At 42.6% G+C, this 71,760-nt stretch overlaps 3 protein-coding genes, 1 non-coding gene and 3 pseudogenes across 4 annotated transcripts in view; 4 read left to right on the top strand and 3 right to left on the bottom strand.

Annotated features, from left to right (window-relative positions):
* LOC114202405 (uncharacterized) overlaps positions 1-12,114 on the bottom strand; it is a 17,041-nt gene extending 4,927 nt beyond the window's left edge. Inside the window, exons 1-2 of the mRNA XM_088027794.1 lie at positions 11,490-12,114; positions 7,753-7,879 (exon numbers count right to left, since the gene is read on the bottom strand). Coding sequence (XP_087883920.1) covers positions 7,753-7,879; positions 11,490-11,504 — 142 coding nt within the window. The 5' untranslated portion in view covers positions 11,505-12,114. The remainder of the gene's footprint in view (positions 1-7,752; positions 7,880-11,489) is intronic.
* Positions 12,115-31,357: 19,243 nt separating this feature from the next.
* LOC148163273 (vomeronasal type-1 receptor 2-like) lies at positions 31,358-32,759 on the top strand (annotated as a pseudogene).
* Positions 32,760-38,529: 5,770 nt separating this feature from the next.
* Positions 38,530-39,543, top strand: LOC148163272 (vomeronasal type-1 receptor 4-like; annotated as a pseudogene).
* Positions 39,544-43,635: 4,092 nt separating this feature from the next.
* LOC114202408 (U6 spliceosomal RNA) lies at positions 43,636-43,741 on the top strand. Its single transcript, XR_003607793.1, has one exon. It is a non-coding gene; the product is annotated as a U6 spliceosomal RNA (small nuclear RNA).
* A 9,786-nt stretch (positions 43,742-53,527) lies between these two features.
* LOC114202403 (vomeronasal type-1 receptor 4-like) lies at positions 53,528-54,436 on the top strand (annotated as a pseudogene).
* A 4,569-nt stretch (positions 54,437-59,005) lies between these two features.
* Positions 59,006-65,563, bottom strand: LOC148163271 (uncharacterized). Its single transcript, XM_088027018.1, has 3 exons — positions 65,450-65,563; positions 59,506-59,565; positions 59,006-59,389 (listed from the first exon to the last, which is right to left on the bottom strand). Exons 1-3 carry the CDS (start codon positions 65,561-65,563, stop codon positions 59,006-59,008), a joined length of 558 nt encoding a protein of 185 aa, XP_087883144.1.
* Positions 65,564-65,689: 126 nt separating this feature from the next.
* LOC148163270 (protein FAM90A27P-like) lies at positions 65,690-69,758 on the bottom strand. Its single transcript, XM_088027017.1, has 7 exons — positions 69,687-69,758; positions 69,098-69,264; positions 67,986-68,125; positions 67,298-67,520; positions 67,031-67,139; positions 65,901-66,291; positions 65,690-65,817 (listed from the first exon to the last, which is right to left on the bottom strand). Exons 1-7 carry the CDS (start codon positions 69,756-69,758, stop codon positions 65,690-65,692), a joined length of 1,230 nt encoding a protein of 409 aa, XP_087883143.1.
* Positions 69,759-71,760: the final 2,002 nt, after the last annotated feature.

The raw sequence follows: 71,760 nt of genomic DNA, 5'->3' as shown, positions 1-71,760 counted from the left end.
TATTTGTTCTTCCAATCCATGAGCATGGAACATTTTTCCATTTCTTTGTGTCTTCTTCAATTTCTTTCAAGAGTATTCTATAGTTTTCTGAGTACAGATTCTTTGCCTTTTTGGTTAGATTTATTCCTAGGTATCTTGTGGTTTGGGTACAATTGTGAATGGGATCGACTCCTTAATTTCTTTCTTCTGTCTTGTTGTTGGTGTATAGAAATGCCACTGATTTCTGTGCATTGATTTTATATCCTGCCACTTTACTGAATTCCTGTATGAGTTCTAGTAGTTTTGGGGTGGAGTCTTTTCGGTTTTCCACATAAAGTATCATATCATCTGCAAAGAGTGGGAGTTTGACTTCTTTACCCATTTGGATGCCTTTGATTTCTTTTTGTTGTCTGACTGCTGTGGCTAGGACTTCAGTACTATGTTGAACAACAGTGGTGACAGTGGACATCCCTGCCGTGTTCCTGACCTTAGGGGGAAAGCTTTCAGTTTTTCCCCATTGAGAATGATATTCGCTGTGGGTTTTTCATAGATGGCTTTTATGATATTGAGGTATGTACCCTCTATCCCTGTACTCTGAAGATTTTGATCAAGAAAGGATGCTGTACTTTGTCAAATGCTTTTTCTGCATCTATTGAGAGGATCATATGGTTCTTGTTCTTTCTTTTATTAATGTATTGTATCACATTGATTGATTTGCGGATGTTGAACCAACCTTGAAGCCCAGGGATAAATCCCACTTGGTGTGAATAATCCTTCTAATGTACTGTGGATTCTATTGGTTAGTATTTTGGCAAGAATTTTTGCATCCATGTTCATCAGGGATATTGGTCGGTAATTCTCCTTTTTGATGGGGTCTTTGTCCGTTTTTGGGATCAAGGTAATGCTGGCCTCATAAAATGAGTTTGGAAGTTTCCCTTCCATTTCTATTTTTTGGAACAGTTTCAGTAGAATAGGTATTAATTCTTCTTTAAATGTTTGGTAGAATTCCCCTGGGAAGCTATCTGGCCCTGGGCTCTTGTTTGTTGGGAGATTTTTTATTACTGCTTCAATTTCCTTAGTGGTTATAGGTCTGTTCAGGTTTTCTATTTCTTCCTGGTTCAATTTTGGTAGTTGATACATCTCTAGGAATGCATTCATTTCTTCCAGATTATCTAATTTGCTGGCATAGAGTTGCTCATAATATGTTCTTATAATTGTTTGTATTTCTTTGGTGTTGGTTGTGATCTCTCCTCTTTCATTCATGATTTTGTTGATTTGGGTCATTTCTCTTTTCTTTTTGGTAAGTCTGGCCAGGGGTTTATCGATCTTGTTAATTCTTTCAAAGAACCAGCTCCTGGTTTCATTGGTCTGCTCTACTGTTCTTTTGGTTTCTATTTCATTGATTTCTGCTCTGATCTTTATTATTTCTCTTCTCCTGCTGGGTTTAGGCTTTATTTGCTGTTCTTTCTCCAGCTCCTTTAGGTGTAGGGTTAGGTTGTGTATTTGAGACCTTTCTTGTTTCTTGAGACAGGCTTGTATTGCTATATACTTTCCTCTTAGGACCGCCTTTGCTGCATCCCAAAGATTTTGAACAGTTGTGTTTTCATTTTCATTGGTTTCCATGAATTTTTTTAATTCTTCTTTAATTTCCTGGTTGACCCATTCATTCTTTAGTAGGCTCTTTAGCCTCCATGTATTTGAGTTCTTTCTGACTTTCCTCTTGTGATTGAGTTCTAGTTTCAAAGCATTGTGGTCTGCAAATATGCAGGGAATGATCCCAATCTTTTGGTACCGGTTGAGCCCTGATTTGTGACCTAGGATGTGATCACTTCTGGAGAATGTTCCATGGGCACTAGAGAAGAATGTGTATTCTGTTGCTCTGAGATGGAAGTTCTGAATATATCTGTGAAGTCCATTTGGTCCAGTGTGTCATTTAAAGCCTTTATTTCCTTGTTGATCTTTTGCTTAGATGATCTGTCCATTTCAGTGAGGGGGATGTTAAAGTCCCCTACTATTATTGTATTGTTGTTGATGTGTTTCTTTGATTTTGTTAATTAATTGGCTTATATAATTGGCTGCTCCCATGTTAGGGGCATAGATATTTAAAATGGTTAGATCTTGTTGGATAGAACTTGTAAGTAGGATATAGTGTCCTTCCTCATCTCTTATTAAAGTCTTTGGTTTATAATCTAACTTGTCTGATATAAGGATTGCCACCCCAGCTTTCTTTTGATGTCCATTAGCATGGTAAATGGTTTTCCACTCCCACTTCCAATCTGGGGGTGTCTTTGGGTCTAAAATGAGTCTCTTGCAGACAGCATATCGATGGGTCTTGTTTTTTTATCCAATCTGATACTCTGTGTCTTTTGATTGGGGCATTTAGCCCATTTACATTCAGGGTCACTATTGAAAGATATGAATTTAGTGCCATTGTATTCCAATAGAGCTATTTTCTAACTGTGAAGCAGCCTTTAATAATGCGATTCTGTGTCACAGAATACATATACCACAGAGTATGTGCCTTGAAAATTTACTAAGAAACAACACTGAGATGAAATAAGTTACAAAACGAATACAAACAATATACTGCAGACAAAGGTCAATCACATATTAAACATAGGAGGAGGTCAAGAAGTATTAGCAAAGAAAAGCAAATTTCCAGTACTCGCTATATGTTATACAATGTTCAAAATCTAACAGCATTAACATATTTAAAATATTCTCAAGATACATTATCATAATATTTCAGATAAAAACAACGGGCCCATCGTGTTTATGTACCCAACACTAATTCACACAGAAAAAAATGTGAAAGCCAAAATTTGAACCTGGGCCTGCAGGCCCAGACCACACGTTCTTGAGCACTAAACATTACTGCCCACTCAGGAAGTGAGTAAAGGTCATAGCAAACCTCACCAGCATACAGGGAAATGCTTCAAGAAAACTACAGGAATTGAGTTGTGTTACTAATATCGTTACTGACTCATCCCACCTGGATAAGAGCATCTGAGTCATCACTTCCTGAATGTGTTGATTTAGACAGTGACTAGGCATGGTCCTATCCTGAACTAGCTGTCCTCTGGAAGAGTAGGGATCTTTATAAAATGCAGAAGGGGTAAGGATAGGGGCTGTTGAGGAGACTTGGGTGTCCAAGGGCTCAAAATTAATATGCTAAGGAAGAAACAGTGTGCTTCATCCAGATCAATGAACAATCTGGGGGAAAGTGGAAGAACAGAGCCTGTGCTTGCAAATTTATGGGAATACAATTGCGCTAGGACAGTAAAATTCTTTATCTTAGAAGAAGACATGAACTGATTTAGCAAGTGGCACAATATTGACCCATTCTGTGGGAAATGTACTATGGGTGTGGGGGGACAGGAGAGAATGGAAGATATGAGGAAGGCAATTACCATGATACAGTGGAACGAATACAGGTTTACCTCTATTCTAACACCTTCCCTGAAATTTCTCAAATGGGATATCCTTGGCTTTCTATTTATAAGCATTTACTCAAGAGAGTCCTACATATATATTCCATGAGACATGTTTAAAGTGTTCTTAAAAGGCAACCAAAGTCTGGACATGGCCATCAAGGGGAGAATGGATGAACTCACTCTACATACACATACAGATGCCATTAAAGTCTGTCAAGAATTCAGCAATGGAGAGTGACATGGATGCAAGATGATGAATCCCCGGTGGGGAGGACAAAGAGCTTGCTGGAGGGAAACAAAGGTAGCAGGTTTTGTCAAGGTCTGAACTTTGGGGGAGATGTGGATAGATTAGCTAAAAAGAAATAACATACCAACCAAATTATTAATTACATGTTTTATAAATATAAATTTACCAATTTGGCATGCTAACCTTTTTGAGGCTAAGTGTGCTTGTTTGTTATATAAAAATCATAGTGCTTCTTGGGGTGCCTGGGTGGCACAGTTGGTTAAGCATCCAACTCTTGGTTTCAGCTCAAGTCATGGTATCAGGGTCCTGGGATTGAGCTCCACGTTGGGCTCCATGCTCAGTGCAGAGTCTGCTTGATAGTCTCCCTCTCCCTCTGCCCCTCCTGTTCATGCTCTTCCTCTTTCTCTCTCTCAAATAAATAAATCTTTAAAAAATAATAATAGAGCTTCTTTTGCAGCCTCCTCTAATTATCTGAACTCATATATTTGGATCTCTTCACACAATTGCTGGCATAAGGAGACATGAAGTGAGGGATGCTCTTTATTTTTTATTTTATTTTTTTAAGATTTTATTTATTTATTCATGAGAGACAGAGGGAGAGAGAGAGAGAGAGAAGCAGAGGGAGAAGCAGGCAGCCCGATGCAGGACTCGATCCCAGGACCCTGGGATCATGACCTGAGCCGAAGGCAGACGCTTAACCATCTGAGCCACCCAGGCGCCCGAGGTGAGGGATGCTCTTACTATATATAGGCAGATATATAGTTGTTATTGTGGATCAATGGAAGTTATGTGTCCTTATCCAAAATTAATAAATTCTGACTCTGTTAACTATCACCACAACATAGGCAACCTCAAAGGGAAAATAATTTAATGACACACAGTGGGGAATGGATTTTACTGAAGGGCAGTGTTAGTAGCAGGGGACTGCAGAAGCAACTTTTGGCAGTGCCATGCAGGAGTTAGATGTGCACAGAGGTGGCCAGCAACATAAGCAGTTGGCTGTAGTCAGAGAGCAGGAGAGTACTGACATGAGGGTCAACAAGGACCAGGTGAACTTTTTACGGAACCCAGTTTAAAAGACGAAGATCAAAACAGCCTTCAAGTGTTAACTGAAGAATGTAATTTCCAGAACATGAAAAATTTTGTGAAAAACACAACGAGTTATAAGCAATAGTGGTGAGGATGTACATGGAGTGGAAGAGACTGGCTAACTTCCCAATAAAATACATCAAAAACTAATGATGTAATGTATGGTGATTAAATAACATAATAAAAAATAAATAAAAATACAATGAGGAAGTCAAACATTAGCTTAGTATAATAAGATGTGTACCTGATGAATCTACACAGGGAAATTAATTATTAGAATAAAGGATTTTGTACCAAAATACAAAAGTCAGTAAAATTCAAATAAAATCCAAGAAGTTGTATTTAGAAAACTTAAATTATACTACAGAATAAGCAAGATATCCTATGTAACAAATTATGGCAAATCAATTTAATGATTTCTAGGATGAACACAGTAATTTAATTAAAAAAAAAAAAGATATTTTCTCAAGATATCCAATATTCCCGGGCGCCTGGGTGGCTCAGTTGGTTAAGCGACTGCCTTCGGCTCAGGTCATGATCCCGGAGTCCTGGGATCGAGTCCCACATCGGGCTCCTCGCTCAGCAGGGAGCCTGCTTCTCCCTCTGACTCTCTCCACTCTCATGCTATTTCTCTCTCTTTCAAATAAAATAATTAAATCTTTCAAAAAAAAAAGATATCCAATATTCCCAATTTTACAAATCCAATCAATTTGAGAAAGGGGTACTTTAATAATAGGCAAATCACGTGAAAGAGAAATAAAGGGACTAAGATAATTTTTTCACAAAATTCAGGAGTTTGAATAGGTTTTGGGGAAACTGTTGCTGAGCCATAACCATCAACACTCAAGAAGCAAATCTTGTAATATATATTTTAAAATATTTATTCCTTGATCTAGCAGCCCACAAACCAGAGCTATAAAACAGAATTCTGAGTGTCATCAAAAATAGGTAATTAATGATTAAATTTTTTAAAGTTTATTTTTAATCCATGGAAATGTACATGATGAAAACTGCAGTGGTTTAAACACAACAAATTAGAATTTAAAAATGGAGGCATAAAATTGTACACCTGAAACTAATATAACACTGTATATTAAAAATCCTGGAATTAAAAAAAAAGAAACAAGAAGCATCATTTAACTTCGTAAGTTCCCTCATATGCATCACAATCATATCTGTTTGGAGGAAAGAACACTGTGGCATGCAGGGGGTAAACAATTTGGCACGAACCCTAGTTTGGTCAAAGCCTCACAGATAAACAGTTGCAACAATGTTCTCCTTGGGATAAGTTCGTACATCTATGATTGCTGGCTCAAAGGGAATAATCATTAGATATTTGAGCAACATTGCCACACTGCCCTTGAGAGACTCTGTGACACTCCACAAAGAGCAGAAAGAGAACTATAATCACTCATCAGTCAGACTCTCCTGATACTTTCTATCTCAGCCTCCCTAGGACTTGCTGACCACTCCACTCAGGGGCTTAACTGGGCACTTCTGTAAGTGGCAGGACAGCACTGTAATACATTAATCAAAGTATTCTCCTTCAAAAATTTTGTTACCCAATAGACTCCCTCCACGGATAAGTTCACCAGAAGTTGTCCATCAACTAAAAGTGGGTTATCACAGCAGAAAAAGAGGATATTTCAGACCCTAGGAAAACATGTTTCAAAAGCAAAATTGCACAGACTTAGGAAAATATAGAATCTGTACGAGCCAAATTTTATCTGCATCACTAGCCTAGGCAGAGTGCAGGACGGAGAATAAGGCACGATAACAGAAGTAAAGCAATGGGTTCGATTTTGCAGGGTCTTTGAGAAAACCAAGAGACGCTCCCCATGTAGGACTGGGTTTCAAAGAGCCAACCTCTCTGTCCACTATCTGTAGAGTACTGCTGACTAGCCGTCTCAGAAGATCCACCCCATTGCCTGGTTATACTCTTGATGTGTGGCAAAAGCAGGCCTGACAAAATGGCTAGGAGGCCTTGAGACAGTCCCATGCAGCCTTGGGGCCCCAAGTGCAATGGAAGAGGAGCCAATGTTTTCCTATCTCCCGAACAGAGGAACTGAGGATGAAACCCAGACAGGTCCTGGAGTCAGGACTGTGGAGGAACTGATGGAGCAGCTGGAATCAGATGGTATCAAGTATGGAAGGAGAGACCAGAGGAAAAGAGGACCCCTATAAACAGCCCTTCTCATCCCTCTCAAAGCCAAGGGACCAAAAAGGTCACAGCAGCCAGATAACAGTGTTGCAGGTCATGATAAAGACTGCCATTGTCTCTGCATCAGCTGGAATGCCGTGTCTGAACAGGGTAATGGGGGAGATTTCCTCTGAGTGCTCACAAGTACTTTTCTTTTCTCATAGACCTCTCCTCTTTGGGGAATGTTTCTCAAACAATATTTGATGAAGCAGTTTCATCTCTGACCATCTCAGCTGTTACCAGTGTTCACCTCTTGGATATAGTCCCACCCACTTGGTTTCTTCTCTATTTTCACCTCACCCTCCACAGCCCTCGGCTCTGTCCCTTGCTCCAAAATGGAGATAACATTCAGTCAGAGAGATTCCTGCTCATAAAAAAGGAGAGTTACATGTTGGGGCTTTTCCAGAATATAATCCCAGCCTTTGTTCAGCAGAGGATGGAAGATGTTATAGATGGGTCTACACTAATTTCGTCCACTGACTGGCTTAGGAAATATTTTACATGTATAGACATCTAGCTCTCTTCTGGACTTACTGACTCAAATGCAGGGGAGTAAAACCAGGGAATCCAATATTTTAAAATTTTGTTACAAGGTTTTATGATTACTCAAGTGGTAAAAGCAACACTAATCTAGTGAGGAGTGGGCAGATCATCTGAAGAAAGGAGGAGATGAAAGTCCAGGTGCCACCACATGAAGCTTTCAATTCAGAGTCAATATAGCTTCAATCACAGTCTAGTAGGGCAGAGGCCCCCAAGAAACTCACTAGGGCAGATCCCAACATTTAGAGGGACATTATCCTCACCCAGGGAGACCAGGTTCCTATAGTTCTCCAACATCACATCCTTGTACAAGGCCCTCTGAGCAGGGTCCAGGCACTCCCACTCCTCTGGAGAGAATTCTATGGCCACATCCCTGAAGGTCAACAGCACCTGTAACGAAAAACACATTAAACTAAGAGACCACAGGGAGAGTTCTTATCTTCACACAAATTATAGGAGAGAGGTGTTAAGGATTGATTTGGCTGTGGTGACAAATCAGTATAAGATAATTTTGAGCAAATCATATATCCCTAATTTTGTGTTATTATACTTCTCAACCAGGATACATAAATCCACAAAATCACTGTGCGTTCCACAATTTTGTGAACAAAATATATAAATAAAAAATGCATCACAAGATGGACTATATAGAAATGCTAGATAATACATTTTACACACCAATTATTTCTCTGATGAGCTACACTATGAGTAGTGTCTTTAAAGATTACAAAGTTGACAGTGCCTTTTAAGAAAGCTTAAAATGTAATGTGATGATTATAATGGCAGAAACAAAAAGTTTTTAAACATTTATGATGTGCTAAACATTACTCAAATGGGTATTATTTTGTGTAATAATATTAGAGAAATATCTGTGTCCACCTTATAGAGGAGGCAATTGTCACAGAGACTCTAAGAAACTAGCCTCGGGTCAGATAACTAAGAAAGGGCAGAGCCGGCACCTTAACCAGGTGTTCTGAATTTAGAATTGAATCTGAAGAATCACACAGTTAAGTAACAGATACACTGTTAAAAGTAGTTCTCTACTTTTAGTGGGCTTCCTAAGTGAGAAAACATGAAACAAATTCAAAGCTAAAAACAGGGACCTGCAGAAAATGTCATTATCTATGCACATATGTAGTATGTTATTATTGTTACCACTATTAATTCACTAATGAGTTAGTAGAGAAAAAAATTTAAGGCCACGAAAAATTCCTAGGAATAATTTTCAAAGCTTAAAATAAATATAAAAGTTATTTATGAAACAATGCATCTTTTATACACACCAGAGGTTTCTACTCGCATACACCCACACACACATAAACACAATTTCAGTAAAAGTAGTCCTTTCAGACAGATTTTTGGGATGAGTTTTTTTAAATTTATCTTTTTTTTTACTCGTGTATTTCAGTATTTTTGGTAAAATGGACATTTAGAAATTGTACTTTTTTTTCTTTAAAGATTTTATTTATTTATTTGACAGAGAGAGACACAGTAAGAGAGGGAACACAAGCAGGGGGAGTGGGAGAGGGAGAAGCAGGCTTCCCGCGGAGCAGGGAGCCCGATGCGGGGCTCGATCCCAGGACCCTGGGATCATGACCTGAGCCGAAGGCAGAGGCTTAATGACTGAGCCACCCAGGCGCCCCTGAAATTGTACTTATTTTTAATTAGGTTGTTGTCAACATTACTCTGTACTAGCCTAGTTAAAAAAATACAAAAATGAAAATAGAAAACTTTACCTTTTCCACTAAATACCTATATGTAAATATCAAAATTTTGTCCATTTAAATGTCCATTTAAACATAAGCCAAGTGGAGTTTATCCAATAATAAAACAATGCTTGAAGATTATAAAATTTATTATTCTACACTTAATAAATTAAAATAGAAAAAAATTATGAAAGCATTAGCTCTTTTAAGAAATTATTGAATAACTAAAAATCATGCTAAAAAAATTAGAGGCATCAAGTAAGGAAATTCCAGTAAACATCATGATTGACAGTAAACAACAGAAGCATTTCCACTAAAACTGAGGCTGACACAAGCGATGATGGCCAGGACTCCTGCTATTCATCACTGCACACAATGTCTGGACATTGTGAATCATGTGGGATCCATGTGTCTTCATCCAGAGAATGTTTTAATGAGGATCTAAAAGAACAAGCTATCTCTATGTGTATTAGCATGAAAACAACTCCAAGGTATGTGTACAGAATAAAACATCACAATATAACATTCACTGAAGAATTTTAACTAAAATCTGCTAATGATAGGTAAATGCATTTTTATAAGACATACACTTAATCTTCCATAGAACAGGCAATAGTGATTACAAAGGTGGTGAGTGATGATGGAGGGCATGACAGGGAAGGAGATGTTTTACTTCTTAGTCCAAAATGTGCAACACTGTTTGTGGAGTTTTACCTCAAAACAAAGATACATGGTATGTAATGTTTAAATCAGGGGCACCTGGGTGGCTCAGTCATTAAGCGTCTGCCTTCGTCTCAGGTCATGATCCCAGGGTCCTGGGATTGAGCCCCGCATCGGGCTCCCTGCTCCGCGGGGAGCCGGCTTCTCCCTCTCCCACTCCCCCTGCTTGTGTTTCCTCTCTCACTGTGTCTCTCTCTGTCAAATAAATAAAATCCTTAAAATTAAAAAAAAATAAAAATAAAATAAAAATTAAAAAAATGTAATATTTTAGTAACAATTGCTGGAAACAGAATTTGGCTCCATCCACTCTGATGACAAAGACTAGTTTTTTGCTCCAATATAATAGCTGAAACATTTTTAGGTAAAACACCTGCTACACAAAAGTCCCTGAATGAACAAGGGTCTTCATGGGATGGATATGCTGTGAGTGATATTAAAGAACATACTGTTAAAACAAATTATACAATAAAACATCCTTTATCATTGACATGTTTCAGAACTTTCCATTGTAATCCAAATCATTAATATTTTAGAGCCAGAAACATGCTGATTCACTTGTTTAGCTTCAAATGCCTTGTAAAATCAGGAACAATAGGTTTCCCTTTCTTAGTCTTATTTTCCAGCTGTTCCTGCACATTAATATAGCACATTAATGTGCAGTTTTTTTTTTCCTTCTTTTTCAAATTTGTATTTAAGTTCTAGTGAGTTTACATGTAGTGTAATATTGTTTTCAGGAGAATTTAGTGATTCACCGCTTACATGTAACACCCAGTGCTCAACAGGACAAGAGCCCTCCTAAATACCCATCACCCACCTACCTCCCTCCATCACCCCTAAGTTTGTTTTCTATCATTAAGAGTCTTTTATGGTTTGTTTCCTTCTCTCTCTGTTTTTCCCCTTCCCATATGTTCATCTGTTTCTTAAATTCCACATATGAGTGAAACCATATGATATTTGTCTTTCTCTGCGTGACTTATTTCGCTTAACGCTGTTTTTCTTAATGCAGTTCTTCTTTATGCAGCTCTACAAGGAACTGACGATGCGTTCATATGCAACTCCTAAAACAATCCCCTTGGCCAGCCGCAGTGACACCAAAGTCCCACTCCCAGTTTCTGATTCACACCTGCGTATGAAACCCTGCCCATGATAATCCCCCGACAGGGCCTCTTCACAGGTTCCATGTCTCTGGGTCATGGTGAGACGGGATCTAAGTGGAGATGACAGGCACTGAGGCAAGGCCGGGGTGAGTTCTAGCAAACGTTAGGCAGGACCCTTGAGAGCTTGAGAGTACATTACCAAGTCCAAAAAAACCCCCAGCATTTCAGGAAAGAGAGAAGAAACAACCAAGAATGTGAATTTTAGGGGCGCCTGGCTGGCTCAGTCGTTCAGCGTCTGCCTTCGGCTCAGGTCAGGATCCCAGGGTCCTGGGATCGAGCCCCGCATGGGGCTCCCTGCTCCGCGGGGAGCCGGCTTCTCCCTCTCCCGCTCCCCCTGCTTGTGTTCCCTCTCTCGCTGTGTCTCTGTGTCAAATAAATTAAATATTTTAAAAAAGAGAGAGAGAATGTGAATTTTACCTGGGAACGCGTCATTTTTGCCCCCTCTTCCTTTCCTCCTCTTCTGGGCTTAATTCTCGGATAAGATCAGTCTTGACAAGGGGACGGTGAGCGCTGAACACAGGCTGCCTAATGCCTAGAATGAACATACCCCCTTCCTGTGGCACAACCGCACGCAGAGGGAGGACCTCAACCAGTAAAAAGGCACTCCTCTGCCGCCCACTGCCCCAGGAGGGGCTGGCGCACACCGAGACAAGCCAGTGGGGCGCTTTCTCCGCTTTTCCCCCACAGCTCACTGCCCGGCTGCAGCGGCCCCCAGCAAACGCCGCACAGAACACAGCCCCGACCTTCCTGGATCCGGGACGGAGGACCCGGAGGGCAGGGAAGCAGCCGAAGCGGCGGTCTCCACGAATCGAGGGGCTAGAAGCGGCCGCGGCCGCCGACGCCGCGACCCGGCGCCACCAGGCCTCGGAACGTCCCACGGCGACGCCGGGACTCGTCGTGGGCAGGAAGGCGACGACCGCAGTTGTAACCTCCAGAGAACCCCGGTGTGGAAGACTGGAGGCTGCGGGGCCGCCAAGCACGGGTTTGAAACTGAACGTCCGAAATTTCACTCCCCCGAACGTTTCTGTCACTCAGCTCAATTCACTTCCGGGTCTGCCGGCGACTGCACACGCGCAGACGGGAAAGGAGGGTACAGGGGGCGGGACTCGGGCAGGGCCGCGAAGAATGGTTGAGATTGGGCAGGAAGCGCGCGTGGGGGCGGGGCGAGCTTGTGGGTCTGTTAGTCCTGCCCCGCCGTGCTTGTTTCTCAGCCTTTTTTTGATCGCTGTGGAGGAGAGCTGCTTCCTGCCTGTTCTAAGTTGATGTTTATAAATTTAAAGTAAAAGGGAGTTATGAGGGCCGCTTGTATTAGAAGCGGAGGTATGCTCAAAAAGTTGAGAAGGGCTAAATTCAAAATCTTTCGGTGCGAGCAGGTGGAGACGTGTGTCTTGCAAGTGATGGAAACTGGAATGCGATCACTCAGGAGATCGTCGGGACGAAGCCTCTCCTTGGACATGTTTACAACAGGGCAGCTGCCTTCCCCCAGGGCAAGTGGTTCAGGAAAGAAAGAGGGAATCTCAGGGGGAATCCATTATCTCTCATAACCTAACCTCAGAAATGACAGACGGTTACTTCTGCCAGATTCTGTTGGGTCACACAGGCTCTCCCGTAATTGCCGCAGCTCAGGCAACCAGCTGTCCTGCTTTTCCCTGGCCTGACCAGGTTCCTGAGAAACAGGACTTTTCGTCCTAAAACTGGGAAAGTCCTGGGCAAACTGGGCCAGTGGAGCACACTAGCTGATGTGCCACTCACCTTCCCAGCCACTCTCCACCCAGCCTGCCTTCTCTCCTTCCCTCCTCTTCTTTTCCCCACCTCCACCCCTTCTGTGTTCTCTCCTTTGCTCCTCTTCTCTTCCTTTTTTGTCACTTCCAGGTGTGAAGAGAGGGTGGAAAACATACTCCTGGCCTGGGTCCTAGTGACAACTTTGGCCAACAAAGAATGGAGAGGTGGGTGTCACCCTCAAGTGTGTAGAGCTTGTCAGGGGGCATGACAGGGAATAAAAGCTGAATATGAGAAACAAGCCCGCAGAAGTTCTTCTAACAGTGAAAACAAGCACAAGCCAGACAGGCTCTTCCCACTTTGGGCCATCCTTGTGTCCCAATACCTGCAGTTGGTACCCCCACCCAGGGTGTTCACAGACACTTAGTGCCTGTGGGATGGGGTGGGTGGTCAATTATTCCATTACCAACCAACTCATCAGTTGATGGAACTAATGATGTAAGGTGTTTCCTGGAGGTCCCCAAACAGAGTGAGGTGATAAAGGGTCTGCCTACTGTAGCAGACTGACAGAAATTTGAGAAGGAACATACTGTGGCCTTTAAGACTAGGTGACAACATCTATTTGGCTAGCAGAAATCTTATCCATTAGAGAACAGCCAAAGCTGTGCTTTGTTTAGATGCTGTGAAAATCAATAACGAGAAACCTCACTAAAAGGGAGTTAGGAACTTTTGGCAGGGGGGAGCTCTCATGCCCTAGCCTTCCTGATCACTTGCAGACCCAATAGGAAAAGAGGGACTTGACCTTGCACTTGGATACCACTCTACTACTCTAATCCCCCCAACCTGGGCAACAGCTCAGCCAATGAAAAGCTGCCATACTTTGAACTCCCAGTTGACACCAGTGGGCTGTTAGTTTGTCATGGCCTTTCCAACTTAACCCTTTTCTCCTTATAAAGCATATCTTAAAAAAAAAAAAAAAAAAAAGCGTATCTCTCTTTTGTTCCCCATTCTTGCTTAGGGTTTTGCAGTAGCTTGTTTGTCCCAGATTGCAATTCTCCTTTATTCTCAAATAAACCCATCTTTTGTTGTAAAATAACCAGTTTTTATTTTTAAGGTTAACAATGCTAAATTTTATCCCTTCCATGTGTGGGAAATCTAACCCTACAGGAAGCAAACATGCAGAAAGAAATGTGGTGGCACTGAGGGGCAGCTGCCATTACAGGTCATCTTCTAATGGAAGGAGGAAAAAGATGTGGGTGGTAGGGGCAGGATTTGTTGGTGCGGAGTTTAGTAAAATCCAGTCTGTTTCTAACTTGAACACGGTGGAGAAAGGTGGAAAGGCGATGAGGCTAAGTGGCCATGAGCCACACTGGGGCCGTTGTGGACTTATGTTTGGAAGAAGAGTTCATTAAACTCAACCCACCAGCTAGAAAATAAAGATGACGATGAGAAACCTGACCTTACCTTGAATCACCAGGGACCCTGGGACCACAGTCTGCTAAATTAATCAGGGTGAAGAATGAAGCAGCATAGACTCTCCTGGTGACATGTGTAAAGCTGGCATGCTGGTACCAACAAATTCTCTGTACAATAGCCCTGTATGACTCATGAAAAAAAGTAGATGGCTCATGGAGACTAACAACAGACTACTGAAGCTTAAATAAAGCAATGCCACCCATAGCATCAGCCGTCCCTCACATGATTCCAACAGTGCAAGAATTTCAGCAGGCTAAAGGAGACTGGTCCTCACTGATTGTGCAAATGTTTCTTTTCTCAGCCTTATCTCAGAAAAGAGCTAACTACAGTTTAGCTTCATGTAAGAAGGATCATAGTTTACGTTTGCTCCATTGCCACAATTACTTGAATTCACCAGTTTGCTGTCTCAATTTGGTTAGAAGGGATTTGGCTTTAATATAGGTCCTGAGTGTAATAATACGCTATATTGATGATATAAGAATTTCAGAAACTGAAGAATAAGCTAGGTAGAACTGACCTAAATGCATTAGTGGTACCAAGAGACTCGTTAAATCCAAAAGATCTAGGGACTTACCCAAATGGTGAAATTGTTAGGAATATTCTGGGCAGAAGCCACCCATGATGATTCATGGGTGACTAAAAAGAAACTGATATCCTTACCTACCCCTAGAACTAAACAAGAAGTCCAATGTTTGGTCTATTTGGATTGGGGAAGATGCATATTCTACATCTGGGAATATTGCTAACTCTTAGTCATGAAACTATTTCCAAAAGGAGTCCATATTTGAATTAGGACCTAAAAAAGACAGGTCATTTCTCGTTTATAAAAAGTAGTGTCTCTCAATCTCTGTCTGTCTGTCCTTGAAACCCTGTGATCCATTCAGAAATGATTTTGGAAATGGCTGCAATGCATAGTAATGCAAATTGGAATTAATGGCAAAAGCCTTTGAGTGCCACCTAATGGTGACCACTAAGATTTGGGACCAGAAAATTTTTGGATGCTGGGGCATGATATATACCATCTGAGATACAGTTACTAGCTTGCTACTGGGTGTTAATTAAGATGGCCCCTGGGACTGAAGGACATAAAATAATATTGAGACATGAAATTCTGATAATGTTTTGGACAATGTTGGAGAAACGCTGTAATATGAGATGCAGTGCTCGTAAGTATTCCATAATAAAAAGGAAGCCATTTTTACAAGAGCATCTACAGGGGGGATGCAAGTAGGCAGCCATCATATCCACAATCAGAAACCTCTTTTCTCATAGGAACAACTTTAGAATCCCCTGAGTTGCTGCCAGAGCCTACGGTCACTTGTTTTTGTGGATGGAAATCTATTAAACAGAATAGGGGTAAATGATGGGTTTCTGATAACCAGTAGGCATCTTACAGTGGGTCTGAATTCCCCTGGAAACTGCCCCACCCTGAGCCTAGGAAGGCAATGGGAAACCCAATGACATACTCAAACTAAATTTCATCTAGGTGTAACTACTATGCATTTAACTCTAGTACGGGGGACTCAACATTTTTGGATACAAAACATGTAACACCCCCACATACATACACATATGTTGGTGGGCCTTTATCCATATTGCATTGAGTTTATAAATTACTATTGTTAAGAATTTATATATTCGTGTCATAATGTCCTCTCACTGACAAAGTTGATCTTTATTCAAGTCTTTCTCATATCCCTTCACTCTGACACCAACTTTCTTTGAGCCTTGTCCCACATAGATAATCTAAGATATTCTCTTCATCTCAAGATCCTTAATTTAATCACATCTCCACAGTCCTATTGGCCTTATAAGGGAACATATTCACAGGTTCCAGGAATTAGAATGTGGATATCTTTTGTGTGTGTTGGGGGGCATTATTCTTTCTACCATAGGTTCTAAACTTCTCTATTACATCAATTAATAACATGGAAAATATATATAATAAATATATATATCATGCTTATATAATAAGAATTGAGCACAGTATTTGTCAATGCCTGCTGTTCCTACTAAATTATAAATCTTATGTGGGCAGAGACTCATACTGTTCACACTCTTACAGTTAAGTGACGGCTCATTGGAGCTTAAAGTTCTGATATGGATGACTGAAGAAGTGACTGTAATTGTGGGGGAAAAACATAAAATTAGATCTTTCATATAAGATTGAGAGATTTTTTAAAAATCTTTTTTTAAAGATTTATTTATTTTAGAGAAAGAGGGAGCATGTGGAAAGAGGGGCAGAGGCAGAGGGAGAGAGAGAATCCTCCAGCAGACTCCCGGCTAAGCATGGAGCCTGACTGAGGGCTCAGTCCTAGAACCCTGAGATCATGACCTGAGCAGAAATCAAGAGTCAGCCACTTAACTGATTGAGCTACCCAGGTGCCCCAAGGTTGGGAGAGTTTATGTAACTTCTACAGGTAAAGGAAACACAAGAGAACCAGGATAAATGGGGGTGCCAACTGTCAAAGGGGCTGAGGGTTGAGAAACATGAAGTCATTAGAGCAGAGGTGTTCAAGAGCCAGCAACTAGGATTCTCCAAAACCACCACATAAACTGAATAGAGGAAAGAGATGACGTAAAACGATACTAAGGTGTTCCCCAAGACAAAGACATATCAGGTGGCCCTTGTCCCAGTGGAGGACCTGGGAGAGAAGTTGGTCCTATGAATATATGTCTGTATAGGAAGAACATCATGGAGCTTCTGGAGCAGTTCTTAAGTCCCAAACATGCAACATCAGGGAAGATAACAATTCTGCATGTAGTAACTGTGTAATTTTGTCACCTATTCCAGAACAGTATGCCCAATCCTTTTGCTTTGTGATGTTTTTGCTGTCCTATTTTTCTGTCCGTTTTTTGCCAGACACATAAATAGGAATTATGATGCTTACTAGCATTTGCAACCTCCAACATAGGGTAACCAAAAAGCCAACGTACTTGGAAGCTTTCATTTTAAGCTCTTCTGCTCTGAGTTCCTGAGGTTGATCATGATGGCCTGGAAGATACTCAATAGGCAGGTGGTGCCAATGGACATACTGCTGGCAACTCTGAACACACTGAGTGAGTTTACATCCAAAATTACTGAAAAAAAATGCTTTAATCCAAAGCTTCCACTGTATGGGGGACTCCTCTAAAAAGAATAAACAAGGAGTTGACTAAAGTCAGGTGCTTGAGAATCAGATCTATAGACCTTAACATGCATCCACCAAAACAAAGGTATATGTAGTGGTAAAGAAGAAAGAAAGTCCCCAGGATTTCAACTACAGTCTGTAAAGATCATCCCTGAGGCCAAATTCCTAGCAGCCATTCTTTCATTTCTCACTAAATAATATTTATATTCAGAGTCCTTTCTGGAGACTGGAAGTTTGGGTTATTATCATCATGGCAATTGAAATCCTATATTCCCCACTTAGAATTATTTCCCACACATAAAAACTTACCAAGCTATATCTCCTGTTCTAATGAGGTTTTCTAAGTTTATACATTCTACCCAAGGAGAACCCCTTTTCCACATGTGAGCACTTAATTACCTGGATTCTTGATAAACCCCCTTCTGTTAGAGACCATCACTCAGACTGAAATAGAAAATACTCACCTGATTCTTTCCTGCTGTTATGGCCACCTCTGCCAAGATCACTCACTGGAGATACTCAGCTTAACTGTCACGGCAGAGCTGGCAGTCAATTAAATTTAAGATACTTGCAACAGTTGGAGTGCTGTAGCAGGATGGAAGTTATTTGCTTCTGGAGGGAAGCCCTAGGGATGGAGATTCAGAAAGACAAAATATCACTAACACTCTCTCTTCTCATACCTCCTGGGGCTAAGGTATTCCCTAAAAAAAAAAAAAAAAAAAAAAAAAGTGCTAGTTTTTGGCTTTTCCTTTGCCTACAAAAAAATCAATGTGTCCCATTACAAAATCTACAATTTCACTTTTTTTCCCAATCATTGCTTATTTCTACCCAGACATTTCATCCCAGAGAGTCAGGTGTAAAAGAGACAAATTCTTCTCTATAAAATGTAACCAGACTTACATTTGGGTCTCATAACCACCTTTGCGCTTGGCTATCACTTGGAGGTGTACAAACCGTGCTGGCCTGGGGTGGCCACTAAGGAAGGAAAGCCACATTGTGCCAAGGAATGGTCAGTATGGAATTCAGATTTGGAAAATAGTTCCATATAATCCCCACTACTCCTTCCATCCTTTTCCTGGAAGCAGCTGAGAGAAATGATAATCCCTTTTTGAAGGACAGTCACATCTAATCACCAAATTGCCTAACCAAGACGTTGGACCAGGAGGAAGTGAAATCGGTCAGCCCAATTTTTAGTAGTTTTTGTGATAAAAGGCATAACATAGGTCAAGGTGCAAATGGACTGGAAAGTCTAAAAGGTGATGCAGATTCATTTCAAAGGCCACAGTGGTGTGGCTGGAGTCAACCTATATGAATGTGTCAGCAGTGGTGAAGCATGACCAATGAACTGGAGAGGCAGGTCAAAGGTCCAATGGAGTCATTCTGCCAGGAGTGAGCTGGAGCCTCCCAAACCATGGGACAAACAGGTCAACTTTCTCCTGCAACCACAACTCTGACATGCAGTGATAGCCTCTGCATCAACACAGAGCCAGGCTTGATCAGCACCTTGACTGTTGTCAGTGCCCTCAGAAAAGAGGTCCTCACCATGAGCTTTCAAGTGAATGACCCAGACAACAGATCAATAGCTGAGGTTTATTTCTATTTTGCAGCCCCAAAGAAGGTGCCCTTAATCAGACAGTCTGTAGGGTCCAACATGGAAGACCAAATCGCTAGAACGTGGGCAACAACCCCAAACCCTGAGTTCTGACCCCTGAGTGAAATGATTATAACTTCTTTCAGTTTTGCATGGCTGGCTCTGAAGCCAAACGGCCACAGCAGCCCAGTGGACACCATCGGGTGTCAGCTCCTGTGACCCATCAGTGAACCAGGGACAGATATTTAGAAGACACTTGGTGAATCAGAGACCCTATAGAACCAGCAAGATTTGTTTCAGGCCCTGGAAGGGTACAAATGATGATTGGAAAAAATGTCCACCAAACACAGCTCCTGACTTTTCTTGTATAGATGAGAATTTGCTTGGGTGAGTCAGGTTTCCTTTTAAATATACTGTATCCAAATAAACTGGTAAATGTAAGTAAACTTTTTCTGAGTTCTGTGAGCTGCTCTTGCAAATTAATTGAACCCAAGGAAGAAGGTCATTGGAACCTCCAATCTATAGCTGGTTGGTAAGAAGCACTGGTTGACAACCTGGGTTTACTACTGGCATCTGAAGAGAGGGAGGAGGGCAGTCTTGTGGGACTGAGCCCTTAACCTATGGAATCTGATGCTGTCTCTAGGCATCAGAATTAAGCTGAGTTGTAGGACAAACTGCTGGTGTCTCAGAGAATTACTTGTTGGTGTGCGGAACCCCCCTGCCATGATGGAATTGGGTTCTCAGACCCCCTTTTAAGGATCCATACCTAAATAGCATATATTTCCATGTGTCTGACTTCTTTCACTCAATATTAGGTTTATGAGATTCATCCATGTTGTTGAATACAAATGAATTTCATTTGTTTTTATTACTGCAGAAGTATCCCATTCTGTGAGTAAATTACAATTGTAAGCCACACCAAAATACACACACACACACACCCACCCCATATCTATTCGGCAAGCAAAATCTTGGGTCTTCTCTACCTACCAAGTTCACCTACCCCAAAATGAAAACATTGGGCTGGCGAGGTCCAAGTTCTCTATGGGTCAGGTTTCAGTTTTAATCAGAGCTCTGTAGCAACTGGATAGCCTCTTTTAGAATCCACATCACTATTAGTTGTGTCAGGGTAGCTTTGAGTCCAAGACCCCAAGAGGGGGCCTTCAGGTGGAGGCTGTCTCCCTTTGCCGGAGGCTCCAAATGACAAAATCACCAAGTTTTCTTTGATCACTAGAAGAATCGAGTGTTGTAAGTCTCCTCACATAGTTCCAACAAACTTTAATTGGAAAACAGGACTCTATTTTCTGGTTTTATCAGCCACCCCTAATGTCAGAGATGTAATACGGACAACTCAGTGCTATTGACACTGAGATTTGTTACTTGCCAACAAACAGACCATCTGTAGAGTGAGCATTTGGATAGCAGAGGGTAGAGACACTTATGCTAGATTCCGACCTGCCCAAAGGGGGCAAATGTCTCTTGTGTCTCTTGAACACTTTGGAACCGAAGCCAAGTCCATCTGCCCAATGCACAGCAAAACCAATCACTGAGACATCAGGTTTGTAAGGAAAGGTTTATTCAAGAGGCAGGCAGACAAGGAAACAGGAGGGCAAGCCTCAAATCCACCTCCCCAAAGGAGGTAAGAACAATTTTGTTGTTGTTGTTGTTATTGTTGTTTTAATAATCACAGGGGTTGAGATTAAGTACATATTAATGAAAAGTTGGAAAGAAAGGGACAAGGTCCCTTTGTGGGTCTGGTTAGGGAAAAAGAAGGCTCTCCAGGACCAATAGCAAATTCTCTCATCCAGGTGTTAGACTGTTCATGAGGAAAGAGGGAGCATGAATGTTGAACAAACATATATGCATCATACATCCCATGTTCACGTTGAGGTGGAGACTTAACACTAGAAGGAGGCAAAATTCAGCCCCTGATGTCAGGAGGTTATCTTAGGACAAGGAGAGAGGTTACCGGCAAGCTCTGAGAGCCAGTATAAACTGGATGGGGTCATGGTCTGATTACCCCAGGTAAGGAATGTAGGGCCTAGCTTGCTCATGGGCTAGAACTTTTATCAGTTGACCTTAAGTCCAGGCTTCTGCAGAGACAGGTAGTAGGTTTGTTAGTGGGGTCCGAAAAGACACAATGGCTGATTAGGAGAAAGCAGTTCCCTGAAAAAGAAGATTTAAATCTTCTTCTAGTCTCAACCTCATTAACCCTATGCGGCATGGTTTCAACTTCTCTACCTGCACCTCAGCAGATGGGAATAATCCCCTCTGGCACTACGGGACAAGGAAGTACAAGGACATCCTGCATCAGTCCCTACTAGAGATTCTGATGTAGAAGGAGCAACGGGATGTGGAATTAGCACCAGCATCATCACTGTAGCTACATTCTCTCGCTGTGAACCCTGCCCAAACCTTACCAGATGAGTTTGGTTCCTTTTTTTCCCCTATGTGAACACAGATGAGAATGTTTAACATCTGTATGAGTCAGAGGCTGCAGTAAGATTGTGTTACTACCTGAGCAGGAGCTTGGAGAATGCAAGGGGCCAGAAAAGGCTAACATGGTGCGTGGGGGATGGCCAGGGCAGTGGGGAAGATACCCCCACTTTTCATTCTTCAATGCTTTTCACCTTAAGGTCTGAGCTGGCTTCCCCCTTGCACCTCCCAGAAAATGAAGGGTGGCCTGGCTTAGAGGTTTCTTTATTCCTGCCTATTTGCATACTTGACCCTACAGTCCTTGTCACTTAGCCTCCCTTCCCACAACCATGTAAGATGGTGGCATGGCACCTGATCCAACAAAGCTATACAAGTTTGAGTTCCTTCCCTCCCCCAAGCGTGTTGAAGCTTGCTGCTAAAGCTGTTGAAGTCAGGTTGTAGGCTGACAGAGACATCAGGAGGTCCAGAGGGAGAGACTGTCAGTGTGCTGTAAGCAAGGTACTAGCAAGGCACATTTTCTTTTGGTTTCTAGCAGGCTACTGGCCACATGCAGCTCAATCACATTGACTTACAATGTTGATGCACCCAGATCTCTTTACCGGCTCTGGGGACTCCTTGTCCCTCCCTCTCCCACATCAGGAGAGGGATGAACAATACTTCTAGACCCTTCATCCTTCTGCCAGGGGAAGACTGAAGAACAAAGCACATTCAGGTTGCTTGTTTCAATTCTCCTACCCCCCGCTCCCCCCCCCCCCGCCGCCCCACAGCAGCCTTCATTAACAGGTAAGACAGTGGAAGGCCCTGCTCACCACCATCCAGGTCTAACACCTGGATGAGAGAATTTACTGTTGGTCCTGGAGAGCCTTCTGGATCCCGACCCAGACCCACAAAGGGACCTTGTCCCTTTCTTTCCAAAGAGTCATGACTCTCTCATTGCCTCATCCTTGTCACCAAGACTGCCAAGAAATGTGAAGTGTGTTAGATGTTATAACTACAAGTCAAAACAAATTAGCTTGCCAGTTTCATGGCTGGTGGCAGAAGGCATGAGACTCCTGAGATGGACACAAAAAGCTTTATTGATCATTTGACAACCGGAAGTAAGAACTTCAGTTCATATGCCTCTTCCTCACTCCACACGCCACAAGGTGAGGCAAAGGGGCCCAGGTAGATGCTGCATGAACAGATCTGTGTCACAGCTGAGGAAACTCAACCCAGATCTTTTGCTATTTATTACAAACAAAACTGCTCAACCTTGCCTCAGAAGGAGGTATAATCTTTATTATACTGGTCGGGAAATCAATCCATCCCTTGGTCCAGTGAAAGACGCTACCACCATCTTACAACAATCCTTGACAAGAGAATCTGGAACAGAGCTGACACGGGACATGAAAAAAAAAACAAACAAACCCTGAGAGGCCCATAGAGAACTGTGTCCCAGCAGAGTGCACCTTTCCCTCTAAATGTGGGATTAACTGACCCCCTCAGGAAAAAGGGCCATTGAAGATTTTTGACACCAAGATGGACTTTGGCTGTGTGGTAGACAGGAGAGAATGGGAAGAATTAACAGGGATCTTCATGGAAAAAATCAGCTCCATGGAGAGATGTTAACGGGATGCAGCAGTGACAGGTGAGAACAAGTGAAAACAAAGTATTATAAAACATTTTCATAATGAAATGTCTTAGCTGCATTGGAAAAAAGTCAATCTCTAAACACACCACACAAAAAATTATTTTTTTTTAAAGATATTATTTATTCACTTGAGAGAGAGAGAGCACAAGCAGGGGGAGCAGCCGAGGAAGAGGGAGAAGCAGACTCCCCCCTGAACAGGAAGCCCAATGCGGGGCTCGATCCCAGGACTCCAGGATCGTATCCGGAGCCCAAGGCAGACACTTAACTGAGCTACCCAGGCACCCCCAAAATTAATTATTAATGATTTGCAGATCTAAATTATAAAGATAGATAATGAAGTTTTCCGAAGAAAACACAAGAGAACTGTGATCTCAGGGTAGGAAAAGATGCCTTAAACAAAGCATTCACTATGAAGGGGAAAAAATGACACATTAGATTATTGTATTGAAATTAAGAGCCTCTCTTTATCAAATGACAGACTTGTTTACGTAATAATTACATAATCTTTCAGTTTTAGTTGCTACTGTTAATTATTATTATTACTGGGGCAGAAGCTCAGCCTGTCTTGTTCAGACTCTATTGTGATGTGCCTGTTTCACAATTGCACTTATGATGCTCACTCTCAGTGACTGGGTAAACGATGGGATGCTGTGCAAAGGCATACATTTACTCATACTTTTGAATAAGATGAGGGGATTTTGTGTTCCTCATTCAGGCAGAGCAGAAACTGGGCACAATGTGGCCACGGCTCATGAGCAGAAAGGGGCTGACAGTCGGAAAACACACAGAAATCATAGCTGTGGTGTTCACTAGCCACCAGCTGGAATTATAGATAAGGGTAATACAAACTTGAAAAATGGAGGAGAGGAAGTAAAAAGACACAAAGGTGCTCTGGACTCAGGAGAGGATCTGCGGGGGCCATTAGTACTATGAATGTGTTGGACTTGCTGCTTGTAGCTGTGCAGAATGAAAACCATGGAGCCACTGGCCCAGATTGTGAGCCCCAAACATAGCACATCAGGGGATAACAGCAATTCACATCTTAGTGGCATAGTGGGGACTAGAACACGGTGGGAGTGGTAAATGGTAGTGCATTTAACCATCATGCCATACCAAGGAGGATAGTTCTATGTATTCTTTGAATAATCCAGACCTATTTAATGTTACTAATCTATTTTTATACCTATCATTTTATGTTAGACTGGTGGCATTTTATTTTGTAGTTTTGGTTGTAAAACATTTCCATTTATGTGTTGCCTTTGTTCTATAAACCCATGTCTGTTTTGAATAAAGATTTAGAGGTCATAAAAAAATGTAGATGCACTGATTACAATTTAATACTATAGGTACCTGCCCCGTGACAAGTTGGATTTAATGAACTCAAGATTGTCTCTATATTAGGATGTGTCAAATCAATAAGTAATATTTAATAAGACTTTGTGGTCATATAAGAACAGTTGGGGGCCTGGGACCTTTTGCCTTTGAAAGACTGATATGAAGCCCAGGGACACGATGTTCCAAGATGGCTGATAAAGTGAAAATAAGCAAACTGTTTAACCTTTACAATGAGTGGTTATTGTTATTTTAAAAGATTTCATTTATTTATTTAGAAAGAGAGAGAAAGAGCACAAGTAGAGGGAGGGTCAGAGGGAGAAGGAAAGAATCTCCAGCAGACTCACGGCTGAGCAAGGAGCCCGACATGGGGCTTGATCCCATGACCCTGAGATCATGACCTGAGCCGAATTCAAGAGTTGAATGCTTAACTGACTGAGCCACCCAGTCATCAGAATGACTGGTTATTATAATGGGGGTTTTCAGATGGCAGGGGATTGGTTAAAAGTGATTGTCTTATACCATTTTTAGGAGGATGACAAGTTTCTTTTATAATTATCAGAGGCATTTACAAGAAGTGGCTCGAGGTAAGTTTTGCATGCTTTGCAGAATAAGCTAAATTAAGTTTTACTAAATGGTTTTGTCTTCTCAGGGAGTTTTCAAGTCCTGTCTCCATGCTGTATTTAATTTTAACATTTGTTTTTTATGCCAGAAGCAAAAGTACAATGGCATATCTCATAAGAATTACTTAACAATATTGTGCCCTAAATAATGGGGCATGAAACACTAACATGGACAAAACAGAGAGAAACTAAATTATTACTAACTTACCTATTTATTAATCTCTGAATTAAGTAAAACTATCAGCAATAATTTTTGAAAGATTAAAATATAAGGCACACATATAAAACAGAATATGCAAGGTGAGAGATCTTGTGCATTTATATAACTACAATTAACAGAGCTTGGGATTGATATAAGAATATTTTTTAGTCAGAGAGTATATCACAAGACACATCTGAGCCTAACAGAGGCTCTTGGGAACCAAAGTTTTAAAGTTATCTTTTCATTAAATGTTGCTTCCCTAACTATAAGAGGGAAAACAGTCTCACTGTAATCAGTAGACATAGGTGTTTTCAGTAGAAAATGATTCACTGTCTCCATTAAACACTTCATACACCCAGAGTTAGAGAGACGATTTCTATTCTAACAATTGCCATTCAGGCACGTTGTTTCTGCACAGAATTAGATGATGCCTATAGATTCATCCCCCTCTTTATTACAAGCATGGACATGTTAAAGACACTTCTAGCAATTCCTGAAAAGATAGTCCATGATTCCTGTAAGGTAGGCTGAACAACAGACTGATTTCAAAACTACAGTCCTTAAGCATAAAATCTATAAGCAGAAAACGAGATTTCATTATCTCTTGGATTAAACTCCCAACAACCGATGTCATTGTGTATTACACTAAATTATAAAAGAAGTCATCAGAGATTATGAAAGCCATATATTTCTTTATAATCTGAACAAATATGATATTGTAATCATTCACATATATTTACATATTTTATTTTTTAAGATCTATTTATTTATTTATTTATTTGAGAGAGAGAGTGTGTGTGTGAGCAAATGCAGGGTGGGGGGAGGGTAGGAGAGAGAGGGAGAGAGAGAATCTCAAGCAGGCTCCCCACTGAATGTGGAGCCCAACGTGGAGCTCAATCTCATGACCCGAGATCATGACCTGAGCTGAAATCAAGATTCAGATGCTTAATCAACTGAGCCACCCAGGCACCCCCACACATATTTACATATTTTAAAAATGCAGCAAAATTAATATATTTATTTTTATTTATTTTTATAAATATAATATATATAAATATTTATATTATATATTATATATAATATATAATAATTATATAGTATATATAAATATATATAAAATATAAATAAATATTTTTATTTATTTATTTTATTTATACTCTCCCTCTCTAATTCTGAAAAGGCTGTAGCTATAGTCCAGAGAAGATTCATAGCCACAAACCTTTAATAGCATTCTATTTTGAGAAACATTTATATTTTTCAGGTTGATGAGTGAAATCACCATGTCACTGCTGTTTGCTTTTCACTCCCTCATGTAAAAACTAAATCAAAGGTTATTAAATGTTTATTGAGCATTTTCACTTATTCTGCAAAGTGCCTGGTTATATTTTTGTCTACTTTTAAACTTTCCTCAATTTTATAGAATTAGTCCTGATTTTATTGTAAGATATTTAATCCAATATAGATATTGTTGTTTTACATACTATTAATTTTATATAGTTTGTATATTATCACTTTGAACATTCCACTAGTATCTTGGAATCTTCATATGTAATTATACACCTGTTAATATAATAATTATGTATCATATAATTACATCTATATAATTATACGTTATATGTACATAACATATATATAATTTTTATGAAGTAAAAGTAAAATCATTCACCTACTGAACCCAGCATTTTGACCTTTGCTTATTTATTACATAATGAAATAAATATTAATATTTTTCTAGTTTTTTTTTACATTTTAAGTTATTATGGATTTCATCCATGCAGACTTGATTTTACTACATATGTGAGGTAACAACATGGATGCACCTAGAGGGTATAATTTGAAGAGAAATAAGTTAGCCAGAAACAGATAAATACCATATGATCTCACGCATATGTGAAATTTAAGAAACAAATGAACAAAGAAAAAAAAGACAGACAAAATAAAAAGACTCTTAAATACACAGAACAAGCTGTCCCTCATATTATTCAACACTCACAGACATTAAGTCTCCTGTACTTTTTACCCACTCTCGGTCTTTAACCACGTTGTCTCATGATCTATCCCCTCTTAGCCCATTTATTTCCATCACATTTGTACCAATTATCCACCTGGTACATATCTCCCGTTCCCTTAACTTCCTGGCATACTTGGTCCCTTGTATGGTCCCCTTCAGCCCTGCCCTTCAACCACTCTGTGACTTTAACCTTCTTGTGTCTTTTAACCTCTTTCCTCACTATCCTTCCGTTCTTTGTGCTGTGTGCACACTACCTACGTGCCCCTTCTCTTTGCCCTCACTTTACCCGCCCCCCCCACGCACACACGCACACACGGTCACTCCCGCAATATTACAACTCTGAAGCTATGTGCCTTGAACTGAAGTGACAATGCTCACAGCACATTTGAAATGTTGTGCTTTGTAAATACCCTCTTTACAGGTTGTTGTAGGGATGGAAGGAGTAACAAAGGTGAAAAGCGCCCCTTTTGGGGGTCTCTAGAAGTGAGGTGAAACTACTATTTTTCCATATACTAACATCTTATCTAGATACACACACACATGATGATGGTGTGGGTGCAACTTTGTTAAATGTGTGCGTAGGGTGTACAAATGTGAATGTGTGTTTATATGTGGTGAGCTGTGGAAGAATCTGAGTTCATAAAGGGGAGTCTATGTAAATGTGTATGTGGTTAAATATGTGAGTGTATGTGACTGTATTTGTGTGTGTGTGTACATGCACACGTGTGTTTGATCTGTGTGTAAGGGTATAAATCAGAGTGTGTTTGTGTACTAGAGGTTGTCCACCATTATGGTTTTAATCCCTGACTTTGAAATTGGGGGTACGTTAAATGCTGAATGTGGATCAAAATGGGCATTTGTTTGTAGGAAAAAACAACAGACTAATTGCAACTCATAGTTTGTTAATTAATTATAGAAGAAAACAAGGCTCCTTACTGGAAATTCAGCAATCGATCAATCAACCAATCAACAAGGGTAGAAGACTGGTAATCATTCAGGGCACTAGAATCAAGGAAGTAACATTGGCTTATCTCATAGTTGAGGGAATTTTAAGAACTATCTGTAAAAATCATCCGATCCTGTCTGTAAAGCCATGCTGTATTAGTGAGGAGTTCATAAACTTCTAACTTTCAATGGATATTGTTCTATTTATAATTCATATCCCTACTGGGGGGTTGGGGAAGGGTGAATATGGGGAGAGTACATGTTGCTACAGAATTTTTGCATCACCGGGCACCTGGATGGCTCAGACGGTTAAGCATCTGCCTTTGACTCAGGTCATGATCCCAGGGTCCTGGGATCGAGTCCCACATCAGGCTCCCTGCTCTGCAGGGAGCCTGCTTCTCCCTCTGTCTCTGCCTCTCTCTCTCTCTCTCTCATGAATAAATAAATAAAATCTTTAAAAAAAAAAAAAAAGAGGGCACGTACTGCACGGAGCACTGGGTGTTATACGCAAACAATCATGGAACCCTACATCAAAAACTAATGATGTAATGTATGGTGATTAACGTAACATAATAATAAAAAATAAATAAAATTCCTCATTTAGAAAAAAAAATATCAAAAAAAGAAAAAAAGAAAGAAAAAAAGAAACACAATTTTTGCATCACTTAGATTTCCAAATCAATTGCCACTGAGCTGTGGGTTTCTAGTCCATAGGTTTCCAGTGTAAATTGTCATCGTGTGCTTCAGTGACGGCTGTCACTTCCAAAGTCCTTCTCAGGTATGTTATCTGTTTTCATTGCTCTGCCGCTAATTAAACATGGTGTAGCTTAGTGCTCTGAAGATGAAGAAAGAACTCACTTTGGGGGGGGAAAAAAAACTTTTCTGGAGAGCAGAGAATCCAATGAGACACGGGAGCTTCCCTGCAAGTTTCCCACATGCCAGACCTCAGAATTTCTCGCTCCTTCCATCTGATACCCTGTCTGCTTCCAGGGATAAAAGTTAAGAACCTCTCCCAAACCCTGCAATGATCTCTTCGGAGATGTGCCCTACAAACTTGGAACTGGTTTTTGGTACCTAGCAACTGAGAAAAAAAGTTTGTCACAAATATTCTCAGTTTCCCAAGCCTAGTCCTCTCATGGCAGCTACAGGCGAAGAGATCATTGCAGGTCTGTGGGGGAGGGGAGGACAAGGTATGAAAATGAATATTTATAATACAGTATTGCTTTCCCACAAACCCATATCCAGTGGCCCGACTGCCTCCCTCTCCCACATACTGGTTCTTGTGATGTCACGCTGACCTCCGTGCTGGCAGCCCAAGGGAGTCAGGTGAGTATTTTCTATTTTGGTCTGGGAGGTAGAGTCTCAACCAAGGAGTGGTATCAGGAGTTTGGGTAAGTGATCATCTTGGGAAAAAAAGATTCTTCTGGTTTGAACCTGGTCCAGTGCCAAAGCCACATGGGAAGGAAGCATAAGTCTGAGGCTTGACTTGAACTAGTAAAGAGAGAGGGGTCCTAGACCTTCACTAATCCCTGAGGGCTCCTGATGTGTTTAATGTCATCCTCTCTGACAGTGACTAGTGGGGTCTAATCAAGTGATAAAGAAACCTGGTTTCCAGTGCTTAGGACTCAAGTACCGAAATCAATCTGTTGTTCAGGCTATCTTACAGGAATTATAGACTAAATTCTCAGGATTGCTAGAGGTGCCGCAACACTTCCATGTTGTAATAAAGTGGGCTAATACTACCGGAATTCTTTAATTGCATACAGAAAGGGTATTTCCAAATGGTAAATGCAAGAGTAGAAATGTTTTCTCTAGTCAAGTGTGTGAAGTGCTTAATGGAGACAGTGATTGTTTCCTATTGAGAACATCTAGGACCTGATAACTTTAGTGAGAAGCAGCATTAGATAAAATGGTAACAGCACGGTGGTTTGAGGCACAGCGTATCTGTTGATGTATTCTCTGATTTAAAGGTAATCTCATATGAATCTTAAATTCCACAATTTCAATTTATAAAATACACATACATCACACACTTGAGATCCCATTTTGAAAGGAGTCTCTATTTTAATAGTTCACAAATCATGCCTTCTTCTTAATACTTTTACTTTAGTCATGTATTAATAAACAGATTAGTTTATGATTTAAAAATACTAATATTCAGTTTCTACCTTACGTAACTTTATCACATATTGTGGCTCATGTTCCGCAGTTTAGGCACTGACATCCTGTTAAGTGATTCCTGTGATAAGTGCCATTTTGCTCCCAGCCTAAAAGCAAATTAGTGTTTCTGTTGCCATCCCAAAATAGAGCCAATTGTACCTTCTTTAAAGATAATTTGTCGTAATGCAGGCCTGAGAGAGTTATACTATAGTTGATGCATCAACATTTTATTAAGAAATCTAAATCTATATTTATAATTTGTAACAGAATATACCCATAAATGGAAACTTGTCACAATAAAATTGTAAAACAAATAGCACCAATCCAAAATAAAAAGACAAGGTGTGAAAATATTTATAATGCATCTGTACTATTTTAAGAACACAGTTAAGTAGTCATGTTAGAATAGCTTAGTGTTTAAATGCACTGTCTTTTCACCAGCAAGGTCAGGTCAAGTCCACCCTTTGCCCATAATAAGGCTTAAATTTACAGAAATCATTAAACTTTACCTGTGCAAGCACTCCTTATTTTTCCTGTAGAAATAATCCTCCTACCTGTCTCATGGAGTTCTGGAGAACACAGAATTTATTACATGGATGGCCTCATAGGAGTGACTCGTATTTTGTGAGAGCACTTCAAAGGTGATGCATTCAACTCTTGCAAACATGTAATAAGAAACATTAATATTTTTTAAATTTATTTTGTAAAGATTTCATTTATTTATTTGAGAGAGAGCGCGAGCACAAGCAGGGGGAACAGCAGAGGGAGAAGGAGAAACAGGCTCCCCGCTGTGCAGGGATCCTGATGGGGGACTCGATCCTAGGACCCCGAGATCATGACCTGAGCCAAAGGCAGATGCTTAACTGACTGAGCCACCCAGGTGCCCCGACATATTAATATTTCTAAGTGAGAACCACAGTAATTGGAGAACATTGGATTTGGCTGACATGATGCATGTGCCTCACGTCTCATGTTTCCATGCAGGAATCTGGCTCAGAAGAAGAATTTCACTCCCTGGGATTTTACAGAATGACCACCAGGGATTTGGCAATGGGAATGATCTTTTTATTACAAACTACAGTTGGACTTCTGGGGAATTTTTATCTTCTTTGCCTTTATCTCTTACTTTATCTAGTGGGATGAGGGTTCGGGTCCACAGATTTGATTCTCAAAACACCTGACTGTACCCAACCTCTTAGTCATTCTCTCTAAAGGAGTCTCCCAGGTAGTGGCAGTTTGAGGGTTAAAAGGCTTCCTTGATTATTTTGGATGTAAGCTGGTTTTCTGTGTTCACAGAGTAGACACCACCTGCCTCTTGAGCATCTTCCAGACCATCATGATCGGTCCTGGGGATTCTGGGTAGGTGGGGCTAAAAGTGACAGCTCCCAAGTACCTGGGCGCCTCCAACATCCTTTGCTGGATCCTGAACATGATGCTTAATATTTTTTTAACATTTATAAAATGTTTATTATGTGCCAGGACCTAGGAGGGCAAAGTTTACTAACAGTCTTTAACCTCAGGTCTACTGGGGAAGATTAAATTTTTAAAAATTATAAACACTGTAAGAAAGCAAACACACCTGTAGTGGGAACAGGTATAAGGGACTTTATTCTATCATCCCAAACCAGAAATTATTTCTCTTCTCTGATTCCAACCACTTTCATTCCTCTCCTTGAAATACTTTTATCAGGGAAGGTTCACCTATGACTCTCAAGGTGAAAAAAGGACAATCAGGAATTCACCAACTTAAAGTGTAGGTATTTCAGGCAAAGACAAGTACAAAGGAACTGGGGCAAGAAAGAGCAATTCCAAGAAATACATTTTTCCTAAGAGCTAGAGCACCATACAAGAAAACCATAACAGGAAATGACAGGGAAAACAATTTAGTAGGAACCAGAGTGCTTTAAACCACATGATGCTTAATATTATTGTCCCTGTGTATATGACCAGCAAGTGGAGCAACCAAAATATCACAAAGAGAAAGAATTATGACTACTGTTATTCCATAACTTGTAGCTACAAAGCATGGTCACTGTATGTAGCATTGCTGTTCTTCCATAATGGTTTCTGTTTGGGGCTCATAATCTGCTAGTGGATCCATGGTTTTCATCTTATACAGGCACCAGCAGCGTGTCCGATACATTCATAGGAACAATCTCTCCCCCAGATCCTCCCGAGACTACAGCCACCCAAAGCATCCTTGCCCTCGTCATCATCTTTATATCTTTGGGCATTCTCTCCTCCATCTTTCACAACTGTTCAACAATTTTTGACAATCCCAGTTTGTGGCTGACGAACACCACTACATTAATCACCACTGGTTTCCACCGTAAGTCCCTACGTTCTCATGAGTCATGACTCCAGATTGTCCAGGCTCTGCATTGCCCAGAAAAGAAAGACAAAATCACTTAAACTCATCATAAATATGTAAATTATATGCATATTCACAACAGTTAGTTGTTTATTAATCCATCTGACAGTTTCAGCACAATTCTGAAACGGTCATATTACAAGAGAATGGTAAATAGCACAGCCTTGGCCTCTGCTGTAAAATGACTAAACTGAATGTAATTGTTAATTAAATATAATATGATTATCATATTAAGACTATGTAATATAAATTTATTAATATTTGAAGTGAAGGAATTTGGAACCTATGTAATATTAAAACAGCATTTCCTGAAACAATCTGGAGATTATGAAGTCATTGAGCATGTAACTTTCAATCTGACATAATAAATTTTCCCAAAAATTTACTAGTTATGGGATTGTATGAAAAATTCCCTAAAATAAGAACACCATTTGACATGGTCATTCAATATACTGAAGACAACAGAAGTTTCCACAGAATAGTGAATAGACTAGAGTTAACTTGCAGAGTACATTTGTTTTCAGAGAGTGGACACATCACAGACCAAGTACAAGTGTGGTACGTCACAGTCTTATAAAGATGTTAACCATTTGAAATCTGATGTTTTGAAGGGAGATTTAAGCATTTTCTTGTACAAGGGCCAGAGTAACCTGGTGTAATATGTAATATTGTAATATGACAAAGAACAGCAGAAAAGTTTTGCTGATTTTTAAAAAATATCAAGCGAGTATTGACTATTAAAAAACACATGTTGGGGCGCCTGGGTGGCACAGTTAAGCATCCGACTCGATTTCAGATCGGGTCACGATCTCAATGTCGTGAGATCAAGCCCTTCATCTGACTCTGCACAGGGCATGGAGAGTCTGCTTAGGATTCTCTCTCTCCTTCTTTCTCTGCCTCCACCCCCGCACATGCTCTCTCTCTCTCAAAGAAAATAAATAAAATAAAATAAAATAAAAGCACATGTTGTCGTGGATAAAAATGCATGGATTTAGGGATCTGTGGGAGTTACATCTTGGTCCATTATGCAAAGATGTCATTTGGGCATGTTGGCAAAAAACAGTTTCTGTGGTGCACTCGGTGGTCTCTGTGGTGAGGAAATAAGTTTACTTAAGGGATTTTCATTAAACCTGAGTAGTGGGGAGTAGCCATTGGAAGAGTAAGTCATGGATCCATTTTATTAATTTGGAGGTTTTGGAGTAAGGTTGTCAAAAGATGAAAATGGATATTTCTTCAATTTATATATAGAGAGGCCTTAACTGGGCTCGGTCATGTATACCTTGTGGGTATTCTCCACATCACATCACCATCTCAAGACTATGTCCTTGGAGCAGCCACTGGGAGCAGGAAAGGCAAGTGGAACCCACATTCCAAGGGCAGGCGAGCAGGTGAGGAGCCTCTGAGTGCCCAAGTCAGTGGTCACATTTTATCTTTTTGATGACATTCCCCAACACTCCTGCACGCCCCCACCATCAATCCCCCATGCTGTCTGCACCCTACCTGTATGCCCTTCCCCCGTATCTTCATTTTACCTTGTGCTTGTTCACTCTCTAACACACACACACACACACACACACACACACACACACACACACACACACACAGAGTCACTCCCTTAACATTCCCCCCTTCCTGCTATGTACTTGGACCTGAAGTAGCAATGCTTACAACACCTTCTAATGCTGCACATTCTAAATAATATCTCTGTGGGTTTGTTCAGAGATAGAAAGAGTAAAAACGGTAAAAAGGGGCCCCCTTTCTGTACCTCCAGAAGTCTGGACATACCATGATTCTTACACATGTGAACACCTTTCTGAGATACAAATGTCTGTGTTGATGGTGTGAGTGTGACACTATGAATGTAAGGGAGCTGTGTGAGTTCGTGTGTATCATAGTGTGCATGACACACTGTGTCTATAGTGTGTGTGTTCTTGTATAGTGAGTTTTGGATGAGAGTTTGTTACAGAAAGTGTGAGTTTGTATATGTGTAAGTGAGCATGTGTGACTGTATTTGTGTATGAATACACGTGTGCATTGGCATCTGTGTATAAGGCCGTAAAACACATATAGACTAGAGACTGAGCACCATCAGGATTCTAATCTTGCACTGGGAAACTGGGGGCTCTGGGTAGTGGAGCTAGATCAAATTGTGCATTTGTATGAAAGAAAAACAAAAGGATTGGGGCGCCTGGGTGGCTCAGTCGTTAAGCATCTGCCTTCGGCTTAGGTCATGATCCCAGGGTCCTGGGATCGAGCCCCGCATCGGGCTCCCTGCTCAGCCAGGAGCCTGCTTCTCCCTCTCCCACTCCCCCTGCTTGTGTTCCCTCTCTCGCTGTGTCTCTCTCTGTGTCAAATAAATAAATAAAATCTTAAAAAGAAGGATTAATTTGAACTCATATTTTTGAAACCAGTTACAAAAGCACTCAGGCTCAGTACTAAACATTGAGCAAAAAAATCTTTAAAAATTAAAAAATAAAGCCTGAAAACCCAGATAACCATTCAGTGCTCTTGAATTAAGGAAGTAACATTTGTTTATCTGTTTGGTAAGGAATTGTAAAGTCACCTCGCTAAATTATCTCACCCGGCCTGAAAAAGCATGCTTTCATTGGTGAGGGACTCATAAACTTGTGTATTTCTCTCTTTTTTTAATTTCTGAAAGATTGATTTTATTTATTTATTTATTTAATTAATTTATTTATAGCACACAAGCCGGGGGAAGGGCAGAGGGAGAGGAAGAGAGAGAATCTCTAGCAGACTCCACACCGAGCATGAGCCGGACATGGGGCTCGATTCCATGACCCGAAGATCATGACCTGAGCTGAAATCAAGAGTCAGACAGTTAACTGACTGAGCCACCCACACATCCCAAACTTGTGTATTTCTACAGTTATTATTCTGTTAGATTTCCTATTACCTACAGGGGTGGGAGGAAGGGTGAATATTGGTAAACTCTATTTTGCAAAAACCTCCCATATCCACCTGCACTTTCAAATTAATTGTAATTGAGATGTGCAAATAAGTCCATTAGTTTCTAATGTAAATTAGAGATTGTTATCATGTTCTTCCTTTTATTTATACTTCCTAGAAAATCTTGTCAGTTACTTTGTTTCTATATTTCTGCTCATAACATAAATGATGCTGCAGTCCACTGGTCTGAAGACTAGGAAATAATTCATTTGGGGTAGAAAAACTCTTCAGGGGAACAGAGAATACAGTGAGACGCACATGCTTCAAGGCCAGTCCCACCTGTTGTCAGGCCTCAATATTTTCTGCCCCCTCCCTATGAGACCCTGTCTGCCTCCAGGGATCAAGGCAAAGAAAGAACCGTCCAAATACTTGCGAAGGTCTCTTTGGAGATGATAACCAGAAACTTGTCATTGTTTTTGGCAGTTAACAATTGGGAAAAAAGTTTTCCACAAATATTCTCAGGTCCCCAAGCCTGTCCTCTCACTGCAGCTACAGGTAAAGAGAAAATTGCAATTCTGCAGGGAGCTGAGGTCATAGAACCACAAACCATATTTAGTGTTCTGGCAGCTTAACCTCTCTCTCGCAGGATACCAGCTGTGGTTACCAGCATGCTGATCCCCATCCTGGCAACCAGAGGGACTCCAGTATTTTCTATTTCAGTCTATGGGGGCAGAGTCTGCAAGCAAAGAGGGCTATTAGATGTCTGGTAAGTGTTCACATTGGGAAAAAAAATAATGATTTTTCTGGGTTTCAACCTGGTCCAGTGCCAAAGTCACACAGGAAGGAGGAATAATTTTGAGGCTTGAGTTGAGCTAGTAAAGAGTGACAGGGTCCTAGACCTTCACCAATCCCTGATGGCTCCTGATGTGATTTAGGATAACCCTCACTGACAGTGACTGTTGGTGTTTAATCCAAGTGATAATGAGATCTGATTTTTCATGTGAAGCAATGGCTATAGTTCTAAAATAGATCTTCAACCAGGCTACCTTACTAGCTGTGGGTCAGCATAGACTACATTTTCAGGATTATTAGAGGTGCTTGTAATACCTCCATAATTAATAAAAGCTAGAAGAAATCTACAGAATTATCTAATCTTTTGCAGAAGCAGTGCATAAGAATGACAATTACTGGAAGAGAAATGTTTTATCTCAGGGTATGTGAAATGATTAGTGGAGGCATTAATTTTTTTCTGTTGAAAACATCCATGATCTGGTAAGACCATTTTCCATCTTTGAATTAGCGGAGGGGCACTTAAAGAAAATGGCAATGTTACAGAATGGATTTCAGATGGCAGTTAGACACAAAAGTATCTTGTGATCTATTCTCTGGCTTAAAAATATTCTCTTATCAGGGTGCCTGGGTGACTCAGTCAGTTAAGCATCTGCCTTTGGCTCAGGTCATGATCCTGGGGTCCTGGGATTGAGCCCTGTGTCAGGCTCTCCGCTCAGTGGGGAGTCTACTTCTCCCTCTCCCTCTGCTGCTCCCCCTGCTTGTGTGCTCTCTCACTCTCTATGTCAAATAAATAAATAAAATCTTTAAAAAAATATTCTCCTATCAATCACAAGCTCTTAAATTTCAATTTATAAAATATACAAGTTTTCACTTCTTAGAGATTTCATTTCGTATATGTGTCATATTTAAACATGTTTCACAAAACTTCCCTCATTGCCAGTGTTTTTTCTTTTTTTTAAAGCAATCTTTTTTTTTTTTAAGATTTTATTTATTTGAGAGAGAGAGAGAACTCTCTCCTCTCTCAGGGAGGAGAGCCACCATGGGGTTCAATCCCAGGACCCCGGGATCATGACCTGAGCCGAAGGCAGACGCTTAACCGACTGAGCCACCCAGGCGCCCCACCAATGTTTTTTCTTAAGTGATGTTACTAAAAAATTTTAGTTTGTGACTTGAAATTAGAGATACTGAATTTCTGCTCTATAGTACTTTATCACATATTGGTGTTTCAAGACCGATAGTTCAGAGCACGATAGAGTATTAAGTGGTTTTTGTGATAGGTATCATCTTGCTGACATAAAGGCAAGTTACTGTTTCTGTGGTCAATCCAATATAAAGCCAACAGTGCATTCTTTCAATATAATTTGTCACAGAGCAGGTCCGTATACAATTATACCACAATCAGCACATCTAGATTTTATGAAGATATTTAAAACTTTTTCATAGTCGGTATTAGCCTATACAATAAACACTTACACATAAATGGAAACTTGTTACAAAAATATAAAATACCAAGTGTAAAATAATATAACAAAGTACAAAAACTTCTAAATATACACCTGTATTTTGAAGGCATTTATTTATTTATTTTTAAAGATTTCATTTATTTGTCAGAGAGAAAGAGAGAGCATGGCAGGCAGAGGGAGAAGCAGGCTCTCCTCTGAGCAAGGAGCCCAATGCAGGACTCAATCCCAGGACCCTGGGATCATGACTTCAGCTGAAGGCAGATGCTTAACCAACTGAGCCACCCAGGTGACCCTACACCTGTAGTTTGAAGAATGCATCTAACTAACTTTGTTAGAACAGCATCATGTTTAAAGGCACTGCCGTTATGCCAGCCCAGCCAGGTTCACATCTCCCCATTTCCACCAAAATGGTTTGAATTTGATAAATCATTTACCTTTCTCTGCCTCAGTGTTCCTTATCTTTTTCATGAAAATGCTAGTACTGACTCTCTCATGAAGTTGTGAAGAATCCAGGATGTGCACACACGTGTATAGTATGAATCATGCTCTGTAGAAAGCACTTAATGTTGAACAGTCAATACTTGGAAACCTGTTAAAATATGATAACTATAAGTAATTATTTCTAAGCTGGAACTAACGTAAGAAGAAAATATTGAATTCCAGCTGGTATGACACATAGAGCTCACATCTCATGTTGCCATGCAGGAATCTCTGGCTCAGAGGATGAATATCACTCCCTGGGAACTGGCAGAAAGGCTGACAGGGATTTGGCGATAGGAATCATCTTTCTATTACAGACAATAGTTGGAATTCTGGGGAATTTCTCTCTTCTTTACCATTATCTCTTCCTTCACTTAACAGAATGCAGGGGTAGGTCCACAGATGTATTTCTCAAGCACTTGATTGTGGCCAATCTGTTATTTTTTCTAAAGGAATCCCCCAAATGATGGCCACTTTGGGGGTGAAATATTTCCTTAGTGATTTTGGATGCAAACTTGTTTTCTATGTTCACAGAGTGGGCAGGGATGTGGCCACTGGAACCACCTGCCTCTTGAGGGTCTTCCAGGTGATTATAATCAGTCCCACAGGCTCCAGGTGGGCGGGGCTTAAAAATGAAAGCGCCCAAGTACCTGGTCGCCTCCAATATCCTCTGCTGGGTCCTGAACATGGTGCTAAATATTACAGTTATTTTGTCTGTGACTGGCAAAAGGAACAACACAAACACCAGGAGGAGAAGTGATTATGGCTGTTGTTATTCCGTAAGTGGGGGCCACGTAACACAGTCACTGTATGTAGCATCCGTATTCTTCCGTGATGGCTTCTGTTTTGGGCTCAAGATCTGGGCCGGCGGCTCCACAGTTTTCATTCTGCACCAGCACAAGCAGCAGGTCCTATACATTCACAGGAACACTGTCTCCCCCAGACCCTCCCCTGAGACCACAGCCGTCCGGAGCATCCTTGTCATGGCGAGCACCTTTGTTTCCTTGTGGACACTGTTCTCTTTCTTCCACGTTTGTCTGGTTGTGTTTAACAACCCCCGTCTGTGGCCGAGGAACGCTTCTACACTCCTCGCTGGGTGTTTTCCTACTGCCAGTCCCGACATCCTCATGAGCCATGACCCCAGAATGTCCACCCTCTGCTTTCCTTGCAAAGGAACACAAAATCACGTAAGCTTCTCATAAATATGTACGTTGTGTATTTATTCAAATGGTTATTTATTTATAATCCCCTTCAGGGTATGAGCACACCTATGAAACTGTCATAGGACAAGACTAACAAGAATGACTGAGCTTCTGCTCCTCAGTAAACGTTAACATGAATGGCAACTGTAAATGAAATGGAACTATGTTAATATTTATGGAATTGAAATTTATGATGTTTGCAGTGGAGGAGTTCAGGTTCCATGGAGCGATTACAACAGTGGTTCTGGAAACAATTTGCAGACGATAAAGAAGTCATTAAGAATACAGCTTTCAGGGCGCCTGGGTGGCTCAGTTGGTTAAGCAACTGCCTTCAGCTCAGGTCATGATCCCGGAGTCCTGAGATCGAGTCCCATGTCAGGCTCCCAGCTCGGCGGGGACCCTGCTTCTCCCTCTGACCCTCTCCCTTCTCATGCTGTTTCTCTCTCTAATAAATAAACAAATAAATAAAATCTTAAAAAAAAAAAAAAGAATACAGCTTTCAGGGACACCTGGGTGGCTCAGTCGGTTACGCATCTGCCTTCAGCTCAGGTCATGATCTCGGGGTCCTGGGATCAAGCCCCGCACCGGGCTCCCTGCTCAGTGGGGAGTCTGCTTCTCCCTCTGCCTGCTGACTGCCTCTCCCTCTGCTTGTGCTCCATCTCTCTCTTTCCGACAAATAAATAAAATCTTTAACAACAACAAAAAGAATACAACTTTCAGTCTGATAAAATAAATTTTTCAGACACTAAATGCTAATAGGATTGTAGGAAGAGTGCCGTACAACAGGAGCACCAGTTGAGATGGTCATTCCGAGAAACCAAAAACTGAAGAGCAGTAAGTGAAATTGGAGGGTAAATTAAATTTCAGAGAGTACAGTCATTGAGGGATAAGTAATGGATTTTATATTACATCCGTAGAGAGACCCCAGTTATTTGAAATAAGATGTTATGGAAGGGAGATGAGTATATGTAAAACGTGGCCATCGAAACAGCAGTCAGACAAATGAGATTACAAAGTAGTTTTTTTTTAAGATTTTATTTTTTTATTTGAGAGAAAGAGAGCATGAGCAGGGAGGAGGGGCAGAGGGAGAGGGAGAAGCAGACTCCCCACTGAGCAGGGAGCCCAATGTGGGGCTCCATCCCAGGACCCTGGGATCATAACCTGAGCCAAAGGCAGACGCTTAACCAACTGAGCCACCCAGGTGCCCCCACAAAGTAGTTTTTTGCAGATTTTTAGAAGATATCGTGTAAAGTGTTGCTTATTAAAAATGGTGAGGCTGTGGAGAAAGGGGAACCCTCCTACACTGTTGGTGGGAATGCAAGCTGGTGCAGCCGCTCTGGAAAACAGTATGGAGGTTCCTCAAAAAGTTAAAAGTAGGGCTCCTGGGTGGCTCAGTTGGTTAAGCGACTGCCTTCGGCTCAGGTCATGATCCTGGAGTCCCGGGATCGAGTCCCACATCGGGCTCCTTGCTCAGCAGGGAGTCTGCTTCTCCCTCTGACCCTCTTCCCTCTCGTGCTCTCTATCATTCTCTCTCTCAAATAAATAAAATCTTTAAAAAAAAAAGAAAAATTTATTAAAAAAAATTAAAAGTAGAGCTACCCTACGACCCAGCAATTGCACTACTAGGTATTTACCCAAAGGATACAAACGTAGTGATCCAAAGGGGCACCTGCACCCCAGGGTTTATAGCAGCAACGTCCACAATAGCTGAACTATGGAAAGAGCCCAGATGTCCATCAACAGATGAATGGATAAAGAAGATGTGGTATATATACACAATGGAATACTACTCAGCCATCAAACAAAATGAACTTACCATTTGCAACCATGTGGATGGAACTAGATAGAGGGTATTATGTTAAGCAAAGTAAGTCAATCAGAGAAAGACAATTATATGATTTCACTCATATGTAGAATTTAAGAAACAAAACAGAGGATCATAAGGGAAGGGAGGGAAATATAAAGTAAGATGAAATCAGAGAGGGAGACAAACCATAAGGGACTCTTAACTATAGGAAACAAACTGAGGATTGCTGGAGGAGAGGTGTGTGGGGGGATGGGGTAACTGGGTGATGGGCATTAAGGAAGGCATACGATGTAATGAGCACTGGGTGTTATATGCAACTGATGAATTACTGAACTCCACCTCTGAAACTAATAATACCTATGTTAATTAATTGAATTTAAAGAAAATAAAATTTAAAAATAAATAAATAAATAAGTATGCATTCCACTTGGGAAAACATTGTATGGATTTGGGAATCTGTATAAGGTAGGGTTTTTCTATAATGTGAAGATGCCAGTTGGACATGGTGGCAGAAATAGGTCCAAGGTGCCATCCTATGACTCAAAGATAAGGAATAAGGTTAGGGTGCTGTGTGTCATTACTCAAGAAGCAATGGGAGAATGGTCATTTGGAGGGGTAAACCATGAATCCATTGATTGACATGTAATTTTTGGCCTGTGGCTATTCAAAGGAAGAAAATGGACATTTCTACAATTTTACAAATTATTTTAATATTGGTTTATACTATATGTATATCATAAAACTGACATGAAGACTTGAGGTTTTAAATATTAGAGACAAAGAATTTGTTTCACCTGATGGATGTGTATTAAATGTTCTGTCAAAGAAATAGAGAAACACATTTCAAGCTCATAATACACCTAAAAATATTTACAATATATTAGACACTAAATAGTATGCTTGTGTGTGCATATTCCCATCTGTGTATTTGTATTTGAATGTGTATCTATATACATATACACACCTGTTCATGATTGTTTATATATGCACGTAAGTATAAATTTAAGATCAAATTATGTTTTTTATCCATAACATTGGAAAATTGTAAATTAATAAAAAATAATAGCAAACTGCTTTAACATTAAATTCTATTTTATTTGATATGTATATCTAGATGCTAGTTGTTGGTATAAATTTACATGGAATATATTTTTCATTTTTCTATGTGACTCCTTATATTTTAGGTATCTTAGAAAAATATCCAAATGAATATAGTAATTTTTTTTTTTTTACTGATTTAGAAGTAGTCTTTAAGTCTAATATAAAAGTAGATGTATTTTTAGGAATGGATTCCACAAGTTCTTGTTATGTTTTCTTATTCTTTCTAAGTTAACTTTGATCATATCAACTATTTAAAATAACTAGAGGGGTGCCTTGCTGGGTCAGTTGGTAGAGCATGTGACTATTAATCTCAGGATTGTGAGTTTGATTCCTACATTGGGTGTGGAGCCTACTTAAATAAATAAAGAGGGGCACCTGGGTGGCTCAGTCAGTTAAGAGACTGACTCTTGATTTCGGCTCAGGTCATGATCTTGGGGTCGTGGGATCCCCTGAGTGGGGTTCAGTGCTCAGTGTGGAGTCAGCTTGGGATTCTCTATCTCTGTCTCCCTCTGCTGCTCCCCATGCTCGTGCATGCTCTCTCCTTCTTTCTCAATAAATAAAATCTTTAAAATTAAATAAGTAAAAATTTAACAAATAAAATAAAAATTAAATTAAAAAATAGCTGTATTTTACTTCTTTCTTTTAGAAGTTGTATAATCAATTAGTTAAACTACATGGAATGAATTTTTCTTTTTTCTATTTTAATCCTTATATTTTGGCTATATCTCTTGAAGAAATACCCAACTGAAAATAGTAAAATATGTTTAACATTAGCAAGAGTAGTGTGTCTGTATTGAGTCCACTAATGGTTGTGTTCTGGATTATAATTATCAATTTATATTGTGGTCTTCATTATACCAGTTACACATTCTCTTTCTATCATAACTTTCTTTTTTATTTTGGAAATAATTCTGTTACCCCTTTCAAATTGGTGGTTGTACATTCAGTATAATTTTTTTTTTTAAGATTTTATTTATTTGACAGAGAGACACACAGCGAGAGCAGGAACACAAGCAGGGGGAGTGGGAGAGGGAGAAGCAAGCTTCCCGGGAGCAGGGAGCCCGATGCGGGGCTCGATCCCAGGGTCCTGGGATCATGACCTGAGCTGAAGGCAGACGCTTAACGACTGAGCCACCCAGGTGCCCCAGTATATTTAATTTTTAACTTAGAAATTATAGCATACTGTGCTCACTTCGGCAGCACATATAGTAAAACTGGAACAGTATGGAGAAGATTAGCATGACCATGCGCCAGGATGACATGCAAATTCATGAAGTGTTCCATATTTTTTTTTTTACTGTTAAAAACTAATCAGAGGGCGCCTGGGTGGCTCAGTTGGTTGAGCCACTGCCTTCGGCTCAGGTCATGACCCTGGAGTCCCGGGATCGAGTCCCACGTCGGGCTCCCTGCTCGGCGGGGAGTCTGCTTCTGCCCCGGATCCTCACCCCATCTCATGTGCTTTTTCTCTCTCTCTCTCATTCTCTCTCTCTCAAATAAATAAAATCTTTAAAAAAAAAATAAACCTAATCAGAGTATAGTTATTTAATAGATTAAATCACTGGACAGTATGATGGCAACCCAACAATAAAACAAGCTCTCCCAGCACATTTTCTTATTGATCTGTATTTTTTAAAGTGTTGACATCATATGCACAGGTCATAAACTCACAGCTCAATGAAATTTCACAAACCAAATATACCTCTATTGAACACCTAGCTTTTTAAAAAAATGCATAGATGTAGAAGATTGGTAGCATTCCACAGAAACCATACTTTCCCCCCTAAAGTTTCAGTACTTCCACTAAGTAACCAATATTCTGACATCTAAGAGCATAGAAAATTTTCAGGCTGTTTTTAATTTTACATAAATGAAAGAATACAGCATTCACTTTTTATTTTTATTATTCCATGTGTTGCTTGTCAATCTATCTATATTGACTATCAAAGAATTTTTTTTTAAAGATTTTATTTATTTGAGAGGGGGAGAATGAGAGACAGAGAGCATGAGAGGAAAGAGGGTCAGAGGGAGAAGCAGACTCCCCACTGAGCAGGGAGCCTGATGCGGGACTCGATCCCGGGACTCCAGGATCATGACCTGAGCCGAAGGCAGTCGCTTAACCAACTGAGCCACCCAGGCGCCCTCAAAGAATTAATCATTCCTCTGTTGTCATTCACGTGAGTGGTTCTCATTTTGGGGCAATTAGGATAACACTCACATGTAAATTCTTTTCTCTTTGTGGGATATGTATGTATACCTTTGGGTGAAATATTTTCCAAAAGGCTTTTTTTTTTTTTTTTAAGATTTTATTTATTTGACACAGAGAGAGAGACAGTGAGAGAGGAACACAAGCAGGGGGAGTGGGAGAGGGAGAAGCAGGCTTCCCGCAGAGCAGGGAGCCCGATGCGGGGCTGGATCCCAGGACCCTGGGATCATGACCTGAGCTGAAGGCAGACGCTTAACGACTGAGCCACCTAGGCGCCCCAAAACACTGGGGTTTAAGTTTGTGGGTCCTCACCTATGATGCAAATCTACAACGGTACAGAATCCCCTGGGGCTGTTTGCAATCCCCTCCACACCCTGGTTTGGGGGCAAGGCAGGGGAAGCAAAAGCAGAGGTGAAGCTCTTGCGACATTAGGTCTTTTGTTGCAGACTCAGGATTCTTGGATGTTCCGCGGCAGCCCATGAAACTGACAACCTAATTACTTTGCTACCAAATAAGGTAAAATTTAAGATCCTTCTTCCTTCTGTTAGTTTCTGCAGACCCTAGGCAGGCAGAGGACCCATTCTTGGGGTAAAGATTCGAGGGAATCTGAGTTCTGGGCTGAACTTTGTGTTTCTGGTGGAAGAGGTCATCAAGAGGATGTGACCACCGCTTGACTTGGAAGCTGTCCCCAGGCAATGGGAGGCTGCTCACTCCCTCCCCTGTCCTTGGAATGTACACTCTGCCCACAGTTCCCGGTGGGAACTGTTCCAAAGACATAGAGTAAGGTGTTGTTGAGACCATCTATGCAGTGCATGTGATTAAATCCCACTAAAACCGCTCTATAAACTTCTAAGATTCTGGCAGGTGGGTATGGAGATCTACTCATCTCACAGCTACCCAAGACAAACCTCTTAAGTTCCTTTGCCTATTAAACCTGCCACCTACCAAACTGGAGTGGACTGCCACTTTCTTCGGTGTCTCTTTGCCCTCTGTGGACAGCCAGTTTCAGATTTCTCCTGGGAAGCTCATGAGGTTGTGACCCTACAGTAATGCTGGGAACACCAGGAACTCTGGGGCCATTTGTGAGGGGCCAATTTGGAGTAGAATCTGTGGGGAGCCCTATTCATTTATACCATGCAGGGTGGTTCCAGTTGTCCAGTTCCTTGATGCTGGATTTCAGACAGGTGATTTAAAGGCAGCACTGGATTCAAGTTATGCACATCTACCCTTGGGCACCCACCAATCATGGATCATAGGATCCTACCTATCTATACCTATCCATACATCCATCCATGGGAAGGAAGAGAATTAAAGCAGGGGAGGAACTATCAAGCACCCATGCAGGGGGCAGTATGGGGTTGGTGGAAAGCCTAGTTTTGTACTACAGATTCTGGTCTTAGGAGGGCATGCGCTCTGACTCAGACCTGTGTTCTTGAGGCTTCTTTCCTTAAACCTCTTGAACTAACCTCTGCTAGCTTCAAACTGGTCTTCTGCAGCCTCCACACCTCTCTTGGCCTTCACAGAATTGAAGGGAGTTAGGGCGTTGCTCTGGATTAGGCTTCGGCTTAAGGGGATGTTCTGGCTGGTTTGATCTCCTGTTCAGACCACTACAGCTTCTTCCATATCAGCATAGGCTCTTTTGCTTTCTTATTCATGCATTCACTGGACTAGCACTTTTAACTTCCTGCAAGAACTTTAACTTTGCATTCACATCTTGGCTAAGTGGTACAACAGACCTAGCTTTGGGCCTATCAACTTTTGACATGCTTTCTTCACTAAACTTAATCATGTCTAGCTTCTGATTCAAAGCAAGAGGCATGTGACTCTTCCTTTCACTTCAACACTTGGAGTCCATCATAGGGTTATTGAATGGCCTAATCTCAATTATTTTGTGTCTCAGGGAATGAGGAGGTCGGGGGAGAGGGAGAGAGATGGAAGAACAGCTGCCTGGTGGAGCACTCTGAACACACACATTTATCGATTAAGTTTGCCATCTTATATGGGTGTGCTTTGTGGTGCCCCAAAACAATTACAATAGTAACATCAAAGATCACTGATCACCATCACAAATATAATAATGAAAAAGCTTAAACCATTGTGAGAATTACCAAAATGTGACACAGAGACACAAAGTGAGCAGGTACTGTTAGAAAAATGGCTCCAGTAGACTTGCTCAATGCAGGTCACCACAAACCTTCAATTTGCAAAAAAAAAAAAAATGCAGTATCTGTGAAGCCCAATGAAGTGAAGTATAACAAAACAGGTATGCCTGGATTCCTTTTGTATTTCCGACATAACAAACTGTCATATACTTAGCAGTTCATACAACACCATGTATAGTCTCACAATTCCTAAGTCAGAAGTCTAGCAGGCTTGGTTGGGTATTCTGCTTAGGACCTCACAAATCAAAAAGCAGATGGCATGGCTCTTCTCTCTGACACCAGAGAAGAATTCTGGTTCCAGGATTCTTCAGTTATTGGCAGAAATCATTTCATCCTCATGGTTTCCATGTGCCCCTAATCACCTGTCTCCAAAGACAACCACAGCATGGGAAGAAACCCTCAGGCCTCCCATCTCTAACTTACTTCTTGGTCTAAGGCCTCGTGTGGTTACAATGGGCCCGCTCAGATAATCCCTATTTTAAGGTCGCTTTATTACCTCCATGCATAACCTTAATGACACCTGCAAAGTCCCTCTTGCAAAGCAACACAACATAAAACTCACTTTAACAATAGTGGGTAGAGATATATCTGCCACGATATGAGACCACTGACTTTTCTCAATGAAAACATACTTTTAAAATAAATTTCAGTATATCTACAAAATAGTACAACTTTTCCTCTTCAGATCGTTTCTAATAAGGGTAAAAAAAAATCAAAGGAAAAAGAATACTTAGAAACTCAAATTTTGCCTTGCTCTGTTTCACATTTTAATAAAACACATATTATACCTCAGCAATACTGGAGCAAAGGGATCTTCATTGTTAAATCTGAGGTACTAAAGGTCTTCAAGACATAGGTAAAGCCAGATAAGGGACATTCTGGCACCACTTTTCATCACTGAGTACCGGATACCTGTCAAAGGCCCTCCTGCCCAACCTGCACGAAGGGTCACACCCTCTGCCTCACATCTTAAAAGAACAAGATGGCTGTGGCATGTGCAGTACACCCCAAATCCTACATGCAGTTCTCCGCTACATATTCGATTTTATGCCTAAGTTTTTTTGCCTTGTGAATTGAAGTTAGAATCTTTCCAAGATTAAGGTGTGAGCCAAATGTAAATGAAGGAATTAATGAATGGGGGAAGGAATTAATGAATGGGGAATGAATTAATGACATCCAATCTGTCCCCCCATGACCTCCATCACCCCAGGCTCCACCCTTCCCCTCCCTTTTCCTTTCCATACTCCCTCTTGCTTGACCTTTACCATCACCTAAAACTCTGTAAGACCCTACCACCATCCAACCTTCACAACTCCTATATTATCTCTCTCTCTCTCTCAAAAAAAAGAAAATCTTTTAAAAAAAAGGGCGCCTGGGTGGCTCAGTCAGTTAAGCATCTGCCTTCAGTTCAGGTCATGATCTCAGGATCCTAGGATTGAGTCCTACATCAGGCTCCCTGCTCAGCCCCTCTGCCCCTCCCCCTGCTTGTCCACACTCTCTCTAAATTTTTAAAAATCTTAAAAAAAAAAAAAATCCTTAAAAAAACCCCAAAACTCCTATATCGTACACTTCAACTCCTACTCCACTGCAATTCCAGAAAACCACAGACAAGGGCTACCTGGGTGGCTCCAGTCAGTTGAGCAGCCAACTCTTGATTTCGGCTCAGGTCATGGTCTCAGGATCCTGGGATAGAGCCCCACCTCGGGCTCCAAGCTCAGCAGGGAGTCTGCTTGAGGAATCTCTCTCTCTCTCTCTGTCTCTCTCTCTCCCCCCCCTGCCCCTCTCTGTGCTCCTGTGGGTGTGCACGCTCTCTCTCTCTCAAACAAACAAATCTTTTGAAAAGAGAGAAAGAAACCACAGGCAAGCTCTCTTCTTCATCCGTTGTCCAGTGCTACCTTTCCCGAGACATAAATCAGCCCTCCCGTTCCGGACAGCCCAGTCTGTTTCCACTGAACTTGGCGCTCCTGGACCCCAGCACTCCAGCCCCCAATCACGGGGCTTCCTTCTCTATCCCATCAGCCTCACATACCATCTCAACCCTGAAATCCCCGCCCCTTTCCCTGAACCGTTTCGGGCGTTACGGGCCGTGTCCTCCAGAGCTCCCTTTATCACCCTTCCCCCATTTTGCCTCCCTGTGCTCTTCATTACCACTGCTCCCCAGTTCCACCTCCCCATCTACTCTTCACCCCTGCTTAGGCTCACTAACCAGCCCCAGGACCCGCATGCCATACTTATGATGCCCCTTCGACCATCGTATTTTTTTAAATTTTTTTTAAAGATTTTATTTATTTATTTGAGACAGAGTGAGCACAAGCAGGGGGAGTGGCAGGCAGAGGGAGAGGGAGAAGCAGGCTCCCCGCTGAGCAGAGAGTCTGATGCGGGGCTCGGTCCCAGGACCCGGGGATCATGACCTGAGCTAAAGGCAGTTAGGCGGCCAACTGAGCGACCCAGGCGCCCCCTAACCATCGTATTCTTTAGCCTCTCAAAGAGGTAAAGTCCCGTGTACCTTTTACCCACTCTTGCTCCTTAACCACCTGCTCCCATTACCTGCCATCCCCATTAACCCCTTCTTTCCCATGACTCCCCAACCACTTATCTACCCAGCACACAATATCTTCCTACCCTCACCCTCCTTGCACACTCTGTCTCTTACATACTGAAACCCACACTTTAACCACTCTGTGACTTGAACACTCCTGTGTCTTTTTAACCTCTTTCCTCCGTTCTTCAAAGTCTGTCTCCCCACATTCCCATGCTCTCTGCACCGCATCTATATTCCCATCCCATGTCCTCATTGTAGGTCACTTTATCACACATTCTTGTTCTCTGTCACACACAGAGCAGCATATCCCCAACACCCCAACTTTACCACAATGTGTCTCGACCTGAAGTGGCCATTAACACAGCATCTTTGAAATATCATGTTTTGTAAATAGTATCACAGGGATGGAAGGATGTAAAATGGGCAAAATGTGCCCCCCTTTCAGGTATCTAGAGTTCTGGAGATACCACTGTCCTTCCACATGTGAAACTGTTATTAAGATTTGCTGGGGCTTATTAGGATTGTGTGAGTGTCCTAGTGTATAGGAATGTGACTGTGGCTGATAGTGAGTTTGTCACAGAAAGCGCATATGAGTGTGAATGTGTTTAAGAGTGTAAGCAGAGGGGCGCCTGGGTGGCGCCATTGGTTAAGCAAAAACTCTTGGTTTCGATTCAGGTGGTGATCTCTGGGTTGTGAGATCAAGCCCCACACTGGCCTCTCTGCTCAGTGCGGAGTCCGCTTGGGATTCTCTCTCCCTCTGCCCCTCCCACTCATGCTCTCTCTCTCTAAAATAAATAAATAAAAATTAAAGTTTTTTTAAAAGATTTTATTTGTCAGAGAGAGAGAGAGAGAGAGCACAAGCAGGGGGAGCTGCAGGCAGAGGGAGAGGGAGAAGCAGGCTTCCCATGAAGCAAGGAGCCCGATGTGGGGCTCGATCCCAGGACCTGGCATCGTGACCTGAGCTGAAGGCAGACGCTTAACCAACTGAGCCACCCAGGTGCCCCATAAATAAATTTAAAAAAAGGAATGTAGGTGTACATTTGAGTGTGTTGATATGCATGTGGGCCAATTTACAGTTGTAAATCGGTGAAAGGGCTTGGGTGTATAGGGGCTGTCATCATTATGACTCTAATCCCCGATTTGTAAATTGGGGAAATTGGCTAGTGGAATAGTGTCAAATAATGGATTTGTTTCTTAGGGAAAAGAAAGCAAAGGATTAATTAAGTGTGGAGGTTCCTGTTACCATTCAGTGGTCTTGAATTGAGATACTATCAACTTATTTCACAGTTAAGAGAATTGTACAATCAGTCTGATTAACCCTCTGATCTTAGTGCTTTCCTCTGTAACAGACACCTGTAAATCTCTAAGAGTCTCTCCAGGGATATTGTTCTGTTTAGACTTATTAGAAGTTTTATTAGACTCCTTCTATGGAAGAAGAAAACTCCCATATCACCTAAACTACCAAATTAATTGACACTGACTTCTGAAAAAAAATCCAATGTTTTCGAATATAAAGGTCATTGTGTTCTTCTTAAAAACCACATCGTTGGGCGCCTGGGTGGTTCAGTCATTAAGTGTCTGCCTTCGGCTCAGGTCATGATCCCAGGGTCCTGGGATCGAGCCCCGCATCGGGCTCCCTGCTCGGCGAGAAGCCTGTTTCTCCCTCTCACATCCCCCCTGCTTGTGTTCCCTCTCTCGCTGTGTCTCTCTCTGTCAAATAAATAAATAAAATCTTTTAAAAAATAAAAATAAAAAAATTAAAACCACGTTGCTTTAAAAAATCCTTCTAAGGCACGCTGTCTGGTTTACATTCTCAACTTACCGCTTAAATGATAAAACAGAGCAGTGGTCTGAAAATTAGTTCAGGCTCACTTTCGGGATGAGCAACTTCTCAGGGGAGTAGAGAATCCAGTGAGACACCTAAGCCTCACTGCTGGTCCCACACGTGTCTGACCTCAGTATTTGCTCCCTCGCTGTGAAACCCTGTCTACCTTCACAGATCAAGGAGATAATGACTAGAAACCTATCAAACCTGTTGTTTTTGGTAACCAGCGGCTGGGAGAGGGGAAAAAAAAAAAGTTTTTCACAAATATTCTCAGTTCCCCAAGCCTGTGCTTTCACTGTGGCCACCGGCGAAAAGGTAATTCTGCAGGGAGGTGAGGTCACAGAACTGCAAGCCCGTATCCCATGGTCTAGAAGGCTCCCTCCCTGTCACACAAACACTGCCGGTCGTAACCAGCACACTGAGCCCACCATCCCAGCAGCTGGAGGGAGTCAAGTGAGTATTTTCTATTTCAATCCGAGAGGCAGAGTCCGCAAGTGCAGGGAGGTAGCAGGAGTCTTGGAAAGTGATTATGTCAGAAAAAGAGATTCTTCTGGTCCAGTGCCAAAGCCACATGGGAAGGAGGAATAATTCGGAGGCACGAGCTGAGTTAGTGAGGGGAGATGGCTTTCTAGACCTACATCAACCCCTGATGGCTCCTGATACGACTTCATGTAACTCTAACTGACAGTGACTGTTGGTGTTTAATCCAAGTGATAAGGACACCTGACTTTGAAGGGCTTAAGGACTGTCCGACTAAAATCAATCAGCCTGTCTTCCAGGAATTAGACTGCATTTTCGGGACTAGTATCAGTGTGACTGTAATACCTCCATGCCTGTAATAAGGATTAGGATAAATCCACAGGGATCCTCTAAACCTGTGAGGAAACAGTACATCCAAATGGCAATTGCTGGAATGGAAATGATTTCTCTAATTCTGGGTGTCTGAAGAGCTTATGGAGACAATAGCTGTTTCCTCCTGATGGTGTTCTTGGTCTATCGATTCCGGGGAGGCTGTTTTCCGTCTTCAAATTAAGGGGGAAGCAATTAAGAACATGGTAACATTACAAAATGGGTTTCGGGGGCGCCTGGGTGGCTCAGTTGGTTAAGCGACTGCCTTCGGCTCAGGTCATGATCCTGGAGTCCCGGGATCGAGTCCCGCATCGGGCTCCCTGCTCAGCGGGGAGTCTGCTTCTCCCTCTGACCCTCTTCCCTCTCGTGCTCTCTATCTCTCATTCTCTCTCTCTCTCGAATAAATAAATAAAATCTTAAAAAAAAATGGGTTTCGGAGAGCAACTATTAGCCAGCAAAGATCTTGTGATGTATTCTCTGGCTTAAAACTGTTTTCGTATTAGCACCAAACTCTACAATCTCTTTTTAACTCTACAATTTCAACTTGTAAAATACAGTCTTTCAAGCTTAGAAATTATTTTGTATATGTCTTATATTTTGATTTTTTCACAAATCTTATTGCTCATACTTTTTCTTAAGTGATGTTAAACAGATGAGCTTAAGATTTGAGATTAGTAATATTGAGTTGCTGTTCTGCACCAACTTACCACATATTGGCATTTCAAGTCTCACAGTTTAGGGCACGACACTGGAATTCAGTGGTTCCTATGGTAGGTGTCATAAAAGCAAAATAGTGGGTCAGTTGCCAATACGCTATAAAGCTAATAGTGGACTCCTTAAACACAATTTGTCATGGAACAGGTCCTTAGAATTTTACTATAATCCGAGGGTCTACATTTTATGGAGATATTTAAATATTAATTCATTATTGTAAGTGGTCAATACAATAAATCTTTAAACAAATGAAAGATTGTTAGGAAAAAATAACCACTACTTATCTAAAATAAGATTACAAGGTCTGAGAATGTCCTAATACGCACCTGTATTTTGAAGAATACATCTAACTAGCTTTGTTAGAACAGCATTGTGTTTAAATGCATTGCCATAATGCCAGACCAGTCGGGTTCAAATCTCCCTATTCCCACAAAAACAACTTGAATTTGACAAATCACTGAACTTTCTCTGCCTCAGTGCCCCTTATCTTTCCCATGAAAATACTAATACTGACTCTCATCTATTTATGAAGAATACAGGATGTACTACCTACACGGCCTTTATAGCAATGATCTAGATTATGTAAAAAGCTCTTTAAGTGTTACAAATTCAGCCCTTGGAAACTTGTTTAAAGCAAATATTCTAAAGAATTGTTTCGAAATGGGAACTACAGTAAGTGGAGAACATCGGATTTTAGCCGACATGATGCATGTACCTCACGCCCCATGTTCCCATGCAGGCATCTGGCTCAGAAGAATTTCACTCCCTGGGATTTTACAGAATGACCACCAGGGATTCGGTGTTGGAACTGACCTTTTTATTGCAAACTATAGTTGGAATTCTGGGGAATTTCTCCGTTTTTTATCATTATCTCTTCCTTTATCTGACAGGACACAAGCTTAGGTCCACAGATTTGATTCTCAGACACCTGACTGTAGCCAAACTCTTATTTTTTCTAAAGGAATTCCTCAGACAATGGCCGCTTTTGGGTTGAACCATTCCCTTGATGATTTTGGATGCACTCGGTTTCTATGTTCACAGAGCGGGCAGGAATGTGGCCGTTGGAACCACCTGCCTCTTGAGTGTCTTCCAGGTGATCGTGCTCAATCCTGGGGACTCCAGGTGGGCAGGGCTTAAAATAAAAGCTCCCAAGTACCTGGGCACCACCGACATCCTCTGCTGGATCTTGACTATAATGCAAAGTATTTTGGTTCCTTTTCATGTGACTGACAAAAGGAATAGCACAAACATCATAAGGAAAGCAGATCATGACTACTGTAATGCGGTATATTACAGCAAAATCACAGAGTCACTCTATGTGCCATTGCTATTATTCCATGATGGTTCCTGCTTGGGGCTCATGGCCCGGTCCAGGTTTTCATCCCGCACGGGCACAGGCAGTGAGTTCAGTACATTCATGGAACACTGTCTCCCCGAGATCCTCCCCTGAGACCACAGCCACCCAAAGCATCTTTGTCCTGCTTTGCTTCTTTCTTTATGGACACTGTCCTCTATCTTCCACGTTTGTTTGTCAGTTATTAACAACCCCCGTCTGTGGCGGAGGAACGCTTCCACACTCCTCGCTGCATGTTTTCCTACTGTCATCCCCTACATCCTCATGAGCCATGACCCCAGAATGTCCACCCTCTGCTCTGCCTGGATAAGGAAACAAAATCCCCTAAACGTTTAATGAATATGTAAGTTATATGCATATTCACAATGGTTGTTTATTAGCCCCTTTCAATGTATAAGCACATTTATGAAATATTCACAAGAGAGGGGTAAACAAGACAAACTGAGCTCCTGCTACTAAATAAAAAACATCAATACCAATTATAAATGAAATGTGGTGTATTCATCAGGTTAATGTATAGTAGTTCCTCCTTACCCAAAGTCTCGCTCTCTGCAGTGGGTTCCCTGCAGTCAACTGCAGCCCATGAGCAGACAATCCTCCTTCTGATTTGTTGTCAGAAGGTCCATAGCAGCTGAGGGCTACGTCACAAGCCTACCATATTCATCACACTTCATCTCATCACATAGGCATTTTTATCATCTCACATCATCATCATCAGAAGGGTGAGTACAGCACAATAAGATATTTTGAGAGAGGGAGAGAGAGAGGGACCACATTCATACTTTTGTTACAGTATATTGTTCCAATTATTTTATTATTATTTATTGTTGTTAATCTCTTACCATGCCTGATTCATAAGTTAAACTTTATCATACACATGTATGTATGGAAAAAACAACGTATAGGGTTCAGTACTCTCTGCAGTTTCAAGCATCCACTGGGGGTCTTGGAACGTATCTACTGTGGCTAAGGGGAGCCAATTGTATATTTATGTGTATATGTTGTCAGATTAATATTTTTCCATCAAATAATATTGGATAATTGCACATTCAGGAACATTAAAATAATTCTTATTCAAATAATTGCAAACTGCTTTTTCTTTAAATTCTTTTTTTATCTGATATTTATCTCACCATGCTGTTAGGAGTTAATTGGACACTTAGGTAGTCAGGACCAGGGTCCCCAACAAGAAAACAGGGAGCCAGGACAACTAAGACAAAACCGCACTAGCATCCTGTTTGACAGCTTAGACAAGGCCAGGATAGCAACCTGTTTAGCAGCCCCTGTAGAAGTAACTTTTGCAAAACATCCCGAAACAAAACAATTAACCGTAAAATATGGATCACTATCTCAAGTCAAGGCAGTTAGTCTCCAGCTGTCAGCCCAAAAGACCATCAACATGTGAACAATAACCCAATAGGTAGACAGGGGCATGATCAGAGTCCTGATTGGCACGCCTTAGTGGCCAATCCCCAGGGGCCCACTCTCAGGATGCTCAAGATAGTTCTGCAAAAGAGCTTATAAAAACCCCTAGATTTGAATGCCAAAACGGCAACCCTCTCAGGTCCCCTACCTCTGTGGGAGCTTCGTACTATCGCTCAACAAACTTTGCCTTGCTGCCTCCCACTCTTCATCTGGCCTACTTCTTCATTCTTCTAAGCAGCGTGACCAAGAACTGTGGGCACAAAGGGAATAAAAATCCTGTAAAACCAAGACAAGCCTGATAGGTAAGCTCCCTTTCTTTATCAAAAGTGCCACCTACCAACCTGGAATGGTCTGCTTTTTTCTTCTACTCTCCCTGCCCTCTGGATGGGGCTTGTTTCAGATGACACAGAGAAGATCCTCAGTTTCAAACCGACAGCCATTTACACCCAGCTGTTATATCTCAACACAGAAACTGATGGATGGTTCTCCATGAAGACCACCTATCACTTCCCGGAAAGATCACTCTCTTTGCTGCCCTTTTGGGAGATGAGAAGTTACTTGCAGAAAGCAGTACTTGGAGTCTCACTTTATTTAGGAAACAACATGCATTTATTCATCAAAATGGTTTTTACTGAGCACCTACTTTGTGCTGATATGCGTGTTAGTTAAGGTGCACCGTGAGCAGGGCTCTGTGATCGGAATCCCGCACATGTTCTGGGAGTTAGCCCTGAGGACATCCAGAACTAATTCACATAAACTATTGGATATTGGAGGATACAGATAAGGTGCCTTGCCTTCCTGGTTCTGAAGGATCTTTGATAGTTTGTCCACTTGTGCTCATGTATTTTGGTGGTGTTTAGCATGTGGAGCTGACAATTAGCCTACAGGAATGGAAAACTGAATGCTGAAAGGTATTCGGGTAAGTGGGTCCTAACCTGACGGACAGAAATTCTCTCAGCAGATGTGAAGACCTTTGTTCCACTTTTTCTGCGTCCAGGTGTCAGGGACCAGAGTATTTGTGAAAAACTTTTTTTCCTGCGGCATCTGGGTGGCTCAGTTGGTTTAGTTTCTGACTCTTGATTTCAGCTCAGGTCAAGACCTCAGGGTTGTGCAGTTGAACCCCGTGTCTGGCTCTGTGCTGGGCAGGGGGCCTGTGTGAGATTCTCTCCCCCTCCCTCTCTGCTCTTCCCCCACCTCTCTCAAAACACACACACACACACACACACACACACACACACACACACCTTTTTTCCCCAGTTGCTAATTACCAAAAAACAATGACAAGTTTGTAGTTCCCACTAAAGACTACTGCAGTGTTTGGGAAAAACTTGTTCTTTATCCCTGGAGGCAGACAGGATCTCCCATGGAGGGAGCAAAACTACTGAGGGCTGGCACCCGCTGGGCTGAGAACGAAGTGCCTATCTCACCAGATTTTCTGTTCCCCTAAGAAATTTTTCTACCCAAAAGGGAGTTGTTTCCCGACCTTCAGATCCCTGGGCTACACTGTCATTAAGTTATGAGTAGAGATATTTAGCCAAAGTACCTGAGAAGGATTTTCAAAGAGATACAAGTAAAAGGTAATAATTTACATTGGAAACCACTGGACTTTTTTGTACAACTCAGTGCTAATGTTAAGAGTTAATTGGACACTTAGGTCCTTAGGGCCAGGGTCCCCAACAAGAGAACAAAAAAAGCCAGCACAGCAGAGACAAAACCACACTAGCATCCTGTTTGACAGCTTAGACAAGACCAGGATAGCATCCTGTCTAGCAGCCTCTGCAGAAGTGAATTTTGCAAACATCCCGAAACAAAACAATTAACCGTAAAACATGGATCACTATCACAAGTCGAGGCAGTTAGTCTCCAGATCAGCCCAAAGACCATCAACACGTGAACAATAACCCAATAGTTAGACAGGGGCATGATCAGAGTCCTGACTGGCACGCCTTAGTGGCCAATCCCCAGGGACCCACTCTCAGGAGGCTCAAGGTAGTTCTGCAAAAGAGCTTATAAAAACCCCTAGATTTGAATGCCAAAACGGCAACCCTCTCAGGTCCCCTGCCTCTGTGGGAGCTTCATACTATGGCTCAATAAACTTTGCCTTGCTGCCCCCCAGTCTTCAGCTGGCCTACCTCTTAATTCTTCAAAGTGGCTTGACCAAGAACCGCGGGTCCTAAGGGAATAAAAATCCTGTAACACTAATTAATTTGGAAGTGGAGGTGATATGGAAATTTTTTAGCAACACAATTTATGAATATTGACCTTTCCCAACCTCCAGTAGGGATAAAAAGTCTAAACAGAATATCCATGAAAGATAGAAATGGAAAAGTGTCTCTTACAAACAAAAGCCCTGGAATCAGAGGGTTAAACGGACGTTCTAGAAGCCTGGGATAAGCAATGCCGCTTACTCATTTAAATAGCACTGGGTGGTTACCACATTTTTCCACACCTACTTTTTGCTGAATGTGCAGTAATCACCTGTGATTGCTTTTGTAATTAAGAAACATAAAAGGAGTTCAAATTAATTGTTTTTCCCTAAAAAGTAAATACACAATTTGATGTCCACTATCAAGTACTCCTCATATCCTAGTCAGAGATTAGAGGCACAAGGGTAAACAACCTTATTGGACACACATGCAAGCACATTTGCACATAAACAACACGTGTATACACAACATATTTTCAGATACAACCGTATACCGTCACATCTCACACGCTCAAGTATTCCTCCATAATTCCCACTGAATACGTCCACCCTGACCACACCCACCACCATTCACATTCGTAAAACCACATTCATGCAATCAAGGTGCGATTGTGTATCTTGATAGTATGGGCATATATGGGAAAGGAGGGTGTATTCTAAGGTATTTGCTCCTGAGATGCATGGAGGCTGAGAAATCCCAAAACCTGTCATTTGCAATCCAGAGACGCCACCTGTCCAAGTCTGAATGCAGGACAAAACCTATGTCCTGGCTCAAAGACAGGCAGAGAGGACAAATTTTCCTTCAGTCAACATCTTTGTTCTATTCGGTCTTCAAGGAATTGGAGGAGGTCAACCCACACCGGGGAAGGCAATCTGCTTTAGTCTACTGATCCGAATGTTAATCTCACCCACAAACACCCTCCGAGACACACACACAGAATGATGTTGAACTAAGCACGGAGCTTCAGTGTCCTCTCCAGGCCTGGGAAGCTGCCCGAGTCCTGGGAACATTAGGATTCTGGTGAAGCCCTTCCCCTACCTTGAGGCAGCTGGGTCCAAATGTTCAAGCACAATTCTTTGAGAGGAGGTTCGAATTACTCTTTCTGGCATCAGCCATAGGAACAGAAGTGAGGGGCGGGCTTGTGACAACAGGCGGGCCATTTAATACACCCCAGTGCTCCTGCTCTCCTAGATCAAAGCACCATCTTCTTCCCATAGGAAGTCCCCTTCTGGTTGGCATTGTTTCTTTGTTGCACATTTCTGCAAAAGTTGATTCATCCGTTACTTCTGGGGACAGATGGAGCCTGGAGTTTCAGTCTTGCCACCATTTGTTTTGTTTGTGGGGGAAAAAACTTAATTGTTTCCATCTGGTCCACGGCTTGGGAGAGGGCTCCAGGGTGGTTAAAAAGCTGCCTCGTGGCTGCAGGGAGAGGCTGAGGCACAAGCTCTGGCACCAGGGGGCTGTCAGAGGGGCCCCCGCAAAGGCTGCTGGTCTCCAGAAGCTCCTCGTCGTGCTTGAGAGTGAGTCTCTCGAAGAGATACTCGCCCAGGCCAGCCTGGGGGCCGGCCAGCCTGCGAAGGTTAGTCAGGTGGTCGCCCATCTTCTCGATGAGTTTCACCTCCTCATCGAGGAAGTGGTTCTCCAGGAAGTCACAGAGCTGAGTGCCAGAAGAGGAGTAAACGTTGCCACTTACGCACCCACAGTGTGACAGATGGGGAAAGGAGGCTCAAAGGGAAATTTGCCCAATTAAATGTGGACGAAGGGAGTACTTACATGGGGGTCTGCGCGGGCAGAACCCAAGGCATGCAGATCCAAAAGGACCTGGTTCCGGTTCTTCTCCAGGACCACAGTGCCGCATTTCAGTGGACCTCAGCTACGCCCTGTGTTTACATACTGCTGATCCAACCAGAGCAAGATGCAGTCGGTGCCCAGAGACTGCACAGCTTACAAAGAGTAAAAAGATGTACTATCTGGCCATCTATAGTAAAAAATAAATGGCCATTTCTGATGCGGATTCACATTTTGTCATGTACATGGAAAGCTATAAAACTTCAGAAATGCAATAACACAGAAAAATCCACTTTAGAGTAAATATGAAGCGAGGATGACACAAGATTGGTCTCAGCTGGAAGAGGAAACCTGCATTCATTCAGAGCCACGAGGTGTTGTATTGAACAAAGGGAGAAGAGAGAGAGGAGGGCTTATATTGCAATTTGGTTGAAACTACAATTTTTTTTTTAAGATTTTATTTATTTACTTGCCAGAGAGAGACACAGCGAGAGAGGGAACACAAGTGGGGGGAGTGGGAGAGGGAGAAGCAGGCTTCCCGCGGAGCAGGGAGCCCGATGTGGGGCTCGATCCCAGGACCCTGGGACCATGACCTGAGTGGAAGGCAGAGGCTTAGTGACTGCGCCACCCAGGCGCCCCGAAACTACAATCTTTTATGTTAAAATATTTTCCTTGACGACATCGACATTGAAGTTACAGACTGGGGACACTGCAGGTCTGAACATTTTTTAGAAACCCATTCATTTCACTTGCTGGGCACTCCTAAGTGAAGGGAACACTGCCCCCCCTGGGTGGCTGCTTTGTTAGGCTCTCCAGGAGAAGGCTGGGTCCTAAGAAGTACAGGGGGTGTTACTAACGCAGATTTCAGACAGTTCTGGCAAATGGCATTAACGGTCTTCCCCTTAATTCATTATTTCACCCCACCGTAGGAATTACAGAGGTTGTGCTAAAGGAAATTGTCCATGAGTTCTCCAAACAGGTCATCCAGATTATGGATCCACAACTTACATGTGTGGAGATCCCTAGGGATTTTTTTCTTTAGGTTGATCTTACAAAGAAGTATCAGGGGCGCCTGGCTGGCACTGTTGGTTAAGTATCTGACTCTTGGTTTTGGCTCAGGTCATGATCTCAGGGTTCTGAGACTGAGCCCCGCAGCAGGCTCCACACTGCATGGAGCCTGCTTACCCTTCTCCCTCCCCCTTGGCACCTCCCCTCCCCTACTCGCGCAGGCGCACACTCTCTCTCTCTCTCAAAATCTTAAAAAACGGTATACAAAATTAGTTCACATAAGCCTTGACTTTTAAGCCTTGAAAATTTGAAATCTGAAATCCCAAATTTTGAATGTGCCCACTAGAAACACATCTCATACTGGATATTCCTCATCATGATAAATATATCCCCATCCTGGAAATTTTCCATTTTCTGTAATTGCATTTTGCCACTCTCATCTGTATGAACTACTATTTCATTTGTTTCAGTAAGAATCATAATACAGGCATCTTTATTGTCCCCAAATACTAAAATTTAGATCAGTGGAAACTATTGATATCCAGAGATATTTTCAAAAACCAAGAATTATAAATAGTTCTATGATGAGATTTAAAAACATATCAGAATTGGAAATATGTCTTGGACATTTCCTATGACAATGAATACTTTCCACTCTGTCAATCTTTAATTAGCATGTGGTTACCCGATTTATACCAAATAAGTGTTTGAAAACTATTATCTGTTGTTACCTTATCTCCTTTTTATTGTTTCTCTCAATTGTTACACCTCTTCCAGACATCTGTTGAAATTAAGTTCTAGGCCCAATAACTAGATTCAAACTCAGTCTCAACAGTTCACTAGATGTTTTATACGATATTCTCATAAAATCGGAATGATGAGATCTCATGGATTAATTGGTGGTTTTATACATCGGTGTAATAACATAATTTATAATATAAATATTTATAAAATAAACAGTTAAATGATATCTAATGTATGTGTTAAATTATCGTTATTATTTTAGACCTTTTGTTTGTGTAAACATTTTTTTGTAGCGGCCGAAACCCAGGAACAAGCCATAAACTTCTTGATTTTAAAATTATCCAAGGAGTGTTTTCTTAATGTTCTAGCTCCTTGCCATTCAAGGGGTGATCCATGGACCAATAACTTTGGCATCACTGGGCCTTGTTAAAATGTGGAATCTCGGGGCCCACCCCAGACTTCCTGAAATAGAGTCTGCGTTGTAATAAGACCCCACTAGAATTTTGTGCATATTAAGATATGAAATGTGCATTTTCAACCAACCCTGACTTCTCCCACATGAGAAATTGTAGATCATGTTGTCTGTACGCATGAGTATCAGTACGGTACGTACATATGTGTGCATTGCTTCTTACTCTTGCTACCTACCCATCGAGAGTGCTGTGCCTCTTTGGGCTCTCCTTGCCCTCTGTGTAGGGGGCTGGCTTCAGAGTTCACCTGGGAAGCTCCCCAGTTGGCAAACCAACACCTGATGTGTCCTCTCTCTTTCCATTGACACCTGCACATCTACACTGGGAATCAGGGCTGTGAGAAAGATGGAATGATCTAAAGTGTGTAAAACACTTAGTTCAGCTCCCAACATGGACCAAGCGTTAGCAGCAAGAAGGATGGGTTAATGTCCTTAAGTGAATACAGTGTTCAGGCATACTCTGGGAAAGACATCAAATGTCACATGTATATTTTAAATAATTATTCACATGTAGAAATAAAATGTTTTTTAAATATAGAAAGGGGGACAAAGGTCTTCTTTCAAATGTATTCATTCCCAGGTTGGTCCAATTGACCAACAGAAGAAAAGAATATCAAATGCTGGAAATTACACTGCAAAAACAAAATGCATACCAGGTGGATCTTTAAGTCAAGACTTGCCAGTGGGTTTTTCTTAGTTCTTGTCTGTAGATCACCTGCCTCAAAAACTCTCAGGACACTAACACAGATCACAGGTTCCTGGATCAACGTAATGAGAATTTCTTTTGTGGAACCTGGGAAGCTCCCCAGTTGGCAAACCAATCACCACTGGTGATTGTAGGGCTTACGTTTCCAACTGCTCTTGGCTTTCTCCAACATGCTGAGCAGACCCGGGACAGAGGAGCCTGGGGACTCGCTGAGACTTGGAAGCTAATGGCCGTATCATATTGTTATTCTGCAGTCCCCGATGGGGGCTCTGGAGGTGTTATTTCTGTTTCAGAGAAACCCTCATTAAAGCAACCTGGGGAGCCCCAAGCTGAAGAACCCACACTGGTAAAGAGTCTCTTGATTTCCCTCCATCTTTTGCTGGGTTTGGGGCCCCCCGACCAGGAGGCAGCCTGGATAGTCCTATCACACTGCCTGTTAGGAATATGGCCCTGGCAAGACAGAGAAGCTCTCCTGAGACAGAATCTCACAGGGAGAAAGGGGACATCTGGTTTGCTCCCCGCCCCCCCCATGAAATCCCACTCTGAAGAGAATGTGAAAGTTGAAATGACATGGCGTCACTTATGTCCAGGGGTTTTCAAGTGGAGCCAGGAGGTCATTCAGGACCTTATGCCCGTCCTCACCCAGTGGAACCATGAACTTTGAATGGGGCCAACCCACAAATATCTCAAGGACTATGCACGAACACACCTGCAAGTTCTTACAGTAATGGACTTTAGCAGCCAGTTAAGCCAAGATTCGTTTTCTGCCATCAACACCAATCAAAATTCTTTGTGAGCAACGTATTCAAGCATTCACTTTTGTCCTTAAAAACCCCTGACTTCTCCCTAGTGAGACACTCTGTGGGTTGCTACCCACATCTCTGTACCCTGCATTGCAATTCTTTGATCTCAAATAAATGCTTTTGCTTAAATATTGTCTCCTGACAATTTTAGGTTGACAAGTGTCATTTGCTCTTTTTGACTCAGGACAGAGTTTTCCCCAAAACAGTTTCATGTAGTGTTCTCTTTGTGCTCTACCTCCAGCTTCCTAACCTTTGCTGTGCGTTACAAATAACCACAAAAGGGGGCGCCTGGGTGGCTCAGTCGGTCAAGTGTCGGACTCGATTTCAGCTCAGGTCATGTTCTCAGGGTTGTGGGATCAAGCCCGGCTTAGGGCTCCACACTCAGTGGGGAATCTCCTTGGAATTCTCTCTCCCTCTCCCTCTGCCCCAACCCCCGGCTCACCCTGTTCTCTCTCTCCCGAAAATAAAATCTTTAAAAGACAAAAACAAAAAGACCCCCAAACAACCACAGAGGGTTTGACACTCAACATCCACACAGGTAAGGAAACAGTTTCCACCTCCTGTGTCTCCTTTACTGTCACACGGAGCCCTTCTGACACTTTTGCACCCCCTCCCCCCAACCAACAAGCAAGCCTCCAACACCAGCTGGGTGTCCAAGAATTCAACTCAATTCTGCCACCATCTACCCCAAGACACATCAGGTCCCACGGGTGAGGGCTCCAGTCCCCACGAGACACACCCCCATACACACACACTTTGGGTTTCTGAGCGACCAGCTATAGATCGGAGGTTCCAACAACCCCCTCCTTGAGTGATTAATTTAGCTAGAGCAGCTCACAGAACTCAGGGGAACACTCACGTTTGTCAGTCTGTTGAAGGACTGGGGTGTGTCACTCTCCTGGTGTGGATGTGTTCGCAGCCTGGAAGCTCTCCAAACGCCCTGCTACTGGGATCTTACGGAGGCTTCCTCTCGTGGGCATAGTTGACCATCGGCTCCATTTCCAGCCCCTTCCCTCTCTAGAGAAGGGGGGTGGGGGTGGGTTTGCGAGTTCCCAATCTTCTAATCATGGCTTGGTCTTTCTGGTGACCAGCCCCACCCAGGAGCCCACCCAGAGTTGTCTCATTAGCACAAGAGATGCTCCCAGGGCCCTTATCACTTAAGAAATTGCAGGGATTTTAGGAGCTCTGTGTCAGGAACCAGGGGCAGAGACCTATATTTATATTTTTTCTATTATCTCATGCCACGTTTCAAGCCAAACCCAACAAATGAATATCCCTGGGGGGTGGGAACCACTCGTTATGGTATTTAGAGCTCACCAGGTGATTCTGATGTGCAGACTAAGAACCAGTCTATTTTCTCACTTATCACACTTCAACCTGCATATGAAACACCTGGAATTATTAAGAACCCCAGATATTGGTTCAGTAGGGCTGGCTTGTGCCTGAGAGTCTGTATTTCTTAAAAGTTACAGATCCTTGGATTAGACTGTATGAACCTCCTCTTTACTCAGGTAAAACTGGATGAAGAAAAAATAAATTGACCCGAGGTGATAAGGAGGAACAAAAAAAGCTGTAATACATGTTCTGTTTCAGAGAATTTTATTAATCCTGAAAGAAAGTAATCAACCATAACATTGCAATGGTTTTTTTAAATAACAAAATGTAAAGGTTAAAAGAATATCCCCCATTCCCCAAGGCAAAGAGAATTCCCACTGAAACACTCCCTGAAAGTGGAAAATTCTACACCCAGGAGAGGGCACTGTTCCAGGGGTACAGCTCTTCTCCACAATCATCTCCCAGTTACCCAAGTTTTCGTCATTTACCCACCCGCACCGACGAATTTCATAGCTTTCTATTGACATTAGGGTATAACATGGCTTCCCCATGTTGGCTCAGTTTCTTAAACGATACTTGATTTACAAAGGACAAGTGACAACTTCATAAGCTCCATTTTAAATACAACTTAAATGCACAAAGTTTAAAGGCGGTGTCTGTCTGGTGACCCCCAGTGTCACCTGGAACCCCAGCACGCACACAGACACCTCCACAGGTGCCTGACTCACGGGACACAGAAAAGAGGTGCTCCTGCCTCTTTTCCCATCTTTCAGCCACTTCCAGTGAAGGGACACCGGATGCCCAGTCTTCTCTCCACGCGGCCACCCTCAGGCATTCTCCTCAGTGGCAGAGGATCCTCCTCACTGGGACCCTGGGAACCTGTCTTTCTGACACCTCTAAGATGTGAGGGCTCGGACCAGCAGGTGTAGACTTCTCTGGAGGGAGACAGGAGCAGCTGAAAACCTGGAGCTCCGCCATCCTGCGCCCCATCTCATGTCCCATCCTTGCCCCCACTGGCCTGGAACATGCCTGGGTGGTGGAGGTTAGGGCCGGCACAAGCCTGGACAGGGCTCAGACCAGGTGAGTTGGGTGGGGCTTGGGGGGTCAAAGCCGGGCATCAGGGCTGGTGTCTTCCCGGTCACCTGGGGTTATCTGTTTGGATCCAAGAGAAGTGTACTGGGGAGCGGCTGAAGAGCCCGGACAGCCCCCAGACCAGGTCACCAGGGACTCAGCTTGGGGGTTTAGAAGAGGCCGAATCTTGCTTTCTGTGGAGGGTTCTGGCAAGTCTGGAGAGCGACCTGAGAAGACATCTTACCTGGTGCCTGGATGCTGAGTTTGGCGTTCTGGCCACATTTTCCCACGACAGGCTGCGCGTGGGGCCTTGAGGCCACGGGAGGATGCCTGGCTTGTGTCTGGGCCAGTGTCTTCCTGGCAAACTGGGGAACACCAGGGGAGAAAACATCAGGCCTGCTGGCTGTCAACTTGGCAACGAGAGGCGGGTCCTGGCAGGAGCTTTTTAGAGCTTGGCAGGGCAAGTCCACCACCCCACATCTTTGGGCTGGTTCACAAGCACGCATTTCCGGGGCTTTACTGAGAGGCAGTGTGGACCGCCTGTCAGGTATCACAACCGGTGGCTGACCTGTGGGGACCGGGCCCAGGACAGATCGCTTAGTATTTGTTTGGACGGGCAGTGGCCTGGTGGGGCGCTGTGGGAGAAGGAACCGCGTGTTAGACACCTCAGGAATCACAACTCTCAACCATACTCCACGCAGGACTGACGCATTCAGCCATATCACAGTAGAAACCATGGAAATCAGAAGCAACGGAGGACACAAAGGTAAAACAGCAGACTCAGACAATAAATAGGGGGAAATAACTAACACTCAGGATTGTCTCTACATCAGAAGGAAACAAAGGAGCAACCCAATTTAAGCAGACAGCACGTACAAAACTAAATGTCACAGCAAAAGATGTGCAGTCATCACACATTTGCAGAGATACGCTCCTCAGAGGTGGTGGTGGGGGGGCAATTACAATACCCGTCTAGTGTTTGTTGCCTATCAGATTTGACAATTAAAACTTTCCTTATGCCGTTTGTTGTTAAGATCCAGGGAGCATACAACGTGCAGAGTGTAAATGGCAACCATCCTTTTGAAGGGTATCTTGAAAGATGCCTCGTCTTGATATAGGATCACAGAGGGCATCTGATAGAACCCTTCACCTGGGCACAGAAACGCCTCCACAAACACTTGCCGGCCGACTTGCACAAAACAGAAAAAATACGTGCTTCAAATAAAGAAACTGTAATATGAAAAATACGTAGGACTCCTAGGTGGTTCCTCCAGGCCAGCCCGGGTTTGAATGTAACCCCGCACACCCGAGCAGCACAGAACGAAGCAGAACGCAGATGGAGACCCGGAGCAGGGAAGCAGAAGCGAGACTCACCCTCAGGTGGGCACCCACGTCCATGGGCTCCTTCCGGGAGCTCTGCTGCTTCTGTGGTCGTCTGACGGGCGGTCTCAGTGGCAGAGCCTCCCTCTTCCGCTCTCCTGGCCTGCAGGGCAGATCATGTGAACTGTCCGGATGCCCCTGACCTTCCTGCCCACACAGAAACCGGGAACCAGGAACGCTCCTGGGGCCCAGACCTCGCCCTTGGTTAGGGGAAAGGGGGCTCCACTGCCCGCCAATCGCTCCGACTCTGTGATTCCGCACCTCTGTCTTGGTTCCTTCCTGCTGTCCGTCCTGTGGGAGGACCCTGGGATCTGTAAGTCCTGAGGCCTCTTGGGTTCCAAGTTTTCATTCTTCCTGGAGCCCAAGGGCTGGGGGGCCAGGCCCCAGGCCCAGCACTTCCCGGGGCACCTCCTGCTGCTGGCCAGGTGCCCGAAGAGCCCGCAGTTCTTGCACTTCACCTGCGGACGGAGGGAGAGAGTGCTCAGTGACACAGCGGAAATCGGGGGCGGCTTTCAAAGGTTCATGTCAGGACAGATATTTGGAGTTGGTATTCGTTTGGGGGAGAGGAGGACACAGACCCAGGGCCCATGGCCAGGAAATTCAAGATGTAATGGCCCTGCTCAGAGCCCATTGTATAGAAAGCGATCTAGAGGAAGGAATTTAGCATCTAAAGGAGATGTCCACAAACTGGATTTGAGTACTGCACAGACACTAAGCGGAACGGGACGCTAAACAGGGAATAAGGTTGCTCCTCAGAGGGTCTGAATGGGCCAGTCCCCCAGTTAGGACATCAGAAACAGGCCAGGCTTGGCTAAGTCGGAATCCCTGAGTTATAGACACACAGGTTTCTGTGTTTAAACTCAATCTTTGGGGGCCATGCAGATCCTCTGGTTCCTGAAACACTCAAGCTCCCACTTACCCCGGTGTACGCCTCCTCTGGGGGGGGGATTCCTTCGCCCCACTGGCCCCCTCTGTAGCTTCTTCATGTTCTGAGCTATAGGGGGTCTTGGGGGCCGCGGGTATGTGCAATCCCCTGCCATATCCTTGGGCTTCTGGTCTTTCTCCCTCAGGGACGGATTGTTGGATTCTCTACTCACGAGAAAAGGACCAAAAAAAAAATAATAATAATAATTATGTAGACACGGAGACAGAAGTCCCTCATACCCCTACTTCTCTGCCTGGATTGCATGGGGGGCTCACCGATCCCTAAGTACATCCACAGTGATGTGGTCCCTCATGAACTGATGTCCCATTCTGTGCCATTTTGTGATGTTTTTCCATCATTACTTACTCCCAGGTTAGGACACTGCCTGAGAAAAGGCCACTTGGTCTATAAATGGTGAAAATTAGATTTGCAACCTGAAAACATCAGTGTAACTCAGGCCCGCGTCCTGGGTTTTCGTCCAGCTGCTCCCTCCAAGCTCAAAGCCTCTCCCCATATTTATCAAAACCAATAAGCAGGCCAACAACTAGTGATTCTTTCCCTACGGATTTCCTGAAAACCCAGTTTCCTTTTTTTTTTAAGATTTTATTTATTTATTTGAGAATGAGAGACAGAGAGCACGAGAGGGAAGAGGGTCAGAGGGAGAAGCAGACTCCCCGCTGAGCAGGGAGCCCGATGCGGGACTCGATCCCGGGACTCCAGGATCATGACCTGAGCCGAAGGCAGTCGCTCAACCGACTGAGCCAGCCAGGCGCCCAGAAAACTCAGTTTCCACAGATAACATCTTACCGAGAAAACCTGCCACTTCCTCTGACAAAGGTTTGCAGGGATTTGATGCGATGCTAATGAACACCTGTGAAACTTCATACGTGACCCCCCCCGTCACCATGACAACATGCCGGTTTTTCAGCAGGGGCACAGAGGCGCACAGGGACCCGCAACCTGAGGTTACCTTGTCAGCTCCACGAGGACGGGCAAAGCTCACAAAGAAAAGCCCGGGAGACGGAGAGGGTCACACATGTCGGAAGCCGCCCGGCAGGTCTGCGCACAAGTCTGCAGCCCACCCCCGCGCCCCATAGGGAGGCCCCGGCCACGCTGCTCCGCGACGTTCGTCCCACCTCTCCTCTTGGTGTCTCCGTAAAGCTGTGAGAGGCCGCTCCCCTGAAGGCTGACATCTCTTACTGGAGACACAGCGGGCACTAGGGTCCTCTCCTGGCATCAGGGGAAACCGGAGCATTACCTCCACGGCGGCAGCAACGACCCATTTCTCCGTCATCAAGTCAAGCTGGCAGAGAGGAAAGAGGATCAAGATGCAGTCAGAGTTCTGCACACGGGAGGACGCCTTCAGATCATGGACGATCATAAACTCCGAATTTTTCGTGCGCTCTTGGACGCAACGCTAATCAGAGAGTAAAGGCTCTTTCCTCCACCTCAACAGTGAGTTTGCCGATGACCTCCACGAGGGGGAGCTGTGGGCAGAGGGAATGCTGGTGGTCCCCAGGTGGAAACTGAGGCCAGCACAGTCGCCTCTGCCTGCCCATCTGATCACTGCACGTCCCTGTAATTGGCCAGTGCCCAAATATCCACGTTGCTAATCATGGGCTTTCACCCCGGGTCACGGTCATGGGAGGAGAAGCTGCCTCAGCACTAGACTGGGAGGCCACCTCCTTCCTCCTCATGTCACCTGCCAACCTGTCCCACGCTTACGTCTCTCTGTGGAATCCCAAGCTGCTTTAAGAATTCTTTCCCCTGTTCCATCGAAAGCCTGGTGGGGTCCATCGGGGTTGGTCTGTCCCAGGGACTCTGTTGCCCTGCGGGGGATAGAAAATGAAACCACTGAATTCTGCACATCCCTGGACTCCCCAATGCACAACGCAGCCAGCTCCCATCTCTCAGCACGCTGCCGACTCCCCTTTTACCTTTTGTTCAAACTACACCTCCATAATCTTCTACTAGGAACATAGTACCAATTTGAATGAGAAATAAGGCAATGAATTTTTTAAAAAATTCCCCACTAGACTTAAATGTTTCATATATATGTGAAATGCAGATAACATACTTAGGGACCTTATACTGTACCATAAAACACTTGGAAAAAGGGATCATGTAATCGGGTTCAAAAAGAAAATTCAATATATTAGAAAACTGGATATCTTACACTGTATATTTCCCCTTTGTCATAATTGAACAAAAGTAAATATAACTACACTATTTAACTTCTTTATAAGATTAAGTATGGTCAAACTATTCACTACATTTCCAGAAATTCTGAAATCAAATTCCTTAAAATAAAAAATGAAATTCAAATGGAAATTATAGAGAAGGAAATAAAAGATCAAGCACTTTATGCCAAAACTTAGGAGCAGGGCAAAACCTTGTTCAGGGGGGAAATTCCTAAATGGTCTAAATGGCCATATTATATGCAAATATAAAATTTATAGGAAGTGTTCATCTTAAGATACTGTAGCAGAGAGAAAAAAAAAAAGAAACTGGAGCAGAAAAACAAAAGATTACAAGAGGGGGGCGCCAGGGTGGCTCAGTCGTTTAAGCGTCTGCCTTTGGCTCAGTTCATGATCCCAGGGTCCTGGGATGGAGCCCCGGGGTCGGGTCAGCTCCCTGCTCAGCGGGAAGCCTGCTTCTCCCTCTCCCCACACCCCACTCATGCACTCTCTCTCCATCTCTCTCAAACAAATAAATGAAATCCTCAAAAAAAAAGAAAAAAATGAAATTAATTAATCAAAAACTAAATGGGATTAGGAGTACCTGGCTGGCTCAATCAGTAGGGCATGCAACTCTTTTTTTTTTTTTAAGATTTTATTTATTTATTTGACAGAGAGAGAGAAAGAGCACAAGTAGGCAGGCAGGCAGAGGCAGAGGGAGAAGCAGGTTCCCCGCTGAGCAGGGAGCCCGATGTGGGGCTTGATCCCAGGACCCTGGGATCATGACCTGAGCCGAAGGCAGACGCTTAACCGACTGAGCCACCCAGGCGCCCCATGGGCATGCAACCCTTGATCTCAGGGTAGTGAGTTCAAGCCCCACATTGGGGCAGAGTTTACATACATACATACATACATAAATGGGATCTAATGGGAAAAGAGTGTATAGGAAAATATATTATTTCTTTGAAAACAGCAATAGAACGCATTACCACAGACTGTCATAAAAAGATAATAAAATTTATCATAATAGATTATATTAGAAGAAATGCCATATCCAATCTTGAGGCAAACATATTTGAAAATCCAGTGTAAAGTACAATTTCCTCTTCGAATTTTTTTTTTAAGTAAACTCTGCACCCAGTGTGGGGCTGGAACTCCCCACCTCGAGATGAAGAGTCTCATACTCCACCGACTGAGTCAGCCAGGCGCCCCTCCTTCAAACTTTAAATGACCAAAATTGAGTAGCGAGAAACATTTCCCAAGGACAAATTAAGGTAGAATAATTCTTGCCTCTCCATTGGATTGGGAGCTTCATAGCTGAGGTGCTGCTCTGTTTCATTTTTGGCTTCATGATCAGGGCTCTGAATTTCAACCAGCTCCAAACAAGTTCTCATGAACGCATTGGCATAAAAGATAAATTAATAAATCACTTATACTTTTTTAAAAGCCCTGGGTCTGGGTGATCATTCTCTGCAATGATCTAAAACTTAACACTTGTCTAAAAATTAACATTTTTGAAGTAGATTTTGAATCAGGATCTGCCCGAAGAAATTCTACGAAACAATTAACGAATCTTTACTTTAACACCTAAAATGGCCCCCTCTCCCTATTTTCTTCTATTT

The sequence above is a fragment of the Eumetopias jubatus genome, unplaced genomic scaffold (assembly GCF_037043125.1).
Source record: "Eumetopias jubatus isolate StellerSeaLion01/CBP00866 unplaced genomic scaffold, mEumJub1_p1.0 scaffold_10, whole genome shotgun sequence".
NCBI classification, from domain to species: Eukaryota; Metazoa; Chordata; class Mammalia; order Carnivora; family Otariidae; genus Eumetopias; species Eumetopias jubatus.
This window is presented reverse-complemented; position numbering and strand designations above follow the sequence as displayed.

Bases quoted from the DNA above. Each gene is read 5' to 3' on its own strand.
- LOC148163271 (XM_088027018.1), bottom strand. From the start codon at position 65,563: ATGGCGGAGCTCCAGGTTTTCAGCTGCTCCTGTCTCCCTCCAGAGAAG. The intron at 59,566-65,449 runs GTGAGGAGGATC...GTCCTGGAGAAG, and splicing joins GACAGGTTCCCAGGGTCCCA to AACCGGAACCAGGTCCTTTT. The intron at 59,390-59,505 runs GTAAGTACTCCC...TCTGGCACTCAG, and splicing joins CTGCCCGCGCAGACCCCCAT to CTCTGTGACTTCCTGGAGAA.
- LOC148163270 (XM_088027017.1), bottom strand. From the start codon at position 69,758: ATGGACCCCACCAGGCTTTCGATGGAACAGGGGAAAGAATTCTTAAAG. The intron at 67,140-67,297 runs GTGCGGAATCAC...TCTGCCCTGCAG, and splicing joins AGGAAGGAACCAAGACAGAG to GCCAGGAGAGCGGAAGAGGG. The intron at 65,818-65,900 runs GTAAGATGTCTT...TAAACCCCCAAG, and splicing joins ACTCAGCATCCAGGCACCAG to CTGAGTCCCTGGTGACCTGG.